Source organism: Lampetra planeri, chromosome 2, assembly GCF_965212315.1.
Source record: "Lampetra planeri chromosome 2, kcLamPlan1.2.h2, whole genome shotgun sequence".
Taxonomy (NCBI): Eukaryota; Metazoa; Chordata; class Hyperoartia; order Petromyzontiformes; family Petromyzontidae; genus Lampetra; species Lampetra planeri.
The window spans coordinates 4,795,203-4,862,513 of NC_136108.1; the positions used below are offsets into that span (position 1 = coordinate 4,795,203).

A 67,311-nucleotide genomic window follows, 5' to 3' on the forward strand; every position below is an offset into this window, starting at 1 on the left:
CAGGTGGCAAGATTAAGAGCCGGCGTGGTCAATGCCTCGCTTCATCCAACCGCCGTCGGTATGTATGTGGCAGTGATCTATCTCTCTCGACATCAACGTTCATCACTCACGCCTTGGCTTTTGTTGTGGAAAGATTTAACCTACGCTTGGGGAGTGCTTCAATTATCATGTAAGTACAACTGTTTGTACTCTTTGGTTATTTCGGTAAAGTCACGTAGGTAGAAAATGTATCGATCACGACGTTTTGATCACAACACAAGCAATCGTCATCAGGTGGGAAAACCATAACAAGACAAAACTGCTGAAGTGAAACTGCTGAAGTGAGCAGTTTTAACTTGCTGTGGTTGTCCCACCTGATGACGATTGCTTGTGTTGCGATCGAAACGTCGTGATCTATTGTTTTTCTAACTACGTGACTTTACCGAAAGAACCAAAGAGTATGGATTCCTGCAGTCACGAAAACTTCAAATCAAGATACAAATGTTAGGTTAGTGCATCCAAGTTTTGTACAATGGGCTACTTAAACATGTTACCCCACCTACTCTAAGGAGATAAATATGTCTGTCCTGTCTGCTTTGAGTACTGTCAAGGAATGAAGTCACCTGCACATGAGCTGCCGATTGAAGACGTAGCCATGTGGTCTACGACTTATCACAAGTCACATCAAGGTGGCTGAAGAGAGATATATATGAAAAGTGGATGGGTGATGGGGAGGAGAGAAAACAATGAGATTAAGGTCATATGATAGGCATTGGAGCAATTATAAACGAGTGAAAGTAATGCCAAGATGACCGAATGAACATTAGCTTAGTCCAGTGTAAATGTCTCTCATGTAGATCAACAGCAAACGTTTGCCGACAAAATTTACTCAATAGCGCATATCTGCAGAAAGACGTGGATATATGCCACCACTTTTCTGAGTCACGCCTTTCATCGAAAAAAATAGGGTAGACCACTTTTGGGGCCCTCTCACACTCTGGTCAATGAGAAGATAGTAGATCGGATTAATGTTCTGTCACTTTAGGAGGATTCCTTTTAAACACAAAATAAAGCTAATAGAATCAATTGAACAGTTCCAGGAGACAATTTCCAAGTGATGTATGCATGAACTGACTCGAATAGGATGAATTTTCCACCACTTCTGAATAATTAATTGGCAAAAAATGTAGATAGCAGTGCTAGAGCAAGATCACCTCCCTGTCACCTGTGGATATATGCGGATAGGATCAAATACATTTGTCAATTTCTAGATGACTCCTCTTATGTGTGTTATATGTAGATGATAGGCCGTGTCCGGATTATTCACTAAACATCTGAAAATAGGTTAAATGTAATTCTTTTTAGACCACTTCCAGGTGACTTAACCGCGGATAAACATGAAATTTGTTTTAATATCGAGATCTGCATAAAATCCTTCCACGAATTTTTAGATTATATCTTTTCTATGGCCTACGGTTCCATATGTTTCACGAATGAATTCCATTTGCGAGTTGCCAATCATCAACCTCTCGTGACGATGAAGACGACATGCGAATAGAATGACATTGTTGTCACTCCTGTTATCCATGAAGAAGAAAAACCCTGCCGATAATAGGAATCCACCGACAGTTGATATGATATTTTACACATCGATTTGCATCATCGCCATCGTTTCCATTACAGCTTTGGTTGAGAGGCAGAATTACACGTTATGTGTGCATTTTAGTGAATATCTGAAATACCCAAGCTAAATCTACATATTACTTGAATATTGCCTCTTAGAGTAGTAACATCTGAAACTTGATGTAATCAGGGTATTGCGTGAAATGAAAAAGAGGTATTTTCTCTGACTTTGCAGCATTACTGCACCATCTGCTGTTTATTCTGTGGCATTGAGAGTCAAGCATGACGCAGTAGTGCACGTATTCTGTTTCAATGTGGAATTGACAGTTGCACAGTGCTGGATCCTTCCCATAAAAATTGTAAAGTAAATTATATTCGTATAATTTATTCATTTTTTTCTGTTAATTATGTTTCTTGTCAGATAATATCAGGCTCTTACTGCACTGGATATCCAAGTGTTTGGATACAGAGTTTAGGCTTTATAGGCAGCTAAGAAAGCTCTGTTTTTTGACCGACATGATTTGCCTAGTTAGAAAGAAAATACTCTTTGTTTTTTTCGGTAAAGTCACGTAGGTAAAAAAGAAAATAAATTAAATCACGACGTTTTGGAGGCAACACAAGCTTCCGTCTTCAGGTGGAACCGTCATAGCAAAATTACTGTATCACTTGACGGTTCCACCTGAAGACGGAAGCTTGTGTTGCCTCCGAAACGTCGTGATTTCATTTATTTGCTTATTTACCTACGTGACTTTACCGAAAAAAACAAAGAGTATGGACCCTTGCAATCACGAAAACTTCAAATCTAGAATAGAAAGAAAATGTTTACCTATATGAGCTCGTTCTGTATACTGCAGTGAATCCCTCTTAAATGCAGATGGACACATACATATTTGCATAAAATGGGACCTTTTTTGCCAGTATCAAAGTATGAAAAATAGTAATAGGTTTTACCCTTTCTGGCAATAAAACAGCTGTTAAGATGTTCAAACACCAAATAGATTCCTTTTGCAGGGAATGAAGTCTGCATTAACCACACGTACTTGTGGCGAACATGCAAACAAAACATTGCCATAAAGGGTAAAACTTATTCTTATTTTTCATACTTTGATACTGTCAAAAATGGTCCCACGATATAGCGGTTCACACCGAGCTATAAATGATCTAATAGTGCATTGTCTTCATACTGTTCGCCTCTTGTCATTCTCAGGCCTGACACTCGTGAGACTGGGCCATAAAGAAGGCTGTCTCTGGTGTAGGCCAATCAGTTTCAAAGACAATCCATATATTATAAGAGCGTGTTTTATTTCCATGTTCACCACAAGTACGTGTGGTTAATGCAGACTTGATTCCTTGCAAAATATATCTATTTGGTGTTTGAACATCTTAACACTTGTTGTATTGCCAAAAAGGGTAAAACCTATTATTATTATTATTTGTTATATATTTGCATAGTTAGGACTTTCTCTTTACAGTTACATTACCCATAGCCTTAAATAATGTAAAGCAAAAAACTCCCTAAACTTTAAATTAAACTAAACATTTGAAAAGTTATACGTATAAGGACTTGCACATTACAATTAGATGTTTCAGAAGTGAAGGCATTTCTATTATTTTTTCGGGAATATAGTTTTCTCAATATTATGACCAAATGATTGTAAAATTGCACATGGTACTTTTTTTAAAACATTGACCATCACTGGTACAACTGTGCAGTATTTGTTTTTGTACTTTTGAATATTCTATAGGGCAGTTCCAAGATCAAATATCTCAGTCAAAATGTCAAAATCATCCGAAATATACGTACTGGGTGTACTTTTGAAGGCAATTATAGTTTTTGCATGTATGGCTTATTTATGTAATCGGTTAATAGTGTGACACATACAGGAAACTGAATGAAATAATCAGTTTGAGTATGTCCTACACCACGGTATTTTATGAATATTTCTCTCTTATCAAGAAAAGGTAGACACATTATTTATATAATTTGTTGATATGTGCCGAAGTAAAAAGGCACTTCATGATTATATAAATTATTACCCACATCTTTAATGTGCCTGAAATGAATGTCCAAAGTCATTGAAATGCTCTGTAATTACATTGCGTCACCAACAGTTGCACACTTTGGTGAATCAGTGCCTTTTAACAAAGGTCATATACTCATTTTCAAAGAGGAGGCCATCGAATTGGCAAGAGACAGCTGCACGGTTATAAACACTGCTTTGGTGAGGATGCAAGCGCCGAAAGGTGCAGTCCCTTCACCCCCCCCCCCCCCCCGTGTTAAATTAGATCCACATCTAGCGTCAGCCTTCAAGACTGGCAGGAGCAGCAGGCTGCAGACCGCATCGGATGACGCCGCTGCATCCACCGGGCCCGCGGCCTCACGTCGAGACCCAACGTCTCGATGCCGAGGTGCTGGATCGTCGCCAAAGAAGACGGAAAAGAAACCAACCCCGGCACCGCGGATTCCACTTCCATCCTGGACCGCGGCGTGCCCTCAGAGATCTGCGGATCCACAAAATCAAGAGCCACCCACTAAACCTGACGGACCCCCACCCCCCTCCCAAGGGACTGACGGTAGCATCAGCCCCGTGCACGAGTGATAAACTACATTCGGCAAGATAGACTCTCCGCCTGATGAAGACCGCTTGTGTTGCGATCGAAACGTCGTGGGTTTTTGCTTTTATTATTTTCAATTTATAATTTTTTATTGATATTTTTAACCTTTTATTTTATTTTCTATCTACGTGACTTTACCGAAAGAACCAAGAATATGAATTCCTGTAGTCACGAAAGTTTTAAGACAGAACGAGAGACCAGTTTTATCATAATTCGGATTAATTAGTACAGTCCATTCATCCATGCCTTCGGGCGCATGTATTTAGAGAGGGCTTGCATTTCCACTGTGGAGTCCCCCACTAGCATCTACATTCAGGCAATGAAATCAATATCTGTGTATAAGAAACCCCATTACAACACGTCTGCAAGCTGGAAATACATTTAATGAACTACACCAAAGTGTTCACACAGTCATCAGGAAGGCAGTTTCCAGCATGCATACATGGCCATGTAATTTGACCACCACATTGCATAAATAATTATCTTAGCCTTGTTACTGCTGTGCTATTGGATGCCCCATGAAGACTATCCCTAGGCCGTGTTGCAATTGCAAGTCTCCAATGATTAGGCGCGTGTCGTTGACCAATAACAAACCTCTTTAATAACCCAGGAAAGCATCGCGAAATCTCAAGACTAGTATTCAAGAGGTTCTTGCATTGAGGTACCGCATTTAGCCAATCTCGAGTATGAGCATTTAACTTGTGAGAGGAAATCGCAGTAACTATAGAAAAAAAAAACCACGCATGCAAGAGGGTAATACTCAAAGCTCATCAAATGTATTAAAGAATAAACTTTGCTGCATATCCATCGTCTGGCCACCTTGCATCCAACACCGCGAGGCAGTGGGGACACACGCCTGTAATTCAGCACTGGAAGCAAGGGTTGGCGGATCGTACAACTGCTGTGAAATTTCCTTCCCATGGGCATTGAGGTTTGCCCTACCCTCCTTGCCTTGCCAGATGACAGTACAGCGAGTGTGGACTAATCTCCAGCTGTATGGGATAGTGTTGCCCCCTCGCATACATGAGTTTTCTCCGGGTACTCTGGTTTCTTCCGAAAACATAGAAACACTCAATTAACAAATAACACCTTAATACGTAGAGAAATGCAGAGCTAAGGTGGCAGAATTTGGAATTGGCTCACCACCCGACTGCCTTTCCCGCTTGTCTGTAGTTCCTCACGCCATTCTAGGTCTTCAAGAGCGTGCAAATACTGAGCATTACACATTTAATGTATTGTTTTTTATTCAAATGCCTTGGCATTCCGAGGCAGTCTCCCATCCAAACACTAGCCGGGCTCATCACTGCTTAGCTTACGATATGTGATAATATCGATCTCATTCAGGATGATTTGGTCATAGGCAAAGCACCTCAAGGGAATTAATTTGTCGCGCATAGATGGGGACGTGTACCGCTTAATGCAACATCGTGTGCCGATGGCACAGTGGTATGCAAGTGCACAGAGCTGCCTCTGATCACGTGGGTTGTTTTAATGATGCACGGTGTAACAATGCTAACGCACGCCTCGGGTGTCGAGGTGCCAAACATGAAGTCAGTGCTTTTAGATGTGTACTTCTTTAATTCATCATTTGACCACATACATTTAACTTCCTGTAACATCTCAAAATGTTTAGCCATTAAAAAAACTGTGCAATTCAAACACGCACTTTCTTTAAATGGCAAATAAACGTGTCTATCATTTTGATCTTAACAATGTTACAGTCAGCAACTTATCGCTTCAGTGACGTCACAAGGTAGAGTGCAGGATCACGTGGTAGCTCACCTCACACAGCCTTTTCATACACTCTCCATCTCTGATTTAATAGGGTTTTTTAAAAATAAAAATAGATCAACCGTAATCCCACAATACAAATGCGTTCGCACAGAAGCAGTTTCATTTACCCATATTTCAACACCTCGTTATCATAGTGAAAGTAAACATCATCACAAACTATTTTAATCGAACCAGAATATCACCTTCCTTGAGTACAAATTTAAAGCATTTCAAATACGTGATCATCTTTACAATTGGTCATTAAAATGCAGCATACACGTCTTTGTACAAAGGCACATTCCAGAACAAAATGTTAAAGTACGACTTTTAATTGTTTCTACTCGACCCCTGGATCTTTGGAGAACAGACGTCTATAATCGTGGCTACCACAATAATATATCTTCAAATTTGGCAATACTGTACAATGGTTACATTGTTAACAATGTTTGTACAGCAGTTAACATATATTTAACATATTATTTATTTCGTAAACATGTCTTTAGATACAATACAATGCAGATGAAATCACACATTTAAAATTACAATTGCATACGACCCATATACTTTCACATTGTTGAATATAATTTTTTACTAATAATGATGAGACGCACAATAATTGATGCAGTTTACGTGAAGTGCCTCAAGCATTATCTTAAATAGGCGATTGATTTTAAATCAGTCGCTCCCAAAAAAACTGTAAAATATGTTCAAGATTTTTTATGATCTCTAAATAAAATGCCCTAGCCCAAAACAGGCGGAAAAGTGTTCGCAGATTGCTTCATGAAAAGGCTACATTTAGGCTTCCATACAGCTCACAGCAAGACACTCAGGCATGTCCCTGTGCATGCAGCCCACACACCAGGGCAAGACAATGATGGGCCTTTAAACAGGCGGCTTCGGAGTGTCTCTTGATCGTCTACTTTCTCGCTGTGGCAGAGCTGTTACAGGCAGAAGACAATCTTTCTCCGTAGAAGCACTTTTCTCAGGACTCTGCAATGCCTGGCCAGAAGGCACTGTCGCCGTATCATCCAAACTTGGCTTTTTGGGCTTGATGGGTCCAGTTCTACGAGGCTTGTTGTTGGCTTCACTGGAACTGGAAGGATGGGCATTGGTGCAGGTTGTGGATTGAGAAAGACAAGGTGCACTGGCCATGAGTGTTGTAATAGGAACACTGAAGGGTGTAGTTTTGGAGACTGGATGTGTCTTGGCTAGGATTGGCATTCCATTGTGCTGATGGCTCATCATGCCCTCCCTGGTGGCCGAGCCAGATCTGTAGCCGAGTATGGGTCCAGTGCGATGCGTGAGTCTAGCCACACCAACGGCAGCCAGGCCCACCTGCAGAATGCAGCCACAACACACGAGGGAGTGGAATGACAAAGTCAAGGATAAGTAATTTTCACAAACATTACAAATGTTCTTAACATAAATGAACACGTGCATATGTACAGCCATTTTGTCAATCTCCTGCTGAAGGAATTCCTACACTGTTTAATGGTTATTTAAACATACTTCACCACACTGGATAGCGCACGTTAGTGATGGGTGGGATGCATAAACAGGGGGGAGCACACAGAAAGTACAGATCAATGGATGTTGGTGCATATGTCCTCTGTTGCCCACCCACCATACAGCCCTAGAATATTAAATGGAGATAACGGATGACAAAACTCGCATGAACGCATTTTTTTTTTATGTAAAAGTGTTTTTCTTGCATGAGGGCTTGTACCTTTGCTGGGGTAGTGGAGACCATCGTGGCAGCCTGGGATGCATTCGACGTCGCACTCCTGCTGTGCGAGCAGCTCTGCGTACCAGTAAGTGGACCATTCTGAGCTGAAATTATAGTCTGAGAGCCCGCCTGGGCAACAGTCACGGAACTTTTGTGCCCAGTCATCGCAGGACTGACATTAGCTGTTGTTGGACTGCTCCCAACAGCAATAGAGCTTCTCGCAGGAGTAATGGCGAGACTGCTTTCAGAAGGCGTTGCAAGAAGAGCTTTGTTCTCGACAGGTGCTGCAACGCTCATTTGTGGTGCATCCTTTTCAATCGATGCCACGGTCATGGACTTACTGTGAGCAGGAGTTATGCAGCATTTCTGTGTGGCACTAACAAGCTTGCTTTTTTCACCAGCCATTGTGATCGACATCTGCTGTTTTGCATGCTCCGTGTTGTGTTTGTTTGTTACAAGGCTCTGTTGAGTAGTAGCTGTTGTGCTGTGCTGAGCAGCAGCTGCAGTGCAGTGTTGCATAGCAACTTGAGTGTTGCGCTGAGTAGTAGCTGTAGCACTGAGTTCAGTAGCAGCTGTCACGCTGTGTTGAGTAGTAGGTGTAGTACTGTGTGGAGTAGTAGATGTAGTGCTGTATGGAGTAGATGTAGTGCTGTGTGGAGTAGATGGTGTAGTGCTGTGTGGAGTAGTAGATGTAGTGCTGTATGGAGTAGATGTAGTGCTGTGTGGAGTAGATGGTGTAGTGCTGTGTGGAGTAGTGGCCATTAGGCTTTCTTGAACAAGTGCAGACTTGGGTTGAGCAATACCTGCAGACCTGTGTTGAGTAGTAGCTGCGTTACTTTGTTGAGCATAGGCCACAGAGCTTTGATTAACCGGTGCAGACCTGTATGGAGTCGTAGCTACACTACTTTGTTGAGCATAGGTCACGGAGCTTTGATTAACCGGTGCAGACCTGTATGGAGTCGTAGCTACACTACTTTGTTGTGCATTGCTCAGAGAGCTTTGATTAACAGGTGCAGGCCTGTATTGAGTAGCAGCTACGTTACTTTGTTCAGAATTAGCTTCAGAGATTTTTTTAATCGGCCCCAACATGACTTGAGAATTGGCAACAGGAATTCCTTGACAAGCAGCCACAGGGTTGCCTTGCGTGATGGCGACAGGACCGAGCTGAACAGGAGGAGCAGTAGGAGGACTGCACTGGGCAGCAGCTGAAGGACTTTGTTGAACTGGATGGGGACTATTGTGAGTTAGCGTCGCCACCTGAGTAGCAGTTTGAGCTGAAAGGGGATGGCTTTGGGATGGGGTAGTGCATGAAGATTGGTGGACAGTGCTGGCCTCGAGCAGGGTATCCACTGGTAAGGAGACAAGCGTCGCGTGTCCAAACTTTGGATGGGTGACTGGCAAACAGAGAAATATTCAATCATATTTTCCGAAAATAAAGACGTACGTAGTTTTTTTGCAACATTACAGCCACTATGTATCGGAAAGAGCATACGTAAACAGAATGCCGTTCTGTTGCTACAGATATAAATGATAATTTTTTTTATTCTTTAGGCCTATTGGCTTTCAGGGAAATTATTGTCCAGCAGCATTTGAATAAGCAGGCAAACTCTGGACCCTGTTCAACTTCATCAGTAAAATCAGGCTGGTTGAACAAATGCTGCTAGTTTACCAGACGCCATTAGCAACAGAAACCCTTATTAAAGATCGGGACCTGTTCAATGTATGCAGCTTTTCGTTGGTGATTTCATGTTAAAACATTTTGGTAAAAAAATTGTTTTTCAATGAAAGCCACCAATTTTACTCAGCTCATAAAATTTAATAAATTCTGGGGTCAAAAGAATGTATTTTATATTTTTGAGTCCAAATAAAAGTGTGTGCATTGAAACACATGTTTTTACACAAATTTATTGATTTAATTTTAATCTTGTAAACATATTTTTTACATGTACATATTCATTCTAAGATTTCAATCCAGACAATAATAGTTCATTATTGTAATAGTTCATTATTGTCTGGATAATTCTAATATATTTGCAATAGTGGAATAAAAATGTAGTCAAAAACACAGAGGCCCATGATCGGCGGGACTTGGACCGGTTCCTTTAAATTAAATCTTAAATTGTCACGCGAGACGACGAGCATGTGTACAATTTTTTTAGCTCTTTAGGTTTCGTAGATCCGAAGATATTAGGCGTCAAAGATTTGAAAAAATATAAACAGACAACAGGGCAAGTTAAATAAAAGCGCGTAAAAAAATGCGTTGAATCGTAACCTCATTGAACTTGTCGAACCTCTTTCAAAATAGTCCCGCATCCTTGTACGACACGGATAAATGACAAAAGAACAAGCATCGCCACGCCCCTGGAAAAACTAAATGTGCTGGGTTTCTGAATTGCACTGTACGGTACCACAAATGAACAACTCAAAAAATACGCAGCCACACCCAACTTGGCGTTGAGTCTTATGACGTGTTTTATGGACGGACTGCTTGTTGTTCGACGCGATTACTGTATGACGTTTAGCTCCACATCCATGAGGCCCGATGGGTTCGCTCCACTTGCTGGGAACTTCTTCAAGAACTGAATTCAGTTGCCGAAGGACTGAACTTATATCGTGCCAAGCAACATGCAGTAAACGACGAAAATAACACATCGGAGAGCTATGCAGCATGACTGTGAAAACCTATACAGTAGTAGCAGTAGTTGTATTAAATGTAGTACTTACTGTTTCCAAAGGTGTCAATCATTTTCTTGACGGCTTGTCTGTCCCACATGAAGTGTGCCGTCTTGCCAAGCTCCTCATCATATTTACGCTCACTTACAAATTTCTGAAAAACACAAACAGTAATGGTATATTCCTTGTGCAGTGATGCAATGGAAAACTACACACACGTACCGCCCCTTTGTCAATCTACTGCTGGACGAAGATTTCAAAATGGAGGAAATTTCAAAGCTAACGAAAACACATCAGCATTATCACTGCTGTAAGTGTTCTCATTAGCTGCACAGTTCACATATAATACAGGCGGTTTATTAAAAACATGCTGCATCCCATATTGCCTTGAAGTTAATTGCTTTACCTTGATCTCAGCCCTCAGATCAGTGAGATATGCATCAGACATCTGGGCCGCATTGTTCTTGTCACATAGCTTTTTCAGCTCAGTTGCTTTCCTTTGCCTTGCATTCAGGATGCTCACTGCAAGGACATTACAGAGATAAATGGGTACCCATGACAAACATGTAAAAAAACACACCCAAGGGATAAATCAGGCCACGTTTGAAGCTAACCAAGAAATATTGAAAATAAATAGGTCATATTTCAAAATGTATTTGTATTACATAATATTTAAAAACTATGTTTCAAAGTAATTTTATCGAGCCATTTAGTACCTTAATTCGTTACTGGCTCTTTATTTGAAGCCATTAAGAGCATGCTACTCAATATTTTGCCTGCCCACCTTCTGCTTTAAACAAATACTACCCCAACTATTAGCATATTATAGATGTTTTTCTTGCCAGTGTTAACGATGATGTTGGTAATTACATTGGCTGTTTATGCAGGCAATTTATCTTGAAAAAGCATATAGATGATAGCAGCATTTTAAAACGTTCTCTTTTGCCCAGTAATTTATATATAACCGGCATTTAGTTAGTGTCCTTGATGCAAATGCATGCTGCAAAACTTACTCGCTTCGTGCTTAACTTTATCAAGCTCTGTGAAGATGCTCACCTCCCTGTCCATGAGCCTTCAAGTCAGAAACACAAGTAATACATACGTCTTAATAGTTGCACAGTATTTCCTTTTTAACAGAGCAATACACCCACTGAGCCAACTCTTTCAGTGGAGTGGTACATCTGGATGTTTGGCCAATTACATTTGGAGTTTTCTGCATTTGTTTGCTTAGGCCATTTCTGGAAGAAGGGCCTCTACTAGTGGGAGCTCTAGAAAGCCCCTCTAAATAGTATTTGACAGAGGTGGGACAAAGTCATTGTTATGCAAGTCCAAGTCGAGTCGCAAGTCATCAAATTCATGACTCGAGTCTGACTCGAGTCCAAGTCACATGACTCGAGTCCACACCTCTGGTATTTGAACCACAATATTTTGCTGATCGCGTCAAGGAGCATAAACCATCCTCACATCGGCTTTTGGCTCACCATCGAATAGAGATGGTCACTGCATCTCGTGCTTTCAGATGCACTTCTGCAGCTGTCTGGAACGCTCTTCCTTCCGATATTAGGAAGCCACTGGAGGTATGCACTCTTAAATATAGATTGAAAACGAATTTCTTTATAACTTCTTTTCGTGTTTAGTTTGTTGTCCTTTCCCCACACTTCTGATTAGCACGTTTGGCTATGTACGGTGCGAAAGAAGTTCAACATGCATACAATACATACATGTGGGCCTATTCTTCCACGCTTGCCAAACGTCTTGGAAGAGGTGGGAGTAATCACAATTTGTCCCACCACACGTGACCTGGCTAGCATCAGTGACGAGTGATTGATAAACCAGTTCTGAGGCCTCAGACCTGAACTAACCAGCGTGGTGAAGTATTGTCACACAACCCCCATGATATCGTGTGGCGAGGCATTCACCAGTTATTGAAATACGCAAGAGAACTAAGAATAAGAACAGACTGATGATGAAAAACGTGTTTCTTTACTCATCTCTCTTAACAGTCAGAAGTCCTTTCAAACCCACGCTGCACAAGTTCACTTACCAATCAGTCATTTCAGAAAATGCTGCCTTTATATTTTTGGTGGAACCTTCTGCTTCTTCCTTGAGTAATGTTTGGTATCTGTTTAATGATACCACACACCTTTGAAGATCCTTGACTGATTTTTCTACGTTCCCACCTATAATGACAATGATATAGATTCATTAAATAGTTGACGGTCACGTGAAAGAAGCCTTCTACGTTCCGTGATTATGTGCAGGATATGCCTTATGTACTACAGTATGCAAATGCTTATTTAATATTGCAGAAATATTAGAAGGGGTATTATTCATTGAAGGAGCAACATACAGTATATTTTGCCAATCACACATTTTCAATAATGAACACCAAATGTACAATATTTTCCAAACAGTGCTTAAACTTTGCTAAAGTCCTTGGTATTAAACAAACGAATCATTCATAATAACACATTTAAATACAAGTGAAATATTAAAATTATACATTTGGTAAATGAACACTACAACAATCAACGAGAAACCTGATATGTGGTTGCACTGGCAATGCCTTTCATCGGAAATGGGCATTTTAATCGAGGAAACAGTTTGGGACAAAGCATGGGAATTTGAGATGTGTATTTTAGAGATGTCTGCGCTTGAACAGTGTGGAACGATATCCGAAGGCAAACATTACATAGTGTTATCTCTACGTGATAATAAAATATAATGTCATGGCCATAGATTGGGAATTTGAATATTTCATTAAATCCGAGTAAAATACACAACAACGACGATAACGGCAACTTGTTGTAATTTTTTGTATCTTCAAAATAACAGCTTCCATTCAAGCGTTTGTTATCATCAGCTAAAAACCGTAAATTTAGTTTCATCAAAGTGTTTTGTGAAACCCGTCCTTTCATTCCGTACAATTCTACTCGCACAATGCAGAGCAAACAACGCACCTGGCCTTCTGCGGTTCTCTTTTCTGCTGGATCCGCCGCTGTCTCTCCTCCCACCTTTGCCATCCTTTTGATCTGGGTTGCTGTCTCTTCTGCTGTTGGAACCGCTGTCCCTACGCCCAGAGTTGCTGTTTTTTCGGCCAGGAAGACTACCTTTTCTTCCCGTATTGCTGTCCGTTCTGTCTGCGTTGCTGTCCTTCCTCTGAGTTGCACTGTTTCTCCTGTCAGACTGGCTGCTGTCCCTCCTCTCGGATTGGTCGTCTCTCCTGGAGACGTCGCTCTCCGCATTGTCCCTTTGGCCATCCTGTTTAGCAGTTGAGCTGTCCCGTCTGGAAGACTGGCTGTCCCTTCTGATAGGCTGGCTGTCCCGCCTCGCAGATTGGCTGTCTTTATCAGCAGACTGGCTGTCCCTTCTGATAGGCTGGCTGTCCCGCCTCGCAGATTGGCTGTCTTTATCAGCAGACTGGCTGTCCCTTCTGATAGGCTGGCTGTCCCGCCTCGCAGATTGGCTGTCTTTATCAGCAGACTGGCTGTCCCTTCTGATAGGCTGGCTGTCCCGCCTCGCAGATTGGCTGTCTTTATCAGCAGACTGGCTGTCCCTTCTGATAGGCTGGCTGTCCCGCCTCCCAGATTGGCTGTCTTTATCAGCAGACTGGCTGTCCCTTCTGATTGGCTGGCTGTCCCGCCTCGCAGATTGGCTATCCCCACGAGTACCTTGGCTGTCTTTATCAGCAGGCTGGCTGTCCCTTCTGATTGGCTGGCTGTCCCGCCTCGCAGATTGGCTGTCTTTATCAGCAGACTGGCTGTCTCTTCTGGAAGGTTGGCTATCTCTTCTAGAAGACTGACTATCCCTTCTGTTTGGCTGGCTGTCCCTCCGGTCAGTAGAGCTATCCTGATGACCAGATTCGCTCTCCTGCATAGCAGTTTGACCGTCTCTTCTGAGAGATGAAGTTTCACTTTTAGTAGGCTGGCTATCTCTTCTGATGTTTTGACTGTCCCTAGCAGGCTGGCTACCTCCATTAATAGAGTGGCTATCCCTTCTACCAGTCTGGCTGTCCCTTCTACCCTGGTCAGGTGCATCTGCAGCTATAGCTGCACCTGACTGTTCTGCACCATCAGGGTCTCTGTTGTTCTGGATCGGCGTTTCTGAACAGTTCAGACCGATGTCCCCGAGGCTCATAGCAGTCGCTTTCTTCTCCAAGCCATAATTTACGTCAAATACTTGCGAGTTGTGTTCGACCTTCGCTGGGTTGCTTCTCCTCCTGTCCAACTGGACTTTTGTTCCAACCGCTCCTTTACCATTCTCCTGACTCTGTGTACCCAAACTAACGCTGCGCTTCAATAACATCTTCTCCCTTCTGCTATAAATGTCTGCCGGGCCAAACACGTGGACAGTGCCTGCAACGTGAGGCGTATTGTCAAGGACGACTGCCGAAGCGGAAGGCATGACAGGTGAGTTGCCATTCCTCTTTGTGTCACTTACAACACCGATTCCCCTTCCCAAAATAGCATTTGGGTTGCCGTCTCTCCCTTTAGTTTGGTCCTCCCATGTTATGGTTGTGCCAATGCTGCCAGGCTGCTCCCTGCATGCACTTGGAGCAGCGGAATGTTTGTCAAGATTAACTGTGGTTTTTAGAACTCCGCCACTGGTATCTGCTGCTAGGGACGTGATGGTTCCTGTGTCGCCCACACCCACTTGGATATCTATTTGCTCTTTATGAACTGAATTTATTTTTTGCTGCCCTTGTGATCCCACATTGGCAACTGGTGGTATACTGCCAATGTTAGACTCAGGCCCTGAGATGTGACAGTTATGATGATTCTCGACTAAATTGCTGGTCTTCTTTGTTGCATCAGAGTTACTACACTTGTCAGTTGGTACTTTGCTGCTACTATGCTTGCTTATTGAACTTAAGTTGCTGCTAAAAGACAAGCAAGTAGTTTCCCTGTCATCATGATGTGTAAAACTTATTTCAGTTTGGCGATTCGCAGTCCCACGCTGTGGCGAGGCACCAGGCAGGCTGTCTGAAGAAGTGGATGAACAAATTAAACGATGCTTTGACACTACTCCACGACTGTTACTAATGTCAAAAGCATTTTCAGGTCGGCCCGTCGGACTTTTGGAACATTCCTGAGGTAAACCATGATAAACTTGCTCCTGAAAATGAATTTTCTTCGCACCTGCAAAAGCAAAGCAATTTAGGTCAATTATAATCGAAGTTCACCGTGTGAAATAATGCTTTTAAGATATTTTCATGAAGCATGTTTCACCTCACCAGTGAGTCTACATTGAATAATACTGGTAGGAACCTCCTGGTTACACCAGCCCACAGGGGATTATAGTGTCCGTCCGTCGTGCATCCAAAAATGGGAGGGGTGGGGCTGGGTGGAGAGGGGAGGGTGGGGAGGGGCTGGGTGGGGAGGGTGGGGAGGGGCTGGGGAGGGGCTGGGTGGGGAGGGTGGGGAGGGGCTGGGTGGGGAGGGGCTGGTCATCCCGTGGTGCCCTTATAAAACTCAACGTTTAACCTACTCACGCCGGCTTGTGCCCGCCCTCACAGTCGGGCATATTTGCGGAATATACCACGCCGCCATTGACCCTGGCTATTGACCGAGCAACCCAACGTTCCTACCAGCTCCCTCCGCAGGAATGTGTTATAATGGATTGCATAGAACGACACTAGCCACTTTGATAATTCGCTGACAGCAGTTCAAATATTCAACAGGCTACACCTGAAGCCGTGCACTGGCCTCTTCAGACTCAACAAGAATGAATACCAATTGCGGATCAACTCCCAAATACGTGAAAAAATAAGAGCATTATTATCATTATTCACCTGGAGAGAGAGGTTCAGAGTTGAATGGTTGGCTCGCCGGCTGCTGATCAGAACCATTCTCCAGGAAACCACTCTCCACGTGGATTCTTTCCGAGCAAAAGGACGAATGTCTAGAATCGACATTTGTTCCACTCCTCCTTTCACTTGAAAGCGACGCGTCTTGCAGAGACCCGTCTTTCAAGGCACCGTCACAGTCTGCTTCAAGAACGCTGCTGTCTTCGCTAACACCCGAGCAAGTTTCGCTGGCTGCCTCGGTTGCACATGCCTCAGGCTCCGTGGCAGAAGCACGAGACGGCACTTTTTCCTCAGCCCTTTCAGGATTCTGCACCTCAATGTCGTCTTGAGCTTTGATTTTTTTCTTTTTTGGAGTCTACAAAAACAAAGTGAGCGAGCACTGTACTTTCACTGCATTCAGAGTCAGCAATATTAAGTGTACGCGGTTACCACACCATACCTGTCAACCCATAAGGTGTCCCCGTATCTTGTACAGGGAAATTGAGTTTTCAGGTCCATACGGCGTACGGCCGAATCAATACGAGAAAAACATGTTTTTGTCTATTTTTTGTGTTTCTCCCTTGTGATGGGACATTGTAGGATGAACGTTGAGATGTATAAGGGCACGGGGTGAGCAATAAGGCCTGAATTAATATGTAATAAGGTAGGGCACTGATAAGGGGTTGACAGGTATGCGACACCAACATACTGTATCAACATGTTACGTTATTACATGATTAATAGGTGACATGGGTCAAGGATATTATTATAGGATATAAATACCTTCTTTTTTGTCATATTCCAGGCACCCAGAATTCCTGAAACATTTCCTGTTGCAGAAAATAAATATACAGTGACCAAGAGTTTTTGGAATCGATGTAATCTACAACGTAACAAGTTACATTTCTGCTGCTCTGAAACTGAAATTCTGGAGTTGTACATAGATATACTAGTCAGTCACACTCAGTCACAGAATCACTTCATCAACAGTAAATTGTCCTTAAATCAGCACAAACATGCATATCTAATACATATATATTTACTCCAACCATTATCAATCTACCAAATGGAAAAAGGTCTCCCAATACCAAGTCAGTAATAGGCTTTTACCATGTGTACTTGAGCAGTGCAGTTTTGACATAAATAGGACATTAATTGATCATTCAATTAAATATTTACCCCTTTAATTTTGCAACCACAGCACATTGTGATGTGATACATGGCAGTGCTTGGACAGTTCTCTACTGATCTTACACTGTTATTATTTTCTAGTAAAATGTCAGTTTGCATTCTTTGTGCAGTACTGCAATATTAACTTTTGAACTGTTGCGTAGAGTCAATTTTAGAAAAGCAAAAGTCATGCTGACCATGTGGATATGGACAAAATACAAGATAACACCAAAAACTAACAAATAACTCCTGAACCAGTGGTCTCACACTCACCCCCACGTGAATGCCCATCCCATAAACAGATGAGACCCATATGTTTAGACAAACACACTTTGGTTTTATAAATGTAGAGGCTCCACAGTACAGATATCGCAGGGTAACGCACTGAGGGTGAGTTAAAACTAAACAATTTTTATTTTACCAGGCAAGGCCCACTGAGCTATAGCTCTTTTTCAGAAGCGACCAGGCCACAAATGAAATTTATAGCAGCCAAATATCCTAAACCCATGTTTCTAAATGTGGAGTGAAAAACCGGAAGTCTCAGAGAAAAATCCACGTGCCCACGGGGAGAACATACAAACTCTAAATATATAGGGTCGGGATCGAACCCATAACCTCCTGTATACCAGGAGAGGGAGTTAACATCTCACCACCGTGGCACCCAGTTTAGGAAAAACTGCTGGTAGAAGCATAAATATATACGAATATATACCGTAATACAGCGCTGTATAGATCAAGGAAATGTACATTTGTGTTAAACTCTATGAAGCAATGATGGATGGAGACAAGATGCTCTCAATCGCTGACATTTTTACGATGAGTATTGACTAAAGCCAAAGTTCAGCAAAATACTAAATCATAAAACGACTGCAAAGAGGTCGCTCTCCTTTCAGTTGTGTCCGTTTTCATACGTAACACTTACTTTAAGCAACGTGATATTTGGAACCACTGCTTCCTTTAAGCAACGTAATATTTTGAACATTTGCAGAAACATCTAGTGGCAAAAAATTTACCCGGTGGAATTTAACCTCCCCCAAAGTGTGCCCTCCAGAGTCGTTTCTTTGAAACAATGACTGTCGCCCAGCAATTCTAGTGTGGTCAATCCACCCACATTAAACAATTAAAATCAGTAAGAGGTTTTTGGGTTAGATCGCGTGAAGTATAAATGTGTCTGTCGCTAAGCCCGCCACCACCCGGTGCAGCCAATTAGTAAAGTTTGTCACGTAAACGAAACATGCCAATTCGTTACAAGTACAGCACACCGGTGTGTTAAAGAATAAACCCACAATAGCCGAATCAATAGGTTATGGATAAAATCGGTCGCGAAAGCGTACGTGTTAAAATGAAAATCAAAACAGATTTGTAGATTCAAAAAAACAATATGGGGTTACTGAATGAGCATGAGTGGGAAATTTGGACCCTGCTGTGACGAGGCGTGGCACAGTTTACCTTCGAGAAAGGCATGCACGGCGTTGTCCACACTGTAATCGAAGTGCTGCAGCACCAGAACAACTTCATTCTTACTCCGGTTGGGAAATATTGCACGGACAGCATCGATCTGCGGCGGAGAAAGGCAATAACGCAATGAGTTGGTCAACTTTGTTCCTCAAAAGCCTGGGATTAAGGAGGTGGGGGTGGGGTTTGCTCTTGATAAGTACAAACAGTTAGCATGCATGACAATTTCATCAGCAAGTTGGATTCTGTGGACTCGCCAAAGCAGCAACCGCCATTCGCGACTAAGTGGCAGTGATGACACCATGGCGCTTGTGCCAAGCTACGTGCACGTTAAGGCCATATGACGCGTCAAACGCTCACTGGCCAGAAGTCACAGGACAGACTTAGCAGGTGCCATGGCTTTACTGACTGGCCGATGCCACCACCTGTGCCCCTTACTGTGCCAACCCACCATATCACGCACAGATTATACACACAGTCTGTACTGCAATATTTGTGTTTATATTTATCTGTTTAAAACTGAATGTTACTCCTGCGGCAGACTCATGAATGAGAGACGTGAAACAATCGTGTAGTAGGTTTATTTAACAGTGGAGTTTTTTTTTTATTCCAAATGAAATTTTCTGCAGTATATGTACATTATACACGTAGTGCAGTACATGTGAATTGACAGAAATGTAATTAACAATGTATTTTGTTAACAACACTGAAGGGTAAATATGTTGGCATGTATATAGAATTTTAAACTTAATTTAGAATTTGAAACTTAGTTTAGAATTTCAAATATATCGCTCAGATGAGCATGTAAAATACCCGTAATACTTTCATGTGTTCAGTATGTACAACATGACAATCACCGTGGTAACATTATACAGCATTACACTTGAAAAGCATGTAGTGTGCTGTTAAAATGCATTAAACTGAACGAACCAAATACTTTCAATTACAAAACAAGCTCCAGCAGTTTGACGCGGAGAGACCTCTCCCTGATTATTAAACACAAAGTTATGTCCCTGCAAATATTTCGCATTCAAGTGGGTCGGTCCAAGCAAATGTCAAAACCTGTCACCATGGCAGCAAAGAATGTCCGCATTTAATCGCGTCAGTTAATGTACCAAAAATATTTGCGACAGCAACGTCTAGTTTGTGCTGATTAACAACTTCTATGACTGGTCATAGGGTTACATGCTGTGTACTTTAAGTATGTGATATGTACAAGACAGGGTTCAATGCAAGAATAACCCACATTTCACCCATGGTGGATACGCATGCAAAAAGCACGTATCAAGGTTATATATTGGCATGTGCAGTGTTGTGCGTATGTGTCCGACGTGTTTGTATGCATTCTTACCTTTTGCTTCACATTTTCCTGGGGTTTGGGCTCTGCAATTTTCATGTCAAGGTGCAACAGGGACGAATCTGTAAAAATAACATTTACACACATTTTATTTCACCAACAAGGAAACACCATTCGTACAAACCTGTACATTGCCCGCCTTGGTTTCTCCCATCACAATCACAACCGAGGAAGTGATATGAAAAAAATAGCAAATTTGATTCATCGTAGTCAGCCATGATCATTCTACTGCTGGATGAAGACCTCCCCAAGCCACTGGCATCTCTTCTCCTGAGATCCTGCAAATTGTAATACTACAGTCTTGTATATTCTTTGGTTCCTTCGGTAAAGTCACGTAGGTAGAAAAATAATAGATCACGATGTTTCGATCGCAACACAAGCAATCGTCATCAGGTGGGACAACCACAGCAGTTTTTCTTGCTGTGTTTGTCCCACCTGATGACGATTGCTTGTGTTGCGATCGAAACGTCGTGATCTATTGTTTTTCTACCTACGTGACTTTACCGAAAGAACCAAAGAGTATGGATTCTTGCAGTCACGAAAGCTTCAAATCAAGATTACAATTTTGTTATTCAGCAGTATTCAAAGTCGTTTCAGTCCTTTTGGGATACTTCAGGAGGACAGTAAAAAGAAAATTGCATCACATTATTAAACAATCGTCACGCACTAATGAAACCAATGTTACCAGCAAAGAATGGAAACAACAGCAAACAACGGCATCTGTGATTTGCGAACGCTTACGTGTTAAACTGCATTTGTATGCAGGACAGAAGATAATGAATAAACATATACTCTACCTGTTTTAGTCACCTGCAGATACTGTAATGTAATAGCATTGAGGAATCACTGGGATAGAGAGCTGGACACCGGTATTGTCATTGGCATTGTTCCCGAATAAACAAAACAAAGACAATGATCCCCCTGTATAGTCCTAACAGACTGGTGGGACAAGTGCTGTTAGCAAGCACCTACGAAGGGCGAATAAACAATGCACTGTAGTACAAGGTGGTCTAGATGTCTCGTGACCCCCCGTTTAACTCTCTAAAACGTAAATCTTGACTTAAAGCTTTCGTCACTGCAGGAATTCATATTCTTTGGGTCTTTCGGTAAAGTCACGTAGAAAGGTTCAAAGAAAATAACAAAAAACTACGACGTTTCGATCGCAACACAAGCAGTCGTCTTTGAACCTATCGACGTGCCTTTAAAACGTATTATTTTTTAAAGCAAGGTGTATTTAAAACAGAAGTGAATATGCAAAGGAAAGCATGTTAGCAGTACATTAATTTAAGGTCACAATACCTCTGGGACACCCTGCATATACTGCATGTAATGCAGTTGCAAGAGTAACCCTAGCGTGTATTTATATTTTATTAGGCTATGCAAACATTCCTAAAAATGCTCTTACTACATTTCTTGTAAAATTTCTGCGATAAGACATTACATCCATAAGAGGTTTTTTTGGAGTTATTACATCTTTAAATAAAAAAAACTAAGGCATTACATCTTTGAATAAAAAACTAAATTCCTCAGGAAGACACTGTACAGCAGTACTTAACATGACTGACGTCACTCAAACCTTAACAATGGAATAACCTATATTCTAAGAAGGTCAAAGCAGTGATGCAAAGATTGGCACGTAACACTGTGAACCTGGCAACCATGGCTAATGCCACCGGTTCGATTCCCGGGTCGTGGCTAACACCAATGGCGAGTGTCATGTGACATGGGGCCTGAGCACCCACTTCCTTCACAAACTGCACTGACCAAACAACCCAACGTGACCCAAAAGGTGTGGCTTCTTCACACAGCGGTGGATTAACAAAGGGTTGTACGTCCAGCATTTTAAAAGTCAACAAAACTATTTGGTCATGCTGCATTTTGCAGTGCTGCAACACGCACAATGAATTAAAAAAACCTCTATACATTTGTTAAAAGGAAAAACAAATATCGGGAATAATTCAGGCATTGGCCTTTCTTCATAGCACATATATTGTTGTTAATTTTAACCTTAAGACACATTCATTGTTTATCCAATTATATATATTTGTACAATTTAAATCTAAGTCCAGGCATGCTCAATCCACCAATGGACGAAGGCCTCCCTCCTCACACCATGTCAGTCGTAAAGGGTCTTTGGCCACCGTAGTTTCCTTAAACGTCACCCCGTAATACATGTCGCCATATTTTGTACTATTTAAAAGTCAGCATCTCTACAGTTATTGTATGTTGAGCATTATGGAGCGTTGATCATGGTCGTGCTGAATGTCTGTTGGTGGCCCCGTCCTATGATGGGAGCCAGTCTCTCGAAAGGACAACTACTACAGAAATAAAGGAAGTGTGTACTATACAGTACAGTAGTTGGTTTTAGGGTCGGTGCCTATGAGCTCACCAAAAATGTAGAGCACAGTACTGGCAATAAAAATGCACGGGGATTTAATTGTTGCTCATTTTAACCTGAAGACACTTAATACATGAATAGTGTATCCAATTATTTTTTCATTCATAATTCTCAATCCACCAATGGATGAGGGCCTCACCACGCTATGTCAGCCATGGGGATTGATTGACCATACTTCACCACGCTGACTGATGCAGGTGGAGCAAGGGCAGGGCCAATTCTGATACTGTATAACTTTGCCACGGATTTCATCTGTGAACAGGAATTTAAATCTGGTGACTGGGATTCATAATGTAGCGAGCTCACCGCTGTACCACAGCTCCACCCCCCCCCCCCCATTTTTACATCATTTTATCCTACATGTTTTCGAAAAGTGGACTTATAAGATGTTCTAAATGATACCCCCCCCCCCACCCTGTACAATTACTGTAAGGCCATAAAATAAAGTGCTCAGCAGTCGTCCCCATTGCACTGATGTTAATCTCAACGGCTGATCTGATATTTAGAGCAGAGTCACACAGTGATAACAATGCAAGTATTGTACAGAATGTATGGGCGTGCTTCACTTTGCTGACAATTACACTACACAGTGCCCACGAACTGAAATTAAAGTACATAAAAATAACAAACCAATCCACGTGTCGCTATTGTGAGCCTAGGTATGGTCTGGTTTAACCGGTTAATTTTGCTGTCCTGCATACACAAAGATGAACAACAACGTTCATAGTTATGAAAATGAGTAACAATATCTAAGGATTTAGGAGTGCGCAGAGTTGAAACAATTATGATTGTCAATGTTTTATTCAGAAGAATTTGTAAAAACTGATCCTGGTAGCTGATGAATGTACTGGATCGTAAATACAGAGTAATTACTACTATACTGAGCCAAGAATGTCTGTTTGTGTGTAACGCGCGTGACGTCACTCCACTTGCCGCACCCCCCGTCATTAATATTAATGAGCGGGTGCATTTTTACACTCACGCAAATTCGCTTTTGAAAATGAATCTAATAAATAATTCTACGTGGCAACAAAGTTGATTTGGTGTCTTTATTTATTTCTTCAGCACTTGAGACAAAAGATAAGTCTAATTTATGCTTCTACATTATAGTAAAATAGACATTTCTCTGTGATTTTCCAGATATTGTATCAAATTCCAATTTATTTCAACCCCAGCGACCGAAAGCAGAGGAGAATAAAGTATCAGAGCAGTGAATTTTAACAAATTGAAGGTCAGTTATATACAGTGCTACAGTGACATGAAGTGAGGTGTTTTATGACGTAGTTTTGTGCAAGACTCACTGCCATTAATACAGTGCTACAGTGAACTGCAGTGAAGTGTTTGATGACTTCGTTTTGTGCAAGATTCACTACCATTAAATTTACACAAGATACAATTATACTCTGCTCAATTTTTTCGTAAATATGACAGCTTCCGTCCTAGGATGGGAAAAGATGCTCGTATTTCCATAATATGCTGCGTCTAACAAAACAATGGTTAATGATTTAATACGTACAGTACTGTAAAACATTGATTTAATATCCCATTGTATTGTGATTGCATCATCATCACCACCACCACCCAGAATATATTTATAATACGCAATTCACAACACAGGTCTCATCACAACATCCAGAAACGCAAAACTTTCTGAAATCAAATGGTGTACAATAAATATTGTCACGTGCCTCAATGATAGAAAGAATAAATTACACAACCGGCACTTCCAATCGCAATATTTTATTTATGTGAAAGCCCTTTGACATCCATTGCCTTTTAGAAAAGATTATTGGGATCCGGTACTAAGGCAGATTATGTGTATATTCTATGGGTCTTTCAGTAAAGCCACCGAAAGACCCATAGAATATGTATTCCGGCAGTCACGAAAGTTTTAAGTCAAGATTTCACATCATGTGTATCTATGTGACGTACGTGTGAGTGTATCTGTGTATGCACAAGCACACAATAGGCCTTCAAGTATTCTTTGCATTCACAAATGCCTATATAAATAAACCCAGATATTATCCAGCTCGAGGAATGTAGGTTCCCCTTGTGGTCGACATCTACTAGTGTGTGTAGCTTCACAATACATTGGGGGGGGGGAAGGGTTCACCTTACCAAAGCACAGGTGATGCGTGCACCACGCACAACATTCCTGGCTGCTGACGTCACTCCCACGTACCTGGTTTGCCTGAAGGCTATTTATAGAAAGGCAAAACGCCCTTTGTGCGTCCCATCTCTTGTCATTTCCAGTTTATTTACGGTTTCCTACCTTTGCTCACTGACGTACGCAAAATGCCACCTTGCACGTGCCAAGTGCATTTCTGTGCGGGGTTGCATTGCTAGGACACACGCTGTTATTTGCCCGTCAGTCAACCGTGCGGGGTTATCTTTATGTTTTAGCAACCTAAAAATAATACGAAGAAAAATGTACCTTTTCGTGGATTTTTAGGATTCCTACTAACAGTATCTTTAATAACAATTACAAACAACCTCTGAAACAGTGTAATTCTGTGAAACGTGTTCATATGGATTTACAAAATAATCTTTTATAATAGGTTGTTTGTTTTGGTACTGGCAAAGGAGGTCCCAAAATAATCTTTACAAGTAATAACTAACTTTAACAATTTCGATTTAAAGCTTTCGTGACTGCAGGGATTTATCTTCTTGGTTCTTTCTTTAAAGTCACGTATTATTTCCCTTCTACGTGACTTTACCGAAAGAACCAAGAAGATTTACTATGTTTGTTTTCTCATTCATTTGTACCTGATGATGGTTGCTTGTGTTACAATCGAAACGTCGTATTCCAATATTATTTAATTACATTTCTTTCTACGTGACTTTACCGAAATAACTAAAGAGTCATTCCTGCAGTCACGAAAGCTTCGAATCTAGTTTGAACATTTTAATTAGCCTGGTGCAATGCATGTTACACTTCAATGACGCCAAAGAGAGGACAACGCTAAATACAGGGAATAACAAGACAGGTAATATCAAAGATCTAGGTCAGAAGCTAACAGAATTCAGACTAACTATAAGCAACAGATAAAAATGTCTAGAAAAGCAAATGACGATTTGGATGTCATCACTATAAATAATGAAATAACTAGAATGGACAGTGGACTAAAAACTATACTATTTTTTTCATTTCACCAGGTAAGGCCCACTGAGCTATATAGCATTTCTCAGAAGCAACCTGACCACAAATGATAGCTCAACGAAGTGGCTTATCACGTGGAAATGTATAGCAGCCAAATAGTCGAAAGTGTGGGCAAGGGTAAAATAAGCAAACGGAATGCGTCAACTTAACCATAAAAGACAAGATGAAGCAAACGGGAAAATAAATAAGATCCCAATAGATAGATCATACAGATCTCCATATAATTATTAGGACACTTTTTTTTATAATTGAGAACACAGGACAAGAAAGTTTGAAGACTTCATAGCAAAACATTTTAGCATGAAAGCAAAAATTGTTTAGCTTGAAAGCAAAAAAGCAAGGTCAATGATTGGTTAGCCACAAATATAATTCCCATGTGAGTAAGATACTACCATAATACATGGCAGAAGCTTAAAATTAGTGGGCGAATTTTATGAAGATCTACATTACTAAATAAATCCCTATAGGCTGGCTGACTTAAAGTACAGGTGACCAACCCCATTTAGAACAGTTTGTGTGGCTGTCTTATCTGTTGTGCCGGTTTGTGACTGGAGGAAGCGCCAAGCAGATGACTTCTGAGAGCACTGGCGAGGCCACTTTGGTCGTAGGTACAATGTGCGAACAGTTAACTCGGGTGAAAAGTACTTTTGATGTATTTTTAAAAAAATTTTATTGATGTACTTCAGTTCATAGGTTAACTCTCACTTTTAATGATCATCGCAAGCCTTTTAAAATATATTTTATTGTACCATCCAGGGTATTAACAGTAACATTACATCTGTTAATCATCACCTTGAAACTACTAAACACCATCTCCTGTTCCTAACAGAAATGAAGATTTCACAATCATCTGACCTCTCACACTTACTGTTCCCCGCCGACAGCCTTGGTTCAAAGGTGGAGTTTGCTTACAATTTAACTTATATGCCAGCAACCTTCTGGTGCTGAGATTGTTGCCCTTGATGAATTAAATGCCCACAACACCACTGTACATGTGTAATGTAGCACTCAGAGACGCTGTCTTGCTTAAGCTATATATTTATTAAATATTACAGTCCAACCGACTCGATGACACGTTATCAGGTGGACGCAGGTTGACTATATACAACTGGGCGACTATGTAGCTGCTACGCGACGTTCACTATATAGCCGACCGACTATATAGGGGCCGTCGATGTAGTAGCCACGGCGAAGATATGTAACTTCTTTCCCAGCCTTCCAAGACGATGAGGGCGATCCACCGTGATGACAGCGACGACGGTCCGGACCTCGACTCCCCACAGCAGCCCCGAGCCCCGCTCCACGCTGCCTTTTATTTCCCCTCGGCTCTGCCACGCCCCTTTTCCCCGAACTCTCTTTTTTGCCAAACTATAACACCCCGGGGGGTTCCATCTCTACCCCCGCGTTGTCTCCTCAACCAGTTGCCTCACTTGACCTCATAGCTAAAATCATTATTTACGGCAACTAGGCCCCGTACTGTCCTTACACATGGTTACAAGAAAGTCAAACAACCTTAATAATCATGCTACTTGCATACCAGATTAAATCTCTGATCGACCATATGTCTGTTTCTGACATCTGACCGAACTCCATACACGGTTGATATCACTGCACCAATTGGCACATCTAATTGCTGTATAATACCACTCTCACATATAAAATGTACAAAGCTAAAAACATTATTTTCACTTAGAACAATGCACATTTGTATGTCCCATCACTTATATTCTAGCTTCCCAGGGTGCACAACCTTTTTTTGCAACAAATGAGACATCAATATGCACCTCGGCTGTTACAGATATTATTACTGTGGGCATGTAACCTTTATCCGTAATTTCCGAAATTTTGGCAAAATTAGTTCTTCTCTGCAGTTCAACTTGAACTGGCACGCAGAAGTGTACAGAATTTTAAATAAAAAGCAGATAAGAGCTGGTAGCACTCTATCTCTATCATCTCTTACCAATTGCAAAGATACAAGGAACACACGTAGATGTGTCATCAAGCAAGCAATACTTGACTTTGTGAACCATAAGAGCAATAAACTGGCATCGTGTCCAGTTGGCTGTCATCAATGCTGGTCGTTTGCCTAATCGCTTTAAAAAAATGTTTGCAAAACTTTATTTCCGCTAACCAAGCATGAACCCCATCCATGCTGTCTTGAACCACCATACTGCAGGTGAAAACGCTCCTCTTTTAGTTTTTTCCCGGGTACAGTACTGCTCGACAAAATATTAACAGCAAAGTAAAAGTAAGTGCGCTTGGGCAGGATACATAGCGAGATGTGATGACAGCAGACTGACGGAGTGGTAGCCAGAGGAGAGAACACATAGGACTAAGATGGATTATTGTGTACAATGAGATCGTGAAGGATGGTCACTTTGGGGAAGCCTTCATCCAGCAGTAGAGCGATCAATACTGCTGATGATACAACATTTTAAAGGGAAGTGTTTTTCGTTTTGAAAGCAAGTCACAAGCACAGCGAGTTTTTGTTACTGGGCCAACGACTCGACTGCTTAATAATGCAACAGAAACACAGACTCGGGTGATTCTGATTGCTATTGTTGTTAATGGTCATGCTGTGCACAGACTAGCACCCACCAAGGAAATGTAGAATTTATCCTTATGGCGGTACCCCGGGGTACCAAATAATACAAAATGCCCGAAGAAATTTTATATTTTATTTCTGGGACACTATTTTTCCCAGGGGTGTACTTAACTCCGCGACTGGGGTATCAATCAATCGGAAATCAGTGCTACTCCGCGATGTCAAAACGCCAAACATTAGCATGAAAAATCCGTTATCAAAATGTTTTACTTTGAATAGTGCATCGTGTACAGCTCGTCGAGATGAGTCGATTGCCGCATCGCCGACCATCGCCAGACTCAAAATGACTGCATCACGGACATTATGCAAGAGCCGGGGTACTCTGGTGCCCCGGGTTACTGCCATAAGGTTAAATTTTCACTGTTAGCTCAGCGCTGCAAAAAGGGTGATACATACAGGGAGACAGTGTTTTTACTTTGCAATGCTTAAAATTAATGTGTCCTTTAAGTGCGGTGATTGAATAGGGTTAATGGTTATAAATCAGTTCAAAGATTGTAAAACTCAACAGGTTCCCGGAATAAGGGATTAAGACCATATTTTACAAGCATTCCATGATTGTTGCAAGTGCAATACAATACAGGACTGTACTGAAGCAAACTTTGCTTTCAAGAAGACCTGTTCCCACATGCATTCAGTAACACAGACCATAAAGCACAGAACAAACATCAAGGCATCAAAATAAATCCGAGAAACCACAAACTTGACCTTTGAAAACCCAGTGTTCGTGAGATTAATGTTACCCCTCCTTTTAAACAGTGAATAAGCAAACAGTTCACACATGTCGACTAATCACCGCATGCAAATTGTTTGGTATATGCATGGGCACCAAGTTATAACGAAATGCAATGTCGATTTAAATAGAATCTCAACGCAACCACACCTCAAGAACCGTACAGAAACAGTGGGCATACAGAACAGTATTTATTTAGAGAGAGGCGCGTAGTCAATCATAAGCAGAGGGAAAAAATCAAAGCTATTGAGCTTGGACTTGAATCAGCGTAGGGAATGAAGGGCATGGATGGCTGAGGGAGTTCCAAATTACATGGGCAGCATGGGAGAATGTGCAACTTCCCAATGAGTTCTAAATTGATACTTCTTCGAATGACACGACACCAATAGCACTATCAGGATAAAAATGAGGAACAAGATTTTTAAAAAGCCTTTCTTACCTCAGTGAAGAGTGCATGGACGGGCGAAAATTGAGATAGAGAGGATAGGTAGGCATGCGAAAGTCCATGAAGAATCTTGATGACGTATTGGGGCGATGTGGCCTCGATTACGGGAGAAGTCTATCAGCAATATTTTGGGATTATTTAAAGTTTGCAGATGACGGATTTAGGAAGTTTTGTAGAGGTGAGTCGCAATTGTTGAGTCGGGATGTGATAAAGGCATGGATGAGGGCCTCCAGTTGTAGCTGGGATAAGGAAATGGCATGTGACAGTTGCACAAATGAAGCAGAGAACTACTTTAGTTTGAACATTTGCATATAGGCATGCCCAACAAATACTCTACTAAATGTGTTATAAAGAGAGTACACACAGTACTGTAGTGAACTGGAGGATGTTGCACTACAACACTGGCCACTTGGCATCGATTCCCAATCCTGATTATCCCAAGTATAGAATATTGTCACGTTGGAAAACTGAGAATATATATTTGACAACAAACAAATAAGTTATGCTAATAACTATGGGATCTTTTTTTTCAACTGAACATAAAACAAAAAAACCTGTATCACAAATTAGATGATTTTTTTACATAGTTCGGGTTGATTCAAATGCTAATTTGTCATAGGTGTGTAGCGTATATGAAATTAAATGCTAAACATGTGTGCACAAAGTCTAAAGGTTAGTCTCAAAGTAACTACTGTGCTGCGGGAGATCTCTCTAGCTTGCTTCTCAGGGTCATAAATGTTATTCACCTGATTAAGTTTTCTTGATAATCGGACACGAATCCCATATTCAATCCAGGTGACTGCTCATTGAGACAATATACAGGCATAGATTGACTACATGGGTGGGCACATATTTTTCATACAGTGTAGATGCCATTAGTAAGGCTTCTGTACACAACATACCAAAAAGCAGCTACTATATTGTAGTTTCAAGTCTGTGTATAATAGTGAAATGATTTCAATATTTAGAACACACGGTGTTAAATGGACATGTGATCATATCATCAACAGCCATGATCAATAGACTGCTGGATGAATGTCTCCAAAAGCTTTCGCTATCTATGGGATGCAACAATCGATGTCGCTTAACCTGCATGGCAGCTGATTTCACACTCCATTTTCTTCTCTTGGGTGCGTTACCTCCTTTGGATGTGACCAGGTCGTTCGCCCCAACTACTTGTGACGTCTCCAGCCCAAGGGCACTTAGTTTTGAGTCAACAGGATGTCGTTTAACTTCGAGTCGACCAGTTCCTCTTTCAGCCGCTTAATAAAACTCAAAGCATGCATTTAACCGTGCTTATTTTGCGACGATTTCAGCTTGTGTTAAAATTGTATTTGTGAGTGTCCATGTTTCTGGATCCAAGTCATAACAACTGGCCATGTTCACTGCTTAAAACCGTTCTTCTTTATGCACATGCCATTATTGCTTTTCATTGTGACAGTATACAGGAGTATCGTGAATGCTGTATTGGACTTTATCAAGTTAAATTAGTGTAAATAATTATAAATCCCTGTGCAGCAAACGTATTAGACTGCAGCACCATAAAGTATAAATTTAGCTAACAGGGTTGTATTGCTCTGTAGATAGAGCCTCTTTACACCCTAAGGCTGAAAGTTCAAATCCAGCTCAAGGACGACCCAGTAACAGCATTAATCAAGTCGATAAAAATCACTACAACTTCATGAGAAGTCAATTGAGTCGTGGTCTTATAACAATTATTTGACCCTAGCATAGGAATATGGCATTGCCAATACTGTCCCAGGAGCTGCTAACTAATATGAGCTCCGTATGTAGTATGCTTTTGATACTCGTTTATAAACATCAATACGAGGAAACACTGTGTACGATTCTGTAATGAATTAGAAAGATTAACATGATATAAAAAATACCCACGTAGCACAATAAATGCCTTAATTCCAATTAAAATGGGCGATATCACTCATTACAAACTGTACCACACACTCCTTAACGTCGGCTCTAAAGTAATGCTTTCGTCTACATTACGTCCACTTGCGTGTGTGTTGCAATTGCAATGATTACCAATCTAAAACTGAGGTTTTTTGGCCATGAAGTAACTTCTGGTGACGCCGAAGGAAGACCTCTTCCAGGGAAACACTGCTGATCAATCTACTTGGTAACTGTAAGCTGTGTACCTAGTTTCCCCTAGGAGTGGTTCTCAAGTGGTTGTCTTGTATTACCGGTAATCAATTGTAAAACAAAACCGGTAAAACCCGTTACCGGTATGCCGCACGTTTAGAAATGTGAAGAGCAGTACATGGAACATCTTCTTCACATCGTTTAACTGAGGCACACAGGGAGATGCTGTGGTATAAAGGTTAGAAAAATTGAGTTGCAATGCGGAGTTAACCGGTTCCATTCGGCTGGGCAGCATTTGCAATCATGATCGGTAATGTACTTGCATTCCCTCCACCTCTGTCCACGAAGCAGTATATGAAGTGATCGAGTCGGTGGATTGACAGATTGCGCGTGGTAGGATAAAGTGTGGGTAATGCTCGCCTCTTCTTTCAGCGTGAAAGTAGGTAGGATGGAAAGCCTCCCTCGAAGTGGAGGAGGCTCTTCCACCACCAGTTAAGTGAGCAATGCAATTACAGGGCTGCGCCTTAACCTTATTTTACCTTTTGCCTTAACTGAGAAACAACGGAACTCACGAGTGAACTTATTTGGGCATTCTGTAAGGAAGCCACCTGCTTTTTTCCGGTTTCTGATTTTTATTTTGCTTTATTGCTTTTTTTTGCCTTTTGTTATTTTCGTGAACCAGGTCACTCTCTTGTTAATTACTTTAATACTATCCTGGTCTCTTGAGTCCTCACCTGGTTAAATAAATAAACTTGACAACCTATAACTTGTTGGCGTTGGTGATTTAAAAGCCTGTCGCTGGCCAATCAGAGTTGCACGCCACCGTGCCGTTTCTACGTTCTAGTTATTGCTAATTTCTGCATTCATTCCGAATATTCCACAGGTAGTGGTCACCGGTATACCAACCATACTTTCTAAAGGGTGGCCCATGTCTTGTGACCGCCAATTAATGAATTGACCCTAACATTTATAACTTTTCCTTTGCATATTAATTTCTGTTTGAAATACACCTTACTTAAATACAGTATATAGTTTTAGATCATTTAAATGGGGGGGCACCATGCATCTGGACCACCCTGTACATTTGGCTGAGTCAAGGCATCCAGTGTGATGGGGTTTTTTAGACCGTGGATTATTGATTTCCACGAAACGACTGTACGGCGATCCGAAATTTCACAATGTGATTGTAGCGATATGAGTTTATTATTAACTTTGTAATAGTATTGGATGTTTCTTTATTGCAGTTGTTGTGCTTTGTTTAACTTGAGCGCGTGTAAATAAAGAGTATCCCCCCCCCCGACGTTCTTCAACTGCAACGCACTCGGCAAATAAGCCTGCCGCAAAGTCTTCTTAAATCATTGCAACTTCACATCAACACACGCGCTGTCGTCTACGCAACACATCAGTACTCCGCTGTAAATCAATACAAGGTACTTATACAACGGTGACGGCTGATAAGTGACGCACAATACCACTTTAATGAACAGCTATCGATTTACGACGTCAGTTGTGTCCAGTTTATAACGTCGTACGATATTTTGTCAGGAAAAAAAACACCGTGCAGCGATGTTTACGACAGCAAACAAAACAATCACAAATCACGCAGCGACGATATTTGCGTAATGAACGATACACGAGTGTTCGATGATCGAGAGATAACGTCGGTCACATTGCGACACCCTCGGTACCTTGACGAGAGCCTCTCTTAGCCATGGCGATGCAGCGCGACGCGGTCGAGCCAGGCAGGTGCGTGCCCTAGGTCCCCTCGGCATGAACGTCTTCCTCTCCTTCTCACTCTCTCTCGCCGGCGTCTTGCTGCCTGTCAGCTTGAGGAACGCATCTCCACCCCCCTCCCTCCTCGAGACGTCGCTCGCGTGCGAGCACCGCAAAGGTGGAGCGTCTTCTTGACTCTCGATTCGTCTTTGTCGGCGAAACTCGCAGGCGAACGCACAAGGTGGCTTATCTCCCCTCCCGTGCTGCGCGGGGTGTCAAGTCACGCCACACCACACCGACACACCACACCGTCTCACCACACCACACCACGACACACCACACCACCACACCGCTCAAGCCGAGAGCCACAGGCGAAGTGACAGCGCCGCGCAGGTGAGCCCACGGGTAAGTCACGCCTCGTCTCACCGGGGAGCGCACAGGATTCAAGTCACACCTGTCGCAGGTGGATGGGAGGAGTGGGGAGGCAAGAGGTGGGGGCGGGGGGGAGGCAAGAGGTGGGGGTGGGGGGGCAAGAGGTGGGGGCGGGGGGGAGGCAAGAGGTGGGGGCGGGGGGGGGGCGGGGGGGAGGCAAGAGGTGGGGGCGGTGGGGGGCGGGGGGAGTTCCTCTTTCCTCCACTGACGCCGCTCTGCGCTTGCTCAGGTGTGTCCATGTCAATAAGAGTACGGCGACCTCGTGGAGTTCATCGGCTCGTGACGCCACATCCCCTCCCTCCCGACATCCCCACCCCCACCCTCTCTCACCTATCCCCACCCCCACAAGGACAAAGATCCCCCGTATAGCCTGCAACAGGCTTGGGGCAAGTGCTGTTAGCGAGCTGCAACGATGAAGGCCGGCACAGCACACAAGGTTGGTGGGTGGCCAGTACCACGCCCGGCCGCCTTTGTCTCTCACCCCCCCCCCCGTCCCAGTGGCGATGTTTAACTATAAAACCGCTACACCAAGTACTCACTTGAGGCTGAGTCGACCTAGGGGAGGCCCAGGACCGGTTCAGATAATCGTCACCGGTGTTGGTGGCCGCGAGCGGGGAATCGAACTCGGGTCGCCGCCAGGTTCGTAGGGCAGCGTAGCGCTAACCACGACAACCACCGCTCTCCCCACCTATGGGGCCGTCCATAAATGACGTCACGCGATTTTGGACGATTTTTTTACCCCCCCCCCCCTCGTCACACGGTGTCACAAAGTCAGACCCCCCTCAAATATGACGTCACAAAGCTCTGCCCCCCCCCAAAACCATATTTCCATTAAAAAAATAAACATGCTTCAAATCGCTTTAAACTATTGTCATTGTAGTGCGTATTTCATGTGGCTGATGTTGTAGGAGAAAACATTTATTAAAAAGTATATTTAATTAAGTAGAAAGTGTTGTCTATATTTATTTAAAGTTGCGCATTTTGATGTGACGTCACGTTTCTCACCCCCCCCCCGTCACAAATGTCTGACACCCCCCCCCCCCCCCAGGTGCGTGACGACATTTATGTACGGCCCCTATCCCCCCCCCCCAACGCTCCTCACAATCCCCCCCACCCCTAACCCCTCGAGCAAGAGCCGCGGACCCCGCCCGGCCGCACCCCTGGCCGGGACGCGCGAGTCAAACGCCCGGGTCGCCTAAGGGGCTGGCGCCCCCCCCACCCACCCACTCCATCGCTAACACGGTGGCAGCGGAGGGAAGTATTCTGAGCAGCAAGCCCGGTGCGGTGTCGTGCGCGCGGTGCGGTAAACGTGGTCGGCAAAATGCAGCAGTCAAGAGCAGAAGCGCAGCGGTGAAGTGTACACTGCGTTGCATGTGCCCGTGTGTTTGAACTTCTCTCGCAGCGCATGTAGCCAACCGTCCTCATCGGAGGTAAGGATAACCAAGCACAACAAGCAGTTCTAAATAAATTAGCTTTCAATCGGGATAATTCTAAAGTGCATCATAGCTCCCAGTGGCCTCCTAATATCACGAGTGTTCCGGCCGCAGGGCAAGAAAGTGGGCGATGCAATGACCGTCAGTGGTTGGCAAGTAAAGAGCAGCAGTGCACGAAAATGCAGCAGTGGTGGGCAGCATTCAAGAGCGGCAATGCAGCAGTGAAGTGTCATTCAGCAGTTAAAGTGCGGCAGTCAAGTGCAGCAGTGCATTGACATACAGCGATGAAGTGTAGAGCAGTAGAACAGCAATTAAGTGCAGCAGTTATGTGCAGCGGTGCAGGAATCCGGACTGGGTCTGCCACCGCTAAGCGCGACTTACACCTTTCACTCAACTCCTGCGGGTGTCGGTGTGCGACAGACTCACATTGATCCGAGGTGGATTGTTATATTGCACTGTGACTTGAATAAAATCTACGTTTTTAATCCCCCAATCGGAAGCTCGTGGGCAAGTGGATTGATACATCGCAGGATCGTCTCGGGGCAAGGCAGGCACTCCTGGCAGCATCGGGTTTTTCATGGTTTTAATAAAAAAAAACGATCATCTCAGGTGGCCAAAAATCCGGTTTTATTGCCTTTTAATCCCTATAATTATAGCTCCCCACCAAAGAGAAGGCAAACACGTTCCGCTACAAGATGGTCAAAGGTCGCAAGACACCGATGGAGTCTTGGCTGTCCGATGGCAGCGAGTGGCCGGAGCTGCAAAAGATCGCCGTCAAGCCGTCCAGCATTGCCACGTACGTCCAGCGCCGCATCCGAGAGGAACTTCTCCACCACGGCCTTCGTTCACTCCAAGCTGACGAACAGCCCCAGCGTGAAGGTCGTCTTCATCAAGAGCGACATTCCCACATTCTTCGACGGCACGGTTGAGATGATCGAAGAGGACAGCGAATCCGAGGACTCTGGCGCCGATTGACAACTTGACTTGCCGGATTAAAACCATGTGTTTTTTTCATAAAACCAATAACCCGATCAAATTTGGGGAGGGCCCTTCATCTAGCAATGGATGGATCCATGGCTGATGTGAAAAAACGTGTTGTGGTTAATTACAGTAGTCGTATTATGCTCACCTAGTGACGAGTTATTAAAAAACACGTTCACGTGCCACATTTTTTACGCTGTTGCCAACCTGATTTTGCGCGATTTTTAAAATGTCAGTCTTCGCGAAGTGCCAAAATGTAACGTGGTTTTTCGGCCGTTTCAACAAATGTAAAATATGGCTCTTCACATGTCTGTCAAAGATTTACCCCGCACCTCCGATTAGCACGGTTGCCTACGGACGGTGCGAAAGTTCAACATAACAAGGTATATTTAGAAACATGCGCTTCGAATATTTGGCTGTTATAAATGTCAACATAAGCCACTTTGTCGATCATTTGCAGCCAGGTCGCTTCTGAGAGCCATATAGCTTAGTGGGCCTTACCTGATAAAAAAAGCTATTTTTTTTTTGCTTCAAACGCCGACGCAGGTGTACGTACCTGCAGTATACCCACGTCATTTATGACCAGGCGATACTCATTAAAATGTCTGTGTGTAGCATAGGAAAGACCCGAACCTTAATCAGATGGAGAAGTGGCAGGACTCGTGAACTCAACATGTACCGCGTTCAATAATTTTCATATTACAATGACGACGTTGGTTGTTACCCACGCATCCGAAAACATCCCAACTTCCCCACCTGCCTAAACACGTGCTAGCTTGCACACACAGTAGTGACGATAATTCACAATGGTCACGCATTACTGCAAGGCTTGATTTGAAGCTTTCGTGACTGCAAGGACTCATATTCTTAGGTTTTTTCGGTAAAGTCACGTAGGTAAAACATCAAAATTAATAAAAATCACGACGTTTCGGAGGCAACACAAGTCTCCGTCATCAGGTGGGACCGTCACAGCCGGATTAGCTGCATCAAGTGTAGCTAATCCGGCTGTGACGGTCCCACCTGATGACGGAGACTTGTGTTGCCTCCGAAACGTCGTGATTTTTATTTGATTTTTATTAATTTTGATGTTTTACCTACGTGACTTTACCGAAAAAACCTAAGAATATACTGCAAGGCTTTCAGAGTAGTGTTAAACCGGCCATGCCCGCATTGAAGCAAATGGCATAACTTTCAAGTAGCTCGAAAACCATTATTACGATACACGAGGTTACGCCTAGTCTTTCGCGAGCAAAGGACACCTGTTAATCAGTCCACGTTCGTATAGCACCACCTGGCGGTACAAATACAAAGCAGTGAATACATTTAAATGGTTAAACGAAACAATTTGAACATACAAATAGAAATAAATTTAATTTCGAGCGGCTGATTTAAATGCGCGTCGGTATTGTACTAGATACGAGTCAACTAATCATTATCGGTAGGAGTTAAACTGGAGTTCTCACTTGAGAACAATTACTGAAGGTGGACCGGGACCAAATAGAAAAAATTAAAGTGCATTATTTGTACAACTTTTGGAAAACTGAACTTGACCATGCAATGCAACATACCATTGTCTCTGCAAAATTTACATTTTTAACCAATGACTATTACTCACCATGACCATGGATCAGAGCCAAGAACAGACAGAAATTTTACAAAAGCTGAAATACTGAAATTAAGGGAACACATTAAGGAACACTAAATCATACGTAGTATTCCATCTGGAAGGGGCTGGAGCAGAACCACATTGGGATAAGAAATGACGGCCAATGGACACGATTGGTGAAAAGGTCAGTGAAAGGAAAGCACTGAAGGATAACCGCAGCTAAGAGGAGCAATGTGGAGTGAAATGGATGTAGGGATGGAAATGGCATGGAGAAATCTTCATCCAGGAGTCACTGATTGTACCATGTAATATTAAAATTGCTTCTTACAGTAAATTATATGGATAGCGTCCCTCTTGAAAACCTACAAAGTGAACATCAATCGCTTCGACTTTCCATGGTAATGTGCATCTGCTGAAATATATGCCCTGGAAGCAGCAAAATGGTTGTCTTAGTGTAAATGAGAAACACTTAAACAAGACTTTTAAATTAATATATCTGCAAATTATAAGTGAAGCTCCTTAGCATATCTAAAATAAGGACAGGAAACGAGCCCAGCCTACATTTGAAGACCGTTTCACAGCTTTCATAATAAATTAGCCATTGTCTACCAACACAATGATAACACCATAAGTATTTGAGTATTAACGAACTCGGAACAGCACTGCAATAATGAAAATCAATTTATTTTATTAAAATGCTTAAACCCCACCCACATTTAATGACATTAAAATTGTACAAGTTGACCAGGCAATTACATCTGGCAAGTACATTATCGTTCTACTATTTCATTCTCCGCAAATAATATCCTTGAAGAAAAAAAAAGTTCCAAACAAGTGTTCACAAACCAACTCCCACTTAAAATGAGGATGCAGGGAGCCTCTTCATGAGTGGTAGGCAATCCGATGCAGTGTGCAGTGAGAGAAACATTAACACTCCTCATTGAACCAACTGCACTTCTTCAAGCCAAAGTTCCAAACGGTCTCTTCCACGGACTTGTTCCCATAAGTGGCTTCAAGTCTACTCCATCATCTTCCAATGTACGAGGCGGATGACAGTCCAGTCTGCATCCACACCTTCTGTAAATTCACGGCGAAATCTGAATAATAAAAAATGGATGCGATGTTAAAAACCAAGCAGAATACAACAAATATTCAAATTCCCTTCCAAGTGTTCTTGTATTGTACTTTAAAAAGTTAACCAATATTTGGAACCGGTCTTGCTGGTGCCAGTAACAGCAAAATATAATGCCACAAATTCATAAGTTTACCAATTAACAATCAATTATCAAAATACCGTATTATATATATATATATACACACCCAAATAAGGAAAGCTCCATGACATAGGTTAACATGTTTTGTTGAATAGGGTATAATGATAATTTTAAAAAAGGTATATAAATGCAAGTATAAGCGATTTGCAAGGTGAATACTGTAGAAAAATAGTTTTGAAGCACAAGTCTGGATTAACCGTGTATAATATTGAAAAAAATCGTATTTGCTCTTTGCTACTTTTATATGACCGCTTATAGCATAAGTGTCCAACTTTGTTCAAAATAGAGTGTACAAGTGTACTCCGAGAAGGATTAACAAAATGTATGAAAACCACTGGGAGTGAGAACACAAACTATACTGCATACATGAAACTGCAACGAAAAATAATATTTGTTGTACATGAACACCCATGTCAATTCAATCTGGATAGGAAACAGGCAATGTGGCCACCTGCTTCCATGGAAAATATCACATCAACGTGCGTGCCAAGATATTTTGCAGAAGGCACGTCTCATTGGCTATACTTCATGCAAGTCAGTATGGGTTGCAGGTAGAAAGCACAGATGTAAGAGCATAGAATTACAGGACGAGATGTTGCTGCAACGCCCTCTGTTGACAAACTACATAGCCATCCCCCCCCACCCCCGAGTCCAATTGGGCATGATCCCCCATCCAGACTCCACAATATTTAGCATCATAGATCTTATGAGATTGCACGCCGACAGATGAAGTCGTAGGTTTGTTGTACGCACTCGTAACTGGCCGTGGCAATTCTCTGCGTGTTGTCCTCATCTTCTGCGGAAAACGTGATAATCTTCATGCCAGCAAAATCACTGTCAGGCAAACTTGCACTTGTCAAATACCAGAATCTCATGAGGATGTTCACATAGCGCCGACCTGAAAATAACAATGTGTCGACGTTAAGTACCTGTTACATTAACAATGTGCTAAATAACTGACAATGTACACAAATTAAAAAAAATATATTATAGTGTATACACTTACAAGGGTGGCAAAGTGGTTAGCATACCACACTATGAACCTGGTAATACAAGTTCACTTCCAAGCCACAGTAAACATTGATGCCGAGTGATATCTGAACTAGTCCAGCCACCTTCACCAACCCGCACTGACCAGCATGGTGAAGTATGGTCAAACAATCATCAAGTCTGAAACGGAAAGCAGAAGCCTTCATTCAGCAGTGGCTGTAAATATACAATTAAAGGCATCTTTAAAAAAGTGCATGATCTAAAACAAGCTTGAGCTACCATGTTTACAAACAACTAAAGGTTCAGTCTCAGGATGATTGATCACCAAAGCATCCACAAAAATCAAACACGAATGCATTCACTCCATTTTCTTAGACCCGAATGAATTACATTTTTGATCTCGAGTGAATCATAGCAATACAATTTATGCAAGTGCCATCTTGTGGCCAAGGAGGGAAAATGCATGAAGAGGAGAGTGCTGCAGTCGTTTGGAACATAATTTTCGGGGATTTTCACTCCCACATAAGCGCACGAATAAAATACAAACACAGCTATCATGGTGCATTACCGCTATTATCGTAGTAGATGGCTACATCGTCAGTTGCGGAGTACATGACGTCCTCCAACGGGACGGCAAGTTGCCTCCGCTGGCTCTCACCCATCAAGCTGCACTTGTGACGCAACTCTTCCAGGGCCTGTTGGGTGAAGAGAGAGTTGTAACGTGTGCTCGTCGCCTTCGTGGTCCTACTCATGACACCCATCTGCCAGTGCTTTAAAAACAGCTGGCTTGTTTGTGTACTTATTGCAGAAATTAATGAAAAAGTATAACCCTTTGGTCAAATCATACTGCTGCACCAGTGTCACCCCACACCATGTGGCTCCTGTGGGTTACGTGACCACACTTCACATAAAAAAAATCAGACTAGCGTGAAGGCAGGGCGCATCGAAGTACGATTGATTTTGCCACACTGCGCATCAACCCACCCCCCAAGGATCCCCCCCCACAGCTGCCTATGATTAGCCGTTATATATCGCGATTACCCATCCAAGCAAATTTCGAGGTTCAACCTTGCTTGGCTTCCAAGATTTTGGCAACATACAGCACATCAAATACAACGTGTCCAAGGGTCTCAGGAAAAGGCATCCATAGAGTGCAGGTGCTGCTGTTCTTACATCTTCATCCATGAGTCCTTGAAGTTGGTCGAATTTGCTCTCGGCGACGAGTGAAGACACGGAAGAAAATGCCTGCAAAAAAAAAGAAATTGACGTTAATGCGCTGCCATATCTTGAACAAAAAAAAAAAACCTTCAGCAGTTTCATCGGTGTACAGTCAGTCTCCTTTTGTTAATCCCCTGCTGGATGAAGGGATCCCTCACACGTGTCGTGGGAGTTGACCATACTTCACCACACCGACTAGTGTGGGCCGAGGTTCCACAGCAAATATTACCTGTCATGCATGGCGTTCGCCTAATCCAAATCACTATCCAAGACGCAATCCTGCTTAATACATCCGAGACATTATTAGATCGCTAACAATCGGAGAAATTTGGTCATGTGCAAGCATGAATAAAATGTCATTAAACAAAGAGACAAAAATGTGACGGGCATTGAAACCGCCGGTTTAGCTTGCCAACAAAGAGCAGTACAAATGTAATCAGCGTTGCTGTATCGAGCGGAATTTGCTCCTGTTGAGTGCAAGCGCGAACTCTGGAATTCCTGGCTGATTTTCTAGGTCAGAACTCCCCACAAGTTCATGGTGATGACAAGCGTGGCTAATCACCGACATACCCAATCCACCAGAACTTGCACCTGCATCGGGAGCCTTTCGGGAAGTTTAAAAATAAAGTTGTGCACCACTTTCTTTCAAATGGGGCAACGCAGTCAATTGATAACCGCGAATGCCCTACTGTTTAAACATGTTAATCACAATACAGGATAAAACAAGCTTTCACGACCAATATATGCATTCATTAATCCACCCCCCTTTCGCACGTGAAGGGCTCACAAGTTACGCCATCACATCTACCCCTCTATTTAAGGGATGAAACAGAAGGATTTCGCCACAAATCTGGACGTCCGCCTGATGAAGCTAGTTGTAATTACTGGCGAAACGTCGTACTCAAGATTGAAAATGTTGTGGATTTGCTCTCCAACACTGGCGTTGCTGTACTAGTCACGAATTTGCATGTTCTGTTTACGTGACAACCCTTACTAATTGGCCGTCGGGTGGTGGCGGGTTTAACGACACATTTATATATTTACGCGATATAACCCCCCATATTACGGACAAAACAATGTCAATCACACTACATATGCTCATTTGCTCAGAGAGGGGGGGGGTGAGACCTCCGTTGGCTGACCGCAAGCCATCGTCATCATCCATGGTCAATCCACTGCTGGATGGAGGTCTTTCTCGGGAGTGCTTCCCCATTCATTGACCGCCCTAAGCCAGTGTTGGCAATTGCACATTTCCGTGGCGGGAACCCGTATATCCAATTAGTATAAGGCTATAACGACTTAAAAAAGTAGTACTAGTTGTATAGACTCCAAGGGTTAACCGTCGGCTTGGCCCATGCGATTTGAACGTTTGACCTTGCTCGCCGCGCACAGAGCAAACTCACAATTGCATAGACAGAGCGCAAGAATTGTTGCAATACAACAGTGAAGATCATTGTGCATCAGAGAACGTCCCTGCATGGTTACGTTAGTTGCGTAGACAGCCCTTGTTGTCAACCTACAGCCGAATGTGGACCCTCTCCCCCACGGCGTTTACGGGTCGTGGAAGAGTAATTTGACCATACTTCATACTTCACACCGCACTGGTCAACTGCATGTCGGCGAACTTAGCTGTACAATACAATAACCAGGTTGTAAAGTCGTCCTCACGCTGCTCACACAGCGCCATCAACGCAGCCGCGTTTAAAACCCACGGTGGCCGCCCATCAAAGCACGCACGACACAGGATCAATAACCCGCTTAGCTTTCGATATTTGACCGTAGGGCAAGGTTACACAGCAGCGGCAGCAGCAACAGAAATGCGGAGGTGATACGCGGTTGTTCGAACGCACGCACTTGCTTGGCGCCCTCCGTGAACTCCTCTATGTTGAAGTCGGAGTCAAAGTAAGTCCTCACGAGGAAGAATAAGAACTTGTGCTTGAGCCACGCGCCGGGACTGGGGATGGCCATGAACATCATCCTCTTCTTCTTGTCGGCCTTCTTCGCGGGGCCCACCGTCTCCTCCTTCCCGTCCTCATCGTCGTCTCGATGCCCCGGGGTTCGACCGTATAATCTCCCCGGCGCGGCCGCACCGCCCCAGAAACCGTAGACGGAACCACGGGCCCCGCTGGTCCCGACGCACGGCGACCCTCGGCACGCGGGGCCAGGAGTCCTCGAGAGCGGCCGCGACCGCGAGGAGAGACCGAGGCTTCTGCTCAGGCCCAAGAGGGCCGAGCGAGAGGCGCCGCCGCCGATGCGACTCGCGGAGACGAACATCGGGGCCGCGTTTCTGTGTCCGATGGCGGTGGATCTCGTGGTGGTGGTGGGTGGTGGGTGATGGTAGTGGTGGCGGCAGCGATGTTGTTGTTGTTGCGTTGACAGCATAGGCACAGGGACCTCGTCTCCGTCAACGCCGCTTTTATAGCGACCCCCACACCCAGCCCCCCCCCCACACCCCCCCACACCCAGCCCCCCCCCCACTCCGGGCTCCACGCCCCCGCCGTACTGTACGTACAGTGCGCGACCGTCTCTCCGCGCACGTGCGTTTGTCGCGCACTGTACGCGCGCGAGCACGTGGCGCGTACAGTGCGCGATGTGTGCGCGGCGATGTGAGGCATGCCGTGTGTAGGACTATGAAGCGATCGCACTGTAGTACAGTAATCGCACTGTAGTACAGTAATCGCACTGTAGTACAGTAATCGCACTGTGGTACAGTAATCGCACTGCAGTACAGTAATCGCACTGTAGTAAGGTGCGAGGCTGCCACGATCGCGGGGACTCTCTCCAGCGCGGCGCGCGTGTGAGCATCCGCTCCACCGATTAAAATAACCTCCGCACACACGCACACACAGAATCACAGACTCACACGGTTTGGGGGGTGCCGTGTTTATGTTTGCAGTGCGGCGGCCACGACGGCCTCACTGAAAGTGCGAGAGGAGAGGTTTGCGGGGTGGTGCTGCCCGTACTAAAGAGAGAGAGCTGAAGGACGTGTCTGTCTCAGCGTCGCGAGAGGATGCAGGTGCATGTGCACACAGGTGTCTCCAAGGAGGTGTTCGTGAAGGAGATCGGGCCCCTGGTGAGACGCCGATGCACTCCGCCTTGGGTTTTACGGTCAGCTGGCCGGGACGAGAGAGGGCTTCGTGCCATAGAGTTGGCGTGCGTTTTGTTGCAAGGAGCGCCGCAGAATACGGCGTTATATTCTAGATTTTGAAGCTTTCGTGACTGCAAGGATTCATACTCTTAGGGTTTTTTTCGGTAAAATCACGTAGGTAAAAATAAATAATAAAAATAATAGAAATAATAATGGAAATAAATATTATTACTAAAATAAATAATCAAAATGATATAAATAATTATTATTAAAATAAATAATGGAAATAAATATTAAAATAAATAATAGAAATACATATTTAAATAAATAATAAAAATCAAAGAAATAAATCTTTTTCTAAACTAAATAATAAATGTGATAGCAATAATGGAAATAAATATGACTAAAATAAATAATAAAAATAATAGCAATAATAATAGAAATAAATATTATTTGTATTATTTGTTTTTACCTACGTGACTTTACCGAAAAAAACCTAAGAATACGGCGTTATACTCTGTGGCGCGTAGTTTCTGTTGAATGGCTACAGTGGCTTGTCTCTTGATTCTTTCATTCATGAAGGAGATGTTCGCGCCGCCGGCCTCTCGTTGATGTGTCTGTACATTGAACGGACGGGAGAAATAAAGGCACACACCAATGGAGAATATATTAACTATCATATTGGCTGATGATAGTCATGACAACCAGTTGAATTGAACTACGTGAAATTATTGAAGATAATTTAAGGAGGCTGAAAAATGCGTCGCACAATCCACCTTGGTGATAGACTCCGAAGCCCTGGTGAGACCTCAATACGGTATCCTGAGACAGCTCCCAACTTTCACGTGAGACGCCTACCTCTTGTGGACTGTCTCCTTCATTGAGACCTCCAACACCCCTGTGATACATTACAACTACTGCATTTAAATTGCACCCATAACGTAATGAACGTCTCAAGACTGCAGAGTTTTAGCCTAGGGACAGCCAGGTGGCAGCAGGTCCTGCGTGGCCCATATAAGATTAAGATGAACACAGCACCTGTTTGTGCAAGTGGGCATTAGTCTACCAGTAGGGGGGCGATGTTGCTATTCACAGTACAGAGAACTCCTCTACTTACGAAGGAGTTAGGTTCCAGAGTTCTGTTTGCAAGTCGATTTGTTCGTAACTACTCCTGTTCATTCCAGACATGTATGGCATGTACACTAAACACGGGGAATTGCTTTAAAATATGTATCAAGTCTTGTAGATGTATATGCCACCTTTTCTTCCTGTTCTGCAGATGTAGATGCCACCACCGCCATCTATTGCGCGGCGGTTGAACTTAGGCCTTTCGTTCCGAACAGGCAACTGGACATATGGATCGGTTTGTTCGTATCTCTGAAAGTTCGTAAGTCGAATGTTCGTAAGTAGAGGATTTACTGTATTTCCCAACGTCCACTATGATGCAGGCATACTGCACATATTTGATGGTTCTAGATTTGAAGCTTTCGTGACTGCAAGGATTCATATTCTTAGGTTTTTCGGTAAAGTCACGTAGGTAAAAAATTTAAATGAATAAAAGTAAAATAAAAATCACGACGTTTCGGAGGCAACACAAGCTTCCGTCTTCAGGTGGAACCGTCACAGCACGATAGCTGTATCAAGTATCAACTGCATTTATATCAAGTGATACAGCTATCGTGCTGTGACGGTTCCACCTGAAGACGTAAGCTTGTGTTGCCTCCGAAAGTATCAAGTGATACAGCTATCGTGCTGTGACGGTTCCACCTGAAGACGGAAGCTTGTGTTGCCTCCGAAACGTCGTGATTTTTATTTTACTTTTATTAATTTGAATTTTTTACCTACGTGACTTTACCGAAAAAACCTAAGAATATATTTGATGGTGTTAACGTGTTCGTCCCAGAGCAGTTGCTGGGTGTGTGCATTCTTATTAAGTGGTTATTAATATTTTTTTTGGGCAACTGCTGTACACATTGTTGAATTTTGTTTCAACAGAGTGCCCCCTTGTCTGACCCACCATGGTTTCTGGGAAATAAATATGAATAATAAACATCAGTGTTTTAACCAATTTGTACATTTTGTGAGGTATCCTAACTAGCCCCTGACTGCAAATAAATAAAAACAAATTCAACGAACGATCTGCATGCATGACGTTATTTGTTCAAGTTCGCCGGTTACTCATATAAACCACATTGTTTACGATCAATGAGTTTAGAAAGGTATTGCATATCGTTCTATGCTACTATATGGATAAAAATGTTATCGTAGTTATTTTATATTGGCAGATGCATACATGATTATTCACCAATGACTCTCATGTATGACATAATTTCACACATTTATAAATCACCTCGCGTACCCCCCAGGGGTCTGCGTACCCCCGGTTGAAAACCGCTTGCTCAAGACCAGTGGTTCTTCACCTGGGGTGCACGCACCCCCTGGGGGGTGCGAGATGCCCTTTCTGGGGGTGCGAGACATGGCACATTTTTTTTAAAGAAGGTAATTCATCGAAACAAATTAAGCACGGGCATGTAAGTGCAACTACCGTGTTTCATCAAACCGATGTATTTATTAACATGCATTTTTTTACGGTTGAGAATCTAAGGAGTGCAAGGCTGCAGTCAAGGTTAAGAACCACTGCTCTAGCCGGTGCTTGCTGGGCCCTGTTGGTGCTTTGACAGCGACGGCCGGCGGTGCTGCGAGGCTTGGATGTGGGGCCGTGCCTGTCTCGCTGGGACGCTGAGTACCTGCAGGCGGCCGGGGGCACACGGCCCGTCAGGGTCCACGCCTCCCCCTCGCCTCGCATGGACTTCATCCACAAGAACTTTGCCTACAAGTGAGGATGCTCTTGCGTGAAGAACAGGATCTCCGTTAAAAATTGTAATCAAAATCTAGATCTGAAGTTTTCGTAACTGCAATGATCTTTGGTTCTTTCGGTAAAGTCACGTAAGTATATTGCTTCCGAAACGTCGTGGTTTAATTTATTTTTTATTTCATTTTATACTTACGTGACTTTACCGAAAGAACCAAGGAGTAGTGATAATAAGTCAAAAGGAGTTCAACTAATTCTTATGTAGTATTTCGTTTGAAGCAGTGCAGTTTTTTTATGAATTGCACCTAGTTTGAGTTATTCACACTCTGAATGATGCAGCAAATTCGTTTTACTGTTTGAAAAGGTAATTTGTGTTGACCCTGGGTTCGACCCAGTACTAAGCAATGCTTGCCTCCATAAACACCCCCAAGTCTATGGTTGTGGCTTGACGTAGTCATGGTGAGGAGCATGCTATCCATAGAACCGTTGACTTTCCATTTGAAAAGCAACTCACCATGTTGAGTTTGGCAATCGATTTGATGGCATCAGCAGTTACTTCGTGAATGCGTGCATACGTTCTGTGTAACTTTAAAGGACCGTGGTTGGTTATGTGATGAACTTTGGTTATTGTGAGCGTGGATGTGTTATGGTATTTAACAAAAAACAATGTTACATTATATTGCTGAATATTCGGTATACAAGATAGCAATGCTCATTTCCTTGTTAGAATATTTAAATTATCTTAATGCAACTGTCTCTTTTAGTTTTAAGGCTGCCATTGTATCTTCAAGTTATCTCCGACACAGATACAAATGTAAAAACATAAATCGCGACAAGCTATTTTCTCCTCTGTTCCTTGATTTATATACAGAGCCCAACACTAAGGTGTGTTAAATTACACATGCTGGGCTGTTACTACCCAGCCATGAAATACAGCAAATCGTTGCCCATTGAATGAGTTAATTATATTTTTTAATTAGCTACAATGGGCAAATCCGTAATCCGCAAACTCAAAGGCAAATGGGAAAACTAGGGTTTGGTTCATTGTTCGTAATACGACAACCCCATCCTTTTGTTTTATGTTACCCTACATCAACCTTAACATTAAACAAGAAGTATATTGTATGGAAACTACGATTAATATTTCCTAATATAACGTGTACGGTAAATGTATAGAATAAGAAAAATCTTGCGGCTGAATTTCACTACCTCACTGGAGTCTGGGGACACATGACCTGGGACACGCGATTGGCTGCTTGGGAGACAAGATGGACGGCACCACGTGGGTTCTTCTGTGGCAGCATCATCATCGCGAGCAGTACAGTTACAATGTTGTACAGGAATCTCGCGATCAATGGCGAATGGTCAAGCGACAAGGGCACAATCAGCGAATTGCAGAGGTGGGACAAAGTCATTGTTATGCAAGTCCAAGTCGAGTTGCAAGTCATCAAATTCATGACTCGAGTCTGACTCGAGTCCAAGTCACATGACTCGAGTCCACATCTCATAGGTGGGACAAAGTCATTGTTATGCAAGTCCAAGTCGAGTCGCAAGTCATCAAATTCATGACTCGAGTCTGACTCGAGTCCAAGTCACATGACTCGAGTCCACACCTCTGGCGAATTGTACCTCAATAAATTGGCGCAAAACCGCAATAGCTAAGTAGACCCGCAAGAGGGAAGGGTTTGCTGTATTCACAATTTTAGTACAGAAGCTAGACATTAGCACGCATAAGCTGTGCTTATATCTGAGTGTGCTTGTATAAGAAGTTTCCCTTCCCCCCACCATTGTACTCTCAGCATGTGTTGCTTATATTCGAATTGTGCTTATATAGAGTATGATTATATCCAGTTTTGCATTTTGAGAAGTCAGGAGCACCTGTTGGTGAATGTGTGCAAAGCAGCCTGACGACTCTTATCCACCAGATTCGGGCTGGAATTGTGTTGCCGAATTTAAGTGAAGCACACTCGCTGTTGTTTAGAACCCTCCCGTTCGATGAGTTCATTCGACGCACGGCTGAAGAAAAGCACTCTAAATTCTTCTTTTGTGAGGTAAAGTAGCGTTCGCATTCACACTCGGTCTTCATCCGCGTTCTTTTTTGGCGACCTCTTCACGCCGACCTCAATGTGGAGTGTTACGTGAGCTTAAGGAAGCTTAAAAACGTGAGATATGTGCACACTGGTCAATTCACATGTGGCCAGACATTGTCTATGCTTTCTAAGTTGGTTAAATGCAGTGGTTAATAGATACTTTCAAATTATTCATATAGCATTACATTTAACACGTGTTACCAGGAGATACTCGTGTGTGTGTGTGTGTGTATTAAAATTAGTGAGTGACTTGCATGACTGAATTTTTTTACAAACACGGGCTCTGTTTCAGAATGAAAAATACTACCTGCGAGCTTTGGGCAATGACCCCAGAAAGGTAACCAACGTTGCCATCAGTGGCGTAATTGTTGCAACATTAATGTACCGTACAGCACTTTTAAAGTACCATTAATAGTTTTGTGATGCATTTCATGTTTTATATCGCTTGACACCTTTATGTAAAACTATTGGAGGAGTGTATGCCCTGCAAATTGGAATCTTTGTTAAACTTAATAAGACGGCATTTTGCAGCGTACACGTGAAGAAAAAGTCAGACCCATCCCTCTTCCCAAACAGGATGTTGCTGACATAAGAAAGCAGTTTCCTGAGTTGGCCAAGGATGTCATCCTCCCTGAATTTTATGAAGAAGAGCAGTTCTTCTCAAGTGTCTTCCGCATCAGCTCCCCGGGCATTCAGCTTTGGACACACTATGATGTATCACGCTCGGCGCATTCACACTCTTTGCATGCTTACTTTATTTTAAGACATCATCGTTTCATACAATCAATCCTCTGCAGCCTGAATGCCTTCCCCCCCCCAATTGCCATTTCTGACGGTTCTGCGCTGTAACAATCCACCTAGCACCGGCCCACAAGTTCCATCCCATCGTTGGATGTCCTCTCGGATGTGTTCCATTTCTTTGAACATTTCTGTTCATTCATTACTTGGGAGACTAAACCCCTACCGATAAATGCAAAACATAAATTACGGTCCATTTTCTATTTAGAAAAATGTATTGCCACAATGAAGTTAAAACAGCAGCCCTACTAATTTGCATGTGTATATGTTGAACTTCTTTCACCCCGTACGTAGCCAACCGTGCCAGTCGGAGGTGTTGGCTAGTGTGGCTGTGCACTGTTGGGCCAACTTGTTTTTCTTTTCCATTGCAGCGACAGACTCAAAACACTTGATTTTGGGTTATTTGCAAAAGTTGTGATTTAACAAGTTGTGTTTTCTCTTCTATTTACCATTAGTGAAACCGCACACATTGTTGTGCCCTGTGTAGAATTGTATTTATACATGTACAGGTATTGCAGTTGAGGTTATAGAACAATGCACTTTGATTACTTTAATTACCTATGCCACAACTTTGATCTACATAATCACTTCTAATAGGAAAGGTATGCTGTTTTGCAATATTAATAGCTTAGCTAAATAGTGATACTTTTATGAATCATGGTTAAAGTCCAATGCTTTCTTAATTACTAATCACATGTAACCTTTATGTAAGTACAAATATGTTAAATTACCGTGTGTCAACTGAATAAGTGAAATTTCGTGAATGTTTTTTAGTCTTTACATGAAATGGGGAGTGGTGGCACAACGGTTAGAGCACTGTGCTCTGAGCCCGGTGACCTGAGTTTAGATTCTTGTCATTGGTAACATCAGTGGCAAGTGAAATCACTGACCAGTGTGGTGAAGTATTACAATATGGTCAAATAACCCCCATCATCACAGCGTAGGAAAAGCCTTTGATCCAGCAGTATATTGACAGAGACTAAAATGAAAAGTACATAAAGCACAGTACACATTAAGATAATCGGATATGAAATATTAAGGTTATAACAAAATGTGTCGTGTGCTGTTGCTAACTCTGCCCTTGCTGTGCTCGTTCGTACAGGTTATGGATAACATGCTGATTCAGGTGGTGGGCAGGAAGAGAGTGGTGTTGTTCAGCCCCAGTGACGTGCCTTTCCTCTACCTCAATGGTACCGAAGAGTCAAGCTGGGATATACAATTATTTACGTGATCTATTGCTCTGCCGATTTATTGGTTCAAGTGCTCGACTAATCGGATAACATAAATATTATCCATAATATAGGTTTTTTTGGGGTTATGTCGCGTAAACACAGCAAGAAAATTTGAAAAAAAAAATTCTTGCTGTGGATTTGCTTGTGTTGCAGTCGAAACGTCGTGAGAATTTTATTGTTTAATATTTTTATTATTTTATTATTTCCCTTCTACGTGACTTTACCGAAAGAACCAAGAATATAAGTAAACATACCAATCCACCAATGGATAAAGGCTTCCCCCACACCATGTCTACCATGAGGCGAGGGCAGGAATGGCTCAACACTTTCCACTGACGTGTCCGGTGCTTGGAACCAAACTCAGGTCCTCGTGTTCATAAACGTAGTGCGTCAACCACTATACTACTGCTCCACACCTAATTATAAATAATATATCATTAGTATCTAAAGATGAGCCTCCATAATGTGCTTTACATAAAGTCAGTGTGACATGACTAATTCTCTTAAATGTGTGACTATCTTTGCTGTGTAGTCTTATTATGCATTTAATCGCATATTATTGTTAATTATTCTGCATCTCCTGCGTCATTTAAAGGTGATAGCGGTGACAAAACAAATGTAGCAGCGATGAATATTTAAAAAATCCCAGCCCAAGAGCCGATGAGCATTCACTGCACAATCATTTCTGTTAAGTGGCCAGTACGACGCAAGACGGCACAGCGTGTTTAGACGCAAAAGCATTTCATGCACTAATACAGAACTTGCATTATTTAACAACTCGCTAAACTGTATGAGATGTTTAATAATGCACTGGGGAGCTGCGTCTGTTGCATTCATAACTACTTCGTGAAACTGGTCTTTTGTGTATTGTCATGCCTTATAAGGTGTCCTCCTATGCATTATAAATATCGGCTACCATGAATCATAATAACTTGCAGGAATGTGTACGGTTGTAGGAGTGAATTGTGTAATCTGATATCTGTAGTTATTTAAAAGGCGGTGATTTGACATTCAGTTGCTCATTTTTTTGCATGAAGAATATTTTCCACATCACAACTGGGTAGTAATCTGCAGGGTTTATTAATTTTAAAGTGAGACAACTAATTTTTCGTCTTCTGTGTCATTCTCGGTAAGTTGATGAATCACAAGAATCGAAAAGTCACATTAAACGTTACTGAAAACATGCTGTACAGTAAATGCTGTCAGAATCAAGGAAATATGCTAGAAGCCTTAATAAGGGGGATAGCAGATTGCATTTTTGAATGTTAAAATCCACATTTAGAAACTAAATTCACAATTTGCTGAGGTTGCACATTTATCACATGAGCAACATTACAATATGTGATAAAAGTGACTTCAAACTATATATATAATTATATTGCATTAGGTTGCAAAGCCATGGCAGGCTTTGCAAAGCCAATCCGATTAATATTCAATCGTTAAGTACTTCAAACTATCTGGCAACATAGGTCACATATTATTATGAATTAAGCATTATATTACTAGATAAATTACATCCTCGAGCTAATTATTCAATTAGCACTTTGCCCAGTCTATGACAACCCATTGTCTAATTTCATAAAGTCTCCTTTTTCCATTGCATTTTAATTGTAATTAACACCTCATTCGAGCCACAAACATCGCACCGCCTGGCCTTGACATTCTTCAAAGACACTGGTGGAACCATCAACCGCATTAGAGTATCAACAGGTCGATACACATCTTCATGAATGGAAAATAAAGACAAGCCACCGATTGACTGGCAATGCAACCCAAACTACGGATTTTAAAATAAACCACCGTTGTCTGTGTTCCTTCAACGGAGGAACAGCAACAATCAGCAACCTCCCTCCTGACATCCTCTTGTGGCCTGCAGATACCGACATTGGCATTTAGGTCCTGGACATATTGCCATACGCAAGAATGTGATAGCATACAATGGTATTGTAATGGTAACGTGTTTGGGCTGTACGCGAGCAGGTGACAAGTCGGAGGTCTTGGATATCGACAGCCCGGACTTGAAAACATTTCCTGAGTTCAGCAAGGCCACCTGGCACGAGTGCGTGCTGGAGGCAGGAGATGTCCTTTTCATTCCAGGTATTCGGCAGACCGGCATGCTGAACCATGATGTGTGTCCGTATAGCATGTCTATTCATTCCCCTTGTCTGAAAAAAAAACCACGTATAGTTTTTAGTCCCTCTGAAAGCAGTTCATGTAACTTGGAACCGGATATATTTTAAATTATTAACACAAATACTGCTTGCACCTTTTACAAATAAAACCAGTCAATTTTGTTTTTGCCTTTAATCAGCCAGAAAATTCTCCATCGTGACCTTCAGCCAATCACTGCTTGTGGTTTCACACTTTGAAAACCGTGCTGTGTCCCATCTCTGGTGTGACTTTTTCACCTTTCCTCCCTGGGAAAGTAATTAAATGTTTAAAACAGAGCTATGTGGCATTCATGATTTATTTAGGGGTTGTAACTAGTTATTGCGATTGTTGGTGTGCTTTGGTTTGTATGGGATAATATTTTTCACAGAAAGTGTGTTTTGTGACGTTGCGTAGCCTGTAACGCCTGTAACTTTAATTTCCACAGTTTGTTGTTTTTGTTGTCATTTTTCGCATTAAGAAAACTCAGCAATTCAACGTGCCTGATCTCCTGAGTAATGAATAAAAATAGGTCCATAAATGTTCACTTATTGGGTAGATCACCACGGGGTGTCGTTTATTACAAGGGTGATTGTAGTATTTTAATAGTACCGAATTGATTACTGTCGACGTTGCTAGCGGCTAGTTTTCTATTACATTATGAAGCGAGCTAACATGGTTCATTTACTGAATTTTAACTTGGTTACAACTGACTGGACGATTACAGCACCGGGGTAATTGGAGGTTAACAGCCTATAGCAGTCAGATTGCAAGTGACATGCATTGCTGTTCTTTGACTAATGTATTAATTAAAACCTGAAGATAAAGTCGACCAATATTGCCCCATATAAAATGCATGCTCTGAACGCATTAGTTGGGCTAAGTGCCATTATATGTAGAGAAGTGATGAGGCACTACTTATTTTCACCTTATTGGATGATATACCGTCTAGAAGGGTGCATTGTGTGGATATATCAAGCTCAGTCCTTAGACGTAAGTGAACCCTGGCTAATGTTTGAGCTTTAAGTGCAGTTAGTATGGGGATTGGTACATTTAAAAGCCATTAATGAAAGAGTAATCATATGTTATGGTTTTTGTTCAACCACACTGAAAATATATGGTTAATAAAAGAGGAAAACCTCACTTTGTTATCATCTTGCAGAAGAACAAAGCAAATAGCTTGGATTTTAAAAAAAATGTTCTTGCTGTGGTTTTCACACCTGATGATGATTTCTTGTGTTGCAATCGAAACGTCGTGAGAATTGTATTGTTTTATTATTTTATTACTTCCCTTCTACGTGACTTTACCGAAAGAACCAAGAATATGAATACAAATAGCTTCGGTTAATTGAAACAATACCACCGATCATGAGCCATGGCCCGCGCATAATATAGTCACGTGTCAAAGCATCTCCCGGCTTAAATGAGCATGTGCAGTACCCATTTCCGTAGGTGGCCTAGAGGCAGTGAGGAAAATTCCACATTCCTATGGTCAAGGCCATTCTCTACTGGAATACCACTTATTGGCGCCCTTAAGTATAACCAACAAGCAGTAACGGGTATGGCATCTTGCCACCATTGCGCCACGGTGGTGAGATGTTAACTACCTTGCCTGGTATGCAGGAAGTTGTGGGTTTGATCCCGACCCAGACGCCTGCATATTTGGGGTTTACACTATTTCCCCGTGGTTGCGTGGATTTTTCTCCGGGTCCTCTGGTTTTTCCCGCCCCATTTAAAATCAACACGCGTTTAGAGTATTTGGCTGCTATAAATTTCCATGTGATAAGCCACTTCATTGAGCTATCATTTGTGGCCAGGTCACATCTGTAAAATATCTATATTGCTCTGAGCCTTACCTGGTCAATTTAAAACAGTTTAGTTTCATAGTTTTAGATTTTAAATTGTATGCTGAATATCGTTCAGAGACGTGGCATGCACTCTTTGGGCACACAATGTGTGCTGTCCCGTTGACGTGCTGTTTGAGTGACTCACGTGGGTCGATTGTTCTCTCTGTTGCTGGCAGCACTGTGGTTCCACAACGTGACGTCTTTGGAGTTTGGCGTGGCCGTCAATGTCTTCTGGCGGCATCTTCCGCTTGACGCTTACGACCGCACGGACACCTACGGCAACAAGGACCCAGTGGCGGCCGCGCGAGCCGTGCAGATCCTGGAACGCGCGCTGAAGACGCTGGCAGAGTTGCCTCCGGACTATCAACACTTTTACGGGCAGCGCATGATCCTGACGGTGCAAAGGAAGGTGCTCAGGAGAAATTGTTCTGAACCAGCTGCAAAATGATGGCTGTATTTAAGCAACTTAAAAAAAACATCCAATTGTAACATGACTTAAAATGTTAAAAGTGCCTCCATCCTAAAATGAGTATTAGGGCTGTGCATATATTCGTTAGTGGCTCCAAGCCAGTGGTGAAAATTGCACTTTCTCTTGGAAGGGGACAGCCTCCACAGACTGACCAATGTCCCACAAAGTAATACTCGTTTCATTCACCCTTGAAGGATATCGGGTTGAGATGACCCCCAGTGCCAGGTCGGTCATTGGGGGTTGTTTGACTAAAATGTCACCACGCTGGTCAGTTAATTAACTAAATGTTGTATATAAATGTACCATAATATAATCCACATTCTTTTACATAATACAACTGGAGTACAAAATAGTCGGCAGTGCAATAATCAACCTACTTCAGTCGTTAACTTACGATCGTACATTTTATAGCGTTGGCGACACTTTTAAGTTTGATATTAAAGTTTTCGGAGGACAGCTGCGACGCATATGAATTTGTACAGTGAAAGCATAATTAAATAGTAATTGTTTTGTCGAAAAAGATCATCTTAAGGATTCATTTCAATAGCTTACAGGCATATGGTGATACATAAGAAAACGCATGCTTCCTAATGGCTGTGGTGCACCATGTTAATGGGTCCATCTGCTGTGCCAGAGTGAACATCACGGTCAGAATTGCACACAGCTGACCACCTAGGCAACAGCCCTCATCTGTATTCAGATACTTTTGATTTTATTTACCGATGTTTTAGTATTATTCAATGTGGCAATTATTTACATAAACCTAAATTTGCCTCAGTTTCTGCAGGAGGTTGAAGACTATTGGGTTTGTTTTTTGTTTATTTTGGCCTGAAGGCTGAAACTTGCCGAATGTTATGAATCATTTTGCCTGGTTTATACAATTAGTTTTAATTCATTATTGGTGTGGAAAGATATATTTTGATAAACATGCTCAATGGTGACCTCTGCAGTTGGTGATTGGGATTGATTGACCTTTGGTGTTTTATGTACCATTAAGCATCATAGTAAATGAACTAATGTAAAAAAAACACATCAAGCAATGACGTATCTTCCTTAATAGTTGGGTGAAACGTTACTATCCAGTTGCATTGCAAAGTATGGTTCTGGTGTATAAAATACTTGAGCACGCGCGATATTCAATAAATTACTAAACGACATCGTCACGTCAATGCACTTGTTGGGAAGTGGGAAGCAGAGTCGTAGTTATTATTTTATTTAATAAGGGATAACTCTTTCACGCGATTGAGCTCTTTGAAACCTCGTCATTGTCTGGCCCCCTCTCTGTGGCGTGAATCGCTTCGAACACTTCACGTCAACGAGCGCAACCTCCTTGAGGAGCACTTCTGAGGCTGCTCTCTTGAAATCGCAATTTCCCACTGCAACATGACACCTCGCATGCCTGCAAGGAGGCCTACAAATAGGCATGCGAGGTACTCTGTTCGCGTTTCAGTAAAATCGGTCTCAAGGTGAGGAACACAAAACTGCAACACCGAGTTTATTTTCTCTCCCTTGTTCCTTTGCACACAGTATACCATCCTCTTACTAAATGTACAATGGCCTTATTTCCCATAGGGGATTAATATGATTAACTGGGATTGGACGGGACTACGAGGTTCATAATATATGTGTTCTACACTATGGGAACCTCATTTGCCAGTAAAAATATGATAATTGGTTCTTTACCCTTCTATCTGGCAACAAAACTGACACCTTTTTACAAGGAGTCATGTTTGCATAGACCGCAATACCTGCAGTCATAATACAAACAAAAGAACATAACTCTGATAATGTGCACTGTCCTTAAAGTTGATTGATCCACACCCGAGACAGCTTTCCTAGAGCCTAGTCTCATATGGGTTGGACCAGATGACGCCAAAAGGCGCCTTTTGGCGTCATCTGGTCCAACCCATGTGAGACTAGGCTCTAAGGAAAGCTGTCTCGGGTGTGGACCAATCAACTTCAAGGACAGTGCACATTATCAGAGTTATGTCTTTTGTTTGTATTATGACTGCAGGTATTGCGGTCTATGCAAACATGACTCCTTGTAAAAAGGTATCAGTTTTGTTGCCAGATAGAAGGGTAAAAAAACAATTATAATATATGTGTTTTTTTCGTGAGATTGTGTTAGTAAAATATGCGTTACAAACCCTCCTCCGCCCGACAGCTGATTCATGACGTTACGTGAACAAACGTGGGAAAGTGTGACTGCTTACACACACCCGTGTGTTGGGAGACCAAATCCACAACATTTAACAATTTGGGTTTACTAGGTAGTATACGCAGTGAGGTGTACTTGCAAATCATGATAAAAAAACCCTCTAAAACTGATTCATATTAATCACCAGCCACGAGCAATAATCCACAGTTCATACCTTTACGCAACTATTTGTGTTTACCGTGGCTGGAGATGGTAACTTCCGTTCTAACAGCAGGGGGCAGCCATACTCTGCAACAGACAATGCAGATTTTTTTTTACGTTTAGCTTTTTTGAGATAATGGTAACTGGTACTCATTAACTTGCCGTAATCATATTGCAATCATGAATTTGTGTAATAAGGACGGGGAAAGGGAGAAGGGAGGCTGAAGTGTAATACTTTCATAATTACAATGAGCTGTGGAACTAAAAAAGTCAAACTAGTTCATAGCACTGAAATTGCGTGGCCTGCTAGATGTATGTCAGGTAAACGTGGTTAAACATGTCATGTTAGAATTTGGATGAGAAATTATCATAGTATGGTAAAAAAAATCAAGTGGAAAACAGCACAGATTACGTATGTAAATCACACGTTATAGCAGTGTAAAGCATTGTGCATTCATATGTAACATGTTCACACCTACATTAATCTGCGGATTTGAAAGAATACGTGCTTGCTTTCAAAGGACACTTGCTGCAAAGGTAGCCTTTCAATTATGTCACAAAAGCGCAGCTGCACTCAAACGATAGTACAGTATTTTAAAGTAGCTTTGAAAACAATGGAAAAATAGTACATTTCAGAACTCGGTTAGTGTTGTGGTAATAAAACAGTTAATGGTAAAACAAACGAGAGAAGAAATGTGGGTAAATCCATCAGTCTTTCAGTGGACTGCATTTAAGTTGTACTGCACAATGGATCGCTGTCATCAGGGGGTCCCCGGGGCTAAAACAAAATGCTTCCGAGGGGTTATGATATGGGCACAACATAAATGCAAGTTATAGTTAACATTTTAATTTTAAACTGTACATCATATACAATGGATGTAAGTGTACAGCTTCTAAATAACTGAAAAATAAGAATAGGGTTTACCTTTCTGGCAATAACACAGTTAAGATGTTCAAACACCAAACAGAAACCTTTTGCAAGGACACAGGCCTGCATTAACCGCACGTACTTATGGTGAACATGCAAGTAAACTTTGATAATATATGGATTGTCTTTGAAACTGGTTGGCCTACACCAGAGACAGCCTTCTTTGTGGCCTAGTCCCACCAGCGTCAGATCAAAGAAAGCCGAAAGACGAACAGTACGAAGACAAGGCAGTATCAGGGCATTCATAGCTCGGGGTGAGCAGCTACATCGTGGGACCTTTCTGCCAGTAGCAAAGTATGAAAAACAAGAATAGCTTTGACCCTTTCTGGCAATAAAACAGGTGTTAAGACGTTCAAACGTCAAATAGGTAAAACCTCTTCTTATTTTTCATACTTTGATAATGGTAAAAAAAGGTTTTCTGAACATCATTGTTATTTTATTTTGAAGGACAATGCAGTACGGCACGCGATTGCCCAACGCAGATAAGCTCTCGCAAGCAACTTGCAACTCGGACGGAGTCTGTTTAAATGCGTGCCGTGTGTGCCCCTCTGCACTGCGGGCAGCACATGGCCCGTTTTGGCTGAGCTGCAGAAACGAGGCTTATGGGAGTGCCTAATGGCCCGGCACTAGCGCCAATAAAGCCACTTTCCATGTTAAATGCGGGCTGGTCCTGGAGGCCTCCCTGGCTTAATTGACCAGCAGCAGAAATGCCCCAAAGTGCGGCAGGAGCTGATGGAAACGTGCTGTGACTTTGCGCAAGTAAATAATGCACTGTATTTTGATGTTTATCCGCAGATTTGTAGCGTTCCAATCCTCTAGGTGCTGAAAGGTAATTAGACTAATGGATAAACTGTGTTGGGATATTATTTGGTTAATATTTTATTTGAAATGATTTATTGTTTTCTACCTTCTGGCAGGGCTAAAACTTTCATGCAGATGACTTTAACCCTGCCTGTGCCAGTGTAGTGAATTGTGTTCACAATGGAAATCTGGAGATTTTTTGTGTTTCAGAGACAATGGAGATGTATTGTTAAGTGCATACTGCATAGGTACGATTATTTTTAGATAAACATTTTTTATGCTTTCTCAGAAATACGAAAAATTAAAATCTGAACATTAATGTGCATACATTAGCATCTAATGGCACCAATCTGTCAAAATTATGCTGCATAATCTTAGTTTATAGATGTACACTTATGCATCTTTTCAGAATAATCTTGGAAACAATGAACATTTTAACAGCGTTCTGATGGTCTTCGTGTGTACATTCAAAGTAAAAATTATTTTCCTTGATTTTTTTCTAATTGCAAAAACTTTGCTCTTTGACTTACCGTTTATGTACATGAGCATTATGTGTACAGTAACTGTGAAATAAAACATGCTTTGGATAAATGAATAAACACCCAACACGACAGTGCTGTGAGAAAACACAACAAAAGTTTGTGGCGTCCAACATCCCGGCCCCTTTTAACATCACAGTGATAGATGGAGCCACTAAACGTTTTATTTTCTTAAGCATAATCTCCTAGAATTGTGTTGCTCCTTCATACGTACACTTTAACGCGCCACGGTATAAAAATGTCGTTCAGTCTTCCTGCAAGCGATGAAAACGTCCTGCAGATGTCAGCCACCAACTCTTCTTGCACTTGACAAACATTCACGATGTTCTTCCTATGCTTTGAGACCTAAGAGCCAGCCCGCACTCGTGTATAGATGTGTGTGTATTGGTTACTTAGCCCGAAAGAGTGCTTGTTTCATGTTTGCAAAGTTGTGAATTCACGTAGCAGGTTCGACAAACATCATCATCATCATCTCTGGGGTCAAAGAAATTAGCATCTCTGTATTTTCTTTGAAAAATAACAACATGTGTCCTGTGACGAGGACAGGTCCTCCATCAAGTGAATGCGGAATTTCAAACACTTTCTCATGAATAGTAACATATATATAAGCACTGCCCATTGCTCATAAATATTCGGGCACAGTTATATTGGCTTTATGGTTACTTTGACGCCATGCCCCAACTGGTCCCAAAATTCATACCCAGCTTGAGAAGAGAATTCCAATTGTAGTGCAACTGTGGTCACTGTCCAGTATTAAACCTTCACAAACAGTTACTGCACTTAATTAACAATGCACGATCACATTTTGCTCAAGCGCATGCATATAGGTCAAGGGGACCTAAACCTGATGAGAGCTGAAGATAGATACGGGAATCGTGTGAGGTTTGGCACAATTCCCACAAGTCTGGTACAACCGTGCAAGTTAAACCTCTACCGAGCGTGACGGGACAGGACGAGAGATGAGCGACACGGCAGGAGGAAGTGGGATGGGAAGGCTTAACCCACAGATCAAATGAGAAGCAATGATGCCAAAAATTAGGTGCAATCCAGTCATTTAGTTCGGAGCTTTGCACACTCAACACAGTGGACCTGCTGCGCATCATGTGGCCTATTAAATAAATGACCAAAGCCTTGCACTTGCAATGTTCCTGGGAATTGGTCATTTAAATGCTGGACTTTCTTCTGAAAGCAAGATAGAGAATAACGATATACTTGCACCATAGTGAGGATAATAATGTTAGAGAGAATGCTATAAGGAGTCATATTAGTGTGCTGCCAGACCTCGGACGCAGATGGGTAAGAGAGAGTATTAGTGATGGATGAGCACACAAATTGGCAAGTGGGTGGACTGGTGAGTGGTGAGCAAAATGCTGAAGAAAGTGAGACGGTGTGTTAACATGCAAGCTTGCACGATAAGCAGGTGCACATGTTATGGAGTGGATTAGAGTATAGTCTTTAGGGCATGTGCATGTTAGATGACTGAATGTTAATTCAGAAATGTAAATACATTCTGAAGTACACAAATATCCAGGTAGGGGTGTCTAGGGTAAACCCAAATGGTAGCACCTCTGCATAGCAGACAGCCACATCCACAAGTGTGGTATGTATGTATGTATGTCTGTTGAACTTCTTTTGCACCGTACATCAGAGGTGTGGGGGAAGGACAACAAGTTGGTCCTGACGACTCACTTAGCTCCCTAGTGGTTCAAGGTCGCTGTGTATAGACCACAGAGCGACACTGTGACCTTGCATCAGCTGGCATGCTCACTGTGACAGCCAATAGTGAATTTGCGAGGAGTTATACTCGAACAAGTGGTCAATTCTAAGGACCGTTTAAACTGAACAGAAAAAAAAATATTACATTGACCTCAAAGCACTGTCCAAGATTGCAACCAACAAAAATCATTGAGGATTAACATGGAGCAAACTAAAATTATGGAAATCTGGAAACAAGAGGATGAGGTAAATATCAAAGTCAAAGAAGAGGTATTACACTTTTATACCTTGGGGGATTGGTATCGAAGAATAGACAAAGCAAAGGAGACATTCAAATAATAAGACCATATCACGACATTTCAACAACAATAAGTATACTAAGTAGTAAGTATGCGAGACAACTGCCATGCTGATAATGTTTATGCGGGTAAAGTAAGAGGACAGTCGACAAACAAAAAACAAAAACTGCAGAAATGAGTTGGGAGGAATGCTGAGAATTGAAGTCTGCAGAAAACAGATTTTAGTGATAATAGTGGGAGGTCAAGAAATACCACTTCTGATTTGGACATGTTCTGAGAATGGACCCGGACAGGATGCCACCACATATGGCGATACGTACCAACGTGCAAGGCATGAAAAATAGAGGAAGGCCGAGATTGTTTGATAAGCACGATTAAGAATCGAGTACAACTTTTTTTTTGGAAAATAACAAAGCCGTGAAGCTGCTATTGGATAGAAATAGTGGGCATGCTTAACTTGGTCCAATCGTTACTGTTGAGCTGATGGATAGGAACCTTATATAGTTCAGTGGTGGTTCATGACACCAGGTTGAGGAGGCTACAGACTCCACTTCGAGTGTTACAGTCTCAGGGGACGACATGTCAACATGTGCAGGGGGACTAACTTATTGGAACACAAAGGCAGCGCTAGTGCTGGGCTACCACCAGACCAGTTCTCACAGGAAGCTTCGTGTGCTGCCAGTGCCCGTCTCGTGCAGAGAGTACTGACGATGAAGCCACACGCCAGTTTCTAGGTGGGTCTCCGTGTGTAGGCCTCGGCAAGGTAAGGTAATTGTACCCTTTTTACCGGGTAAAAGGGTAAAGGTAAAGGGTAAAGGTGCCGACATGCCAAGGGGTAAGGGTAAGGGTAGGGTAAAAGGTAGGCTCGTTGCTTTTTACCTTTTACCTTACCTGCTAAAGGGTAAAAGGTAGGGTAGAGTGATTGTATTGTGGTAAGGTAAAAGGTAGAGTAAAGGTAGGCTCGTTGTTTTTACACTTTTACCTTACCTTACCGAGGCCTATCCGTGTGGTCATATGGGTTTCTGTGTGAGTCTATGGGTCTCTGTGAAAATATACGCGTCAATGTGAAAAAAGTGCTGATCATGAAGCCACTGCTAGCACGTGCAGCTTCTCAATTAGTCCACCTGCACGCCTCGCCAGAGATTGAAAAATAAGGTGGGCTTTGCTGCCCCCTTTAACCTGGGGCCGCATATCGGTTGCAGCATTTTCATACTTAGGCCCAACATCATTTTAAGTGACATTTGAAACCCTGTAATTTTGTACAAATCATATAATGAGTGAACCCCAGGGTTGACGTGCTTTAAAAATGTGTGGGTATCCTTAAAATCCCATTCACATGTTGTCCCTGTTTAATATATGCAGTCTATGTGATAATATCCTATATACATGCCGACAAGACAGTATATATGCGTGTATATACTTCCATGTATGTTTAACGTGTTGAACATTTGCTCGTATTTTTTTTATCAAGTAAAACCGTTGCCCTCAAACGAGCAATGAGACTAGGCAGTGTCTGTTGGCAGCACTATGCTGTTGATGGAAATTTCACATTCCTATGGCGGGTGCTAGTTTATCTATAGTAAACTAATCCTTACTTCCCACGATATTGTACTCTTTTTCCTGGCTGCCAGAGGGATGATAGATTGGCTGGGTAAACCCTCGACCAGGATTTGAATTTGTATCCTTTCCGATTGTGAGTCAATCCCTTAAACCACCGTGCTACCTAGACAGATGATACTGTACGGATGGTATTTTGGAATACCACCCTGTATGTCGTGTTGATTGTACCATGCATGTAATAAAAGAGTGATAACAAATTAAGATACCATTCATGGAATGGCAGTTTTTACACATTTATTCTTAGAGTGGCATACTCAGTGATAAACTTTATTTAGGCATGTTTTTTTATCTTCCACAAATAGAAATATTATCTCACAGAGTAAAATAGAGTCACTGTTGTACTTTCTGTTAGTTTATTTATAATTACAGCTCTTTACTGTACTTCAATTTAGACGCTAAAGTGTAATGGGCCAATGGATTTATTGCAAAGTGTTACTGCGGCCAGTAACACAATTGGGTCTATGAGGGCTATGAGCTATATGTATATCACGTGCGAAGGTACTGCATACGGGTCTTACATTTTTTAAATAAAAAAAATGCAGCTGGCAACATACGTCTTAGAGTAGACGCGACCATGCTGTGGTTACTCCCTTGCTATGTCTTTTTTTTTGCCTGGTCATGTGTTAGCAATAATACAAATGCCGCTGGAGTATACCTGGAGATCTCAAGGTTATGCTCCTTTCAGTCGCCGAGCAAGTGTGAGTAAGCATCATGGTTTGTCAATCTGTTTGAACAGAAAGGTCGGTGTTAGGATAGCCAAATGAAGTCTCTAGACTTGAAAGGTTACATGTCCATAAACAGTGCCAGTGCCACAGACAGTGCGTAAAACCTGCTATGATGGTGTGGTTCATGAAACAATATTAAGATGCAACAAAAACTGATAAGTGTGCAAACAAGCGTTGAGAGATGCGTGCTTGCAAATACACCGAGAGTCATCAAGATAAGCAGATAGATGAGAGAACATATGCGTGTAAATTGCATCATTTGAACTGTTATGAGAAGTAAGTGGGCTTGGGCAGGACATGTCGCAAGAACAGATGATGGCAGATAGTTAAAAATAACGACGGAGTGCCAACCAGGGAATGGAATGCGTCTGAGGTGGGTGGGACCACCAAGGAGATGGAGCGATGGAATCTGCTCGTGTGCAGGTACGCAGTGGATCACGGGACCGTGAGAGATGGCGGTGGCTTGAGGGGGCCTTTGATTCGCAATGGATTGAGCATGGGCGATCATGATTAAAGACAGCAGGTGAAATGGCTGGTGACAGGTTTTTTTTTTAGACAGGTGAGTTCCTCAGTGATGACATTTGGGTGTGTGATGTGTGATGCTTGTGAAGTTGCACGGTGTATTGATTGGTTGTTTAACAAAAAAAACATTGGCCTGTTAGTCAATTGAGTTCTGGAAAAGACAACCGTAAATAACATTCCAACAAGTACGACTGTCCAAAACATACATATATTTAACCTCATTGTTAATTCCTTGACATAATGTGTAACTCTTATACAAACAATCATGACTTCGAGTGGGTTAATATTATATTAGTAGACTCAGGTATGAGCGACCGACGTGGCGAGGCCTTCATTCAGCAGTGGTTTGACAGAGGCCTGTCAATTATTATTAATGATGGTGTCGGTGCATCCATTTTAACTGTGCTGTCGTTTTGTTAGGACGATTGCGTTCCGCCATATATTGCTGCTCCATTTTAGTCATGATTCCCCATTACCATTGTAATTTTCCACGGGGTTTAATAAGTTTGCCAAGTTCAGTGGCTTGTATTACTTAGAGATTCAACACTACGGCTCAGCCCCACAGATGCCCAACCAGGTTTGAGTCTGGAAAGCAGCCAACCAAAACACTGTTTTGGAATTAAAACAGTGGTTGGCGGGAGATTTTTCTTTTGGGCTGCCCACTATCTGGAGGCGTCCATACAATCGCAGTCTATAAACTGCCAATGTCTCTTAGGTGCCGAAGACCAATTCATTTGGTATGAAGGACTTTGTTTCCATGGCTTTCCCTGCCCTTGCACTTGGCCATTTTCCACATTCTGACAAATTCATCTGTGAGATAAATCATTGAGATGTGTTCTTAGAGTTAAACAAAAAAAAATCTCCCTCCAATCAAATGTACAATCAGCGACGCGACAATTTAACTACTGTGAAATCTGCCAAATATTGTAACGCCAACAAATGAGAACAAAATGTGACGATCCTAAGACAAACAAGTATGGGTGCTGCATAAATTGTTGAATTTCTGCACGCTGTTATTTGTAGCACTTTTTAATTCAGTTTGTTTTTACTACTATCACCTCAATGCTGAAATCAGCTGAAATCAGCATTGAGGTGGTGCTCATTTCCTCGTTGCCACCCTGAAACGGTGGTGGAAGTTCCATGTTGCTATGACGAGGGTGAGTGTCTCCATAGAATACTCGCCGATGATTTTCCCCACGAAGTGGTCCTCATTTATTTTTAATCAGTGATGGTCACCTGAGTCTATCACCAAACAGGAAACACTGATAATAAAAACAATTCCACACAATTATTGTAAATGCAGTTGTGTTGGGTGGTGGATAACAATACGTAAAGACCAAACATTACCCCGGTTGTGTTTGCTGTAAACCTGGTTTACTATGTGCGTAACCATGTAAGAGCCAATTCAATGTGTATGTTCCATCGTCTATATTTCATTAATGTTATAACGATGCAATAGTTAAAAATAATTTGCATGTCTGGAGGTCATTAATTAAATTGATGCCGTCAGATATGTACAAATAATTGTTACAATAGTAAATTGTAAGCAATAAAGTATGTATACAACAACAAAACCTTGACTTTTCTTTTGTCAGCAGTACTGTATAATTACAGATTTGTGCTGTGATATTTCCAACGAAAGATGGGGCATCATTTAAGATCAGACATTATTAAATATTTTTGCTATTTCTTATAATTATTGAACGGAAATTCAATTCATGGAACCAAACTTAACTCATCCAATCTAGAGCTGGAAAGATTGGAGGGTCAAGTAAATTGATCAACTAGAAATGGTAAATGGCAACTTCTTTGTGGCAGATTATCTAGGCCACGTAAAAAATTGGTGGCCACCCTGACTCCCGAAGGCAGGCAACCCCGGACAAGCCACGCCCAGCGTGACGCGCCTAACGATGCTGATGACGACACCAAGGGCGGCCCATCGCCTCCCGTCCAGCAGTAATTGAGAGAATCGAGATGGGGCTTTTTTATCACACTTTCTTTGGGAAATCAGATGAGTCGACTAATCGAACGGATCATCAGTAAAGTAATCGGTTACTTAAATCATTGCGCAGGCCAACT

The 67,311-nt window shown here is 42.4% G+C and overlaps 3 protein-coding genes and 1 long non-coding RNA gene across 8 annotated transcripts; 1 reads left to right on the top strand and 3 right to left on the bottom strand.

Moving 5' to 3' along the window:
* Nucleotides 1-5,776: 5,776 nt before the first annotated feature.
* On the bottom strand, nucleotides 5,777-33,786 carry LOC144725065 (uncharacterized). 2 transcript variants are annotated; one of them, XM_078604525.1, is made up of 12 exons: nucleotides 33,281-33,786; nucleotides 20,152-20,219; nucleotides 18,795-18,903; nucleotides 16,959-17,005; nucleotides 16,182-16,551; nucleotides 13,351-15,528; nucleotides 12,435-12,570; nucleotides 11,404-11,462; nucleotides 10,797-10,912; nucleotides 10,442-10,544; nucleotides 7,718-9,111; nucleotides 5,777-7,326 (listed from the first exon to the last, which is right to left on the bottom strand). In XM_078604525.1, exons 1-12 carry the CDS (start codon nucleotides 33,303-33,305, stop codon nucleotides 6,874-6,876), a joined length of 5,058 nt encoding a protein of 1,685 aa, XP_078460651.1. In that variant the 5' UTR covers nucleotides 33,306-33,786; the 3' UTR covers nucleotides 5,777-6,873. The 2 variants fall into 2 exon arrangements, with proteins under 2 accessions (XP_078460651.1, XP_078460659.1); XM_078604533.1 differs by lacking the exon at nucleotides 33,281-33,786 and adding an exon at nucleotides 31,536-33,237.
* Nucleotides 33,787-38,428: 4,642 nt separating this feature from the next.
* On the bottom strand, nucleotides 38,429-43,678 carry MAIP1 (matrix AAA peptidase interacting protein 1). 2 transcript variants are annotated; one of them, XM_078604545.1, is made up of 5 exons: nucleotides 43,094-43,678; nucleotides 41,195-41,266; nucleotides 40,590-40,716; nucleotides 39,785-39,929; nucleotides 38,429-38,854 (listed from the first exon to the last, which is right to left on the bottom strand). In XM_078604545.1, the coding sequence occupies exons 1-5, from the start codon at nucleotides 43,619-43,621 to the stop codon at nucleotides 38,776-38,778; spliced, it is 951 nt and encodes a 316-aa protein (XP_078460671.1). In that variant the 5' UTR covers nucleotides 43,622-43,678; the 3' UTR covers nucleotides 38,429-38,775. The 2 variants fall into 2 exon arrangements, 1 of the variants encoding a protein (XP_078460671.1); XR_013586614.1 differs by lacking the exon at nucleotides 38,429-38,854 and adding an exon at nucleotides 40,038-40,201 and having other exon boundaries at nucleotides 43,094-43,669.
* A 67-nt stretch (nucleotides 43,679-43,745) lies between these two features.
* Nucleotides 43,746-56,880, top strand: TYW5 (tRNA-yW synthesizing protein 5). Of its 3 annotated transcripts, XM_078604560.1 has the most exons (9): nucleotides 43,748-44,036; nucleotides 44,136-44,312; nucleotides 47,009-47,163; nucleotides 49,121-49,190; nucleotides 49,522-49,566; nucleotides 49,806-49,943; nucleotides 51,130-51,217; nucleotides 53,240-53,356; nucleotides 55,431-56,880. In XM_078604560.1, exons 2-9 carry the CDS (start codon nucleotides 44,250-44,252, stop codon nucleotides 55,700-55,702), a joined length of 948 nt encoding a protein of 315 aa, XP_078460686.1. In that variant the 5' UTR covers nucleotides 43,748-44,036; nucleotides 44,136-44,249; the 3' UTR covers nucleotides 55,703-56,880. The 3 variants fall into 3 exon arrangements, with proteins under 3 accessions (XP_078460696.1, XP_078460686.1, XP_078460700.1); XM_078604574.1 differs by having other exon boundaries at nucleotides 43,750-44,312; nucleotides 46,933-47,163; XM_078604570.1 differs by lacking the exon at nucleotides 49,806-49,943 and having other exon boundaries at nucleotides 43,746-44,312.
* On the bottom strand, nucleotides 52,317-56,091 carry LOC144725109 (uncharacterized). Its single transcript, XR_013586621.1, has 2 exons — nucleotides 55,400-56,091; nucleotides 52,317-53,424 (listed from the first exon to the last, which is right to left on the bottom strand). It is a non-coding gene; the product is annotated as an uncharacterized LOC144725109 (long non-coding RNA).
* Nucleotides 56,881-67,311: the final 10,431 nt, after the last annotated feature.

Excerpts from the sequence above, each read along its gene's own strand:
- TYW5 (XM_078604560.1), top strand. The coding sequence starts at position 44,250 with ATGCAGGTGCATGTGCACACAGGTGTCTCCAAGGAGGTGTTCGTGAAG. Across the intron at positions 47,164-49,120 it reads CACAAGAACTTTGCCTACAA|AACCCTCCCGTTCGATGAGT; the intron begins GTGAGGATGCTC and ends GCTGTTGTTTAG. Across the intron at positions 53,357-55,430 it reads AGATGTCCTTTTCATTCCAG|CACTGTGGTTCCACAACGTG; the intron begins GTATTCGGCAGA and ends TGTTGCTGGCAG.
- MAIP1 (XM_078604545.1), bottom strand. The coding sequence starts at position 43,621 with ATGCTGTCAACGCAACAACAACAACATCGCTGCCGCCACCACTACCAT. Across the intron at positions 40,717-41,194 it reads AAGGACTCATGGATGAAGAT|GCCCTGGAAGAGTTGCGTCA; the intron begins GTAAGAACAGCA and ends TTCACCCAACAG. Across the intron at positions 38,855-39,784 it reads ATTGCCACGGCCAGTTACGA|ATTTCGCCGTGAATTTACAG; the intron begins GTGCGTACAACA and ends TTTATTATTCAG.
- LOC144725065 (XM_078604525.1), bottom strand. The coding sequence starts at position 33,305 with ATGGCTAAGAGAGGCTCTCGTCAAG. Across the intron at positions 18,904-20,151 it reads AGGAAAATGTGAAGCAAAAG|ATCGATGCTGTCCGTGCAAT; the intron begins GTAAGAATGCAT and ends TCTCCGCCGCAG. Across the intron at positions 10,913-11,403 it reads TAAAGTTAAGCACGAAGCGA|TGAGCATCCTGAATGCAAGG; the intron begins GTAAGTTTTGCA and ends ATGTCCTTGCAG.